The following is a 72,089-nucleotide window of genomic DNA, read 5'->3' on the forward strand; positions in this document are numbered from 1 at the left end:
ACAAGTCCTTCTTCCTTTAAGTTGTCTCTGTCAGATAGTGGGCCGCAGTGACACAGATGACAGGTACATAACCCATCTGCTGTGGCAGATCTTCTTTCTTTCTCACAGATGGCTCTGACAAGCTCCACTCCTTCACACTCCCTGGGATTTTGCCAGTGCCCCTAGCATTAAAGTCCAACCCCTTCCCTAACTGTCTGGGTTGGCTTTTAATTACCTCCATTGACAGCCGTAAAAATGATGTTCTGTGGCTCCAAGTCTACATTAGTTAAGGCCATGGAGCTCCATGGTAGACTTGAGGCATTGACCTTTGAACTTGCCACCATGCTTTGAGGGAGACCAGATGTCCCTTGGAAAGGCTCACATGGAGAGGAGCCGAGGCCTCAGCAGAAACCTCAGCATGGCCTCAGCTACCAGTCCTCTGGGTCAGTAACCCCAAAGGACTGTTGCAGACCCCAGGTGGCTGCTCCAGCTGGACACATGGAAGGATGAATCCCCCTCAGAGTCCCGCCTGAGTGGCAGGTTTGTAAACCAGTGAAGCTGTTGTTATCTCTTTATGCCACCACACTTAGGGGTGGTTTGTTCCCAACAATACTAACCAGAAGATCTTGGCTTTGTGGCCCCTTGGTGATAATTTGTTTCTGTCTTTTTAGTGGCTGGTATGATGGGCGGCTCTGTCACAGGTCCACTGTGCAGAAGTCACAGGGAACTGCTTTCTGATAAATGTGGTGCAGCGTTCTAAGCACACTGCGGCTTGTAGATGGAGGTGCCTGGGGGATCGTGAGCCCTTCCCCATCCCAATCAAGCTTCACTGTCCTCCGGGTCATTTTCACTGGTGCACCAGTGTGTCCTCATGCCGGGTTTAGGTAGTGATGTGACAAGATGGCAATGCCACCTTGTCCTGTGGTTTGGATATAAATTGTCCCCTCAGGCTCACGGGTTTGAGTACTTGGTCCCTAGCTGGTAGGGCTATTTGGGGAGGCTATGGAACCCTGAAGGGTGGGACCTCTCTGAAGAAAGTGGGCTTCTGCAGAGTGGGCCTGGAGTTTTATAATGGAGCACTGTTTTCGGGCCCAGTATCTCTCTGCTTCCCGGGTCACTACTGAGATGTGAATAAAGCGCCATGTGCTCATGATACCATGTAACTGCCTATGCCATGCCTTTCCCAGCACGGTGGACTCTATCCCCTCAGAGCATCAGCTCAAATAAGTCCCTTTTCTCCCTTAAGTTGCTTAGTTTTATCTTTAAGAGGTGTGTGTGTGTGTGTGTGTGTGTGTGTGTGTGTGTGTGTGTACACGTGCGTGCACGCACGCTCCAAAGTATACTTAGAAGGCCAGAGAGGTCAGTGTTGGGTGCCTTCCTCAGTTGCCCTCTACCTTGTTTCTTTGAGGTAGGGTCCCTCTCTGAACCTAGAGCTCAGCCATTTAGCTAGACAGGCTGGCACTGTGTCAGCAAATTCCTGGGGTCCTCCTGTCTCCCCGGCCCCAGAGCTGGATTATAGTTGTGCTTTGTCACTACTGGCTTATTTTCAATGTGGGTATTCGGGATCGAACAGTGACAATTTAACCCCTATGCCTGTGTGGCAAGTGCTTTGTGGGTGAGCATCTCACCAGCCCTTCAGCTGTGCCGCATCTGCTCACAGTGATGACATAACAGACCATCAGACCCAACATTCTTTTTACAAGCATCTTTGATAGTGAGGACTCATCCTGTTATTGTCCCTAGATCTCCGCAGCACCTCAGTTCCCAGGAAGACTGTCCCTTCTTACCTGTATGCACCACAAGACTTTGCCAGTTGTCTCTCCAGCTCCTGGAACACTAACAGCTTATCTACGGAGAGACAGGTTAGTTTAAGGACGGCAAATACTTCATTATTCCCTTGGAGATGGATAAAGCCCATTACTATGGAGAGCCCTGCAGTGAAGAAACCAGCTTTGATTATTTATCCATACAAGCAGTGCTCATTAAGTGGCTGTTCCGATGCACACCTAAGCGGGTGCCGGGTGAACTGGAGTGGACAGTGGCCTGTCTGGTCCCTCCTTTTACAGCTGCCAGGGAAGGCAGCTGTGACTGTCAAATTGAGTTGACCAGATTTAGAATCAACATGTCTATGGGGCGGGTCTGTGAGGCATGTCCAGGAAGGGCTAGCTGAGGGGGATCTTCTCCCAGGGGAAGAGTCACCTTCTGGAGGATGCTCAGATGTAAAGATGTCTGAAGAAGGAACAGTACTGCTTCACCTCACTACCTTCAATCCTTGCTTGTGAGTACATCCAATCTGTTGCGGCCACTGCCACCACCATCCTTTGCTCACATTGGAACCTAGCTTCCTTGGCCTTCTCAAGTAGAAGACTGAAGACCCACAGCTCTCCAGAATCCTCCAGCCCTCAGGACCAGATTGTCATTGCACCTCTTAGACTGAGCAGCTACCCAGTTCTCGGATGGTCCACCATGCAGGCAGCCATTGTGGGACTATTCTGATTCTATTTAATCCCTATCATATAATCCAACCCCCCAAATTTGCCTTTCATAGTAATATATTTATTCTACTGGTTCTGTTCCTCCAGAGGATGCTGATTAATGCAGCAGCTAATTACAAACGGGAGGGACTGCCAGGAAAAGAATTGTGGGCCACAGCGAGAATAGTGGGGACCTCTGAGCATGAGTGACAGGAGGAAGTGGCATCTAAGCTGAGATTGGTGAAAATGTTGGTGGCAGCCAGCTGTAGAGTGTTCCGGGCAAAGCAAACGATGCTTACAAAGGCCACGAGGCAAGATCAGGGCTGGCAAGGACAGTGTTGTGAGGTTGACCAGAGGTGAGCAAGGGCGGGGGAGGATGGAGATGCAGAGGAAATGCCATCAGCCACCATCGTCCCTACATGACAGCTGGTGTATGATAGGAAATTCTCAGAGGAAGCCAAGCGCCCTCTGTCCACCTGCTACCTCAGAAGGTGGCAGAGGCTAGGGAGGCTGTGGCAAGCTTCACTGAACACAGAAGAGAACTTCTCATTCCACGGGCAGGAGAGGGACCACACCCTGTGTGAGTCTGCTAACCTCCTGGATGATGCTAAGGCTTCTGGGACAGGACTTCAATGAAAGGGGGCTGTGTCAAACCTCCTCTACTCCCTTGGTGACTCTGGGCCCCATTTCTGCTTCATCTTCTTTAATAGAAGCATCCATCTGTCCGTCTGTCCATTCATCCGTCCATCCATCCACTTTCTGAGATTGCCCCCTTTTCAGACTCTGATAGGCTCTGTTTATTTCAGTTTTACTTGGTAACTCCAAGAACAAATTGATGATCAAATTTCAAACATTTGAGTAAGATTTGCCCATAAGGAGTTTGTGACTGGGGAGATGGCTCAAACGCTTTTGTCTGTTGTGCAACAAAAGCCCCTGAGTTTGAATCCTGCACCCATGGAAAAGCCAGGAATAGTGGCAGGCATGTAACCCCAGCACTGGGGTGGGGGCCAGGGGCTGAGATCAATGGATCACAGAGCTGGCTGGCAGTCAGTCTAGACAGTTGGTGAGCTCTGGGTTTTGTGAGAGACCCTGTGTTGAAAATTAATGAGATGAACTATGAAAGAAGATGTCAGACTCTAGACTTGCAGCCTTTACATGCACACACAGATACATGCATGCACACATCCCTGCCCCATATATATGTGTGAGTACACACACACACACACACACACACACACACACACACACACACACACACCTTTAGCAAGTCTTATCTTGTAGTCATCAAACTACATATTTCACAATGAGATGGAGGGCTTGGTGATGAGCCCACCAGAAAGCTTCCCAGAAGTTGTTCTGGGATGTGGCCTTTTATTCCCCAGAGGAAAAGCAGAGTGTTGTTCCCGTATCATAGAAGGACTTGGGCAACAACATCTTTTTGCAGCACTATTTACAACTGCTGTGTATGGAGCCAACCCTGGTGTTCAACAGCAGAGGGATGGAAAGGAGCATGTGCACATGCGCACAGCGGAAGCTTCCAGCGTTGAGAAGAATGGAGCTGTGCTGCTAATAGGTGCAGCTGAGACAATCAAGCCAATCTCAGGAAGACGGTGCAGCTGAGACAAGCAAGCTGGTCTCAGAAAGACAGTGGGTTTCCCCTCATTTAGGGCTCCTGAGTTTTATATAGATACATAAAATCATCACACACACAAAGAGTGGAAGTAAAGTTTTTGGGCAAACAAAAATGGGAAAAGAGAAAAGGGGAGGTGGGAAGCAGGACAATTAAGAATATACTCAATGCACATATAAACAATATATTTGAAAGATGAATTTGAGAGGAAATTGGAGAGCACAGGAAGAGTTGGAGCGGGACAGATGGGTTGGAAATGATGTAATACTCACATATGAAATTCTCATAACCCCTCCCCCCCCAAATGTATGTAAAGAAAGTGTAAGACCACCTTAAGTAATATGTAGGGTTGTGGGCATTCCTAAATGAGGCATGAGTGGTGTCTGCTCCCTCCATGTATTCCCATCCCTAAGGAGTTGAAGTGGCTGATTTCTGTCCAACCACTTCACCTCCTACAGAAAAGCTTGTTCAGACAAGGCAGGAGAAGGTATGAACTTAAGTGGGCGGTCTGAGGCCCATGACAAGGGCTTTGATTTACACTGAATTGCCTGGGGTCCTGGCCTCCTGGATAGGGAGCAGTGGCTGAGTGAAGCAGGCCAGGCAACAATGCCATTGTCTCCTGAGCACTTGGCTGGAGCACCAGAGGGATGAAGATCACAGACAGTGCTCCCTCCCAAGGTCTGATGAGTTGATCTATTTCTCTAAGCTCCACTCAACATTCTTGGACATTTATTGACTAGTTACTAGTTTCTGAACCAGTTTCCCAAGGGAGGCTGGTTTCAGGGGCAAGGGAGGGGGTGTACATGGGGTCGTTAGAGAAGGTACACAAAGAAACTTATTTTAAAGGTTGCGTATTTTAACAAATAGTAGGGAAAGCACATGGCTAATATAACATGTTAGCCCTATGATTGGATTTAGTCTATTTCATTTCCTTAAGCTAGGTTCAAAAATTGTTTCTGTAGCTGGGGCTAGGGTGCAGGAGGCTGAGGCAGATGATCACAAGTTGAAGGACAGCTTGAGCTACTAAGTTCAAAGCCAAATCTGGGCAATTTAGGGAGACCCTGTCTCAAAATAAAAACATTAGCCGGGCGGTGGTGGCGCACGCCTTTAATCCCAGCACTCGGGAGGCAGAGGCAGGCGGATCTCTGTGAGTTCGAGGCCAGCCTGGGCTACCAAGTGAGTTCCAGGAAAGGCGCAAAGCTATACAGAGAAACCCTGTCTCGGAAAAAAAAAAAAAAAAAAAAAACATTAAATAAATGTTTATTAAATCTTGGAGATGGCATGCAAATTACAGGATTCTAAAAGGGTTTGTGTGGGGGGAGAGGGAGTGCCCCTGGGAGGCCAGAAGAAGTGCTGGACCTGGAACTAGAGTTAAATGTGGTTATAAGCCAGCTGATGTGCACGCTGGGATCCGAACTTGCATCCTCTGGGAGATCAGCAAGCCATTTTAACCTCTACGTCCTGTTCATTCCTCACTCTCCTTCCTGTCCCAAGGTTGCTGGTCATTAGTACAGAACTGGAGCTATGGATGCAAATACCAGGACCATCGGAGGTAGGGCTGGTCTAGGGCGCTTTCACCCAGCCAGACAGAACTCCTTCAAAGAAAGGCTTTGAAAGGAAGAATAAAGGCAGATGGTCCTTCAGTGGTTTCAGACCACCTGAGACTGAGATGACAGGGACCTCACAGCACACTCTTCCCAGTGAGTGCTGGCTGCTGCAAGCCAGTCCAGGCTCAGACTCAACTTCCTCATCACAGAAACTCCTCCAGAGCCTGCCTTATAGTCTGTCCTGGAGTGCTTGGCCAACTTTTCCAAATTGTGATGTTGTAGACAAGAGTTGTCTGGAGAAGGTCCTTTACTTTAAGTCATCTATCACCAAGCACATTAAAATAATGTCTTTAACAGAGTGTCAATAAATGAACAAACTTGGCTATTATTGTGCTATGAAGAATTTTTTTCCAACTGTAAATGGTATTTTTATGGCCTGTGGGCTGAGGCAAATGTAGGTGTGTTTCAGAGCTCATTTAGATTTCAGCTTTTATGTATTGAAAATTGAAAATTAGTAATCTCTTTCAATAACCCAGGACATTAAAATGCTATCTTTTTCTTTATAAAATTTGAAAATCAATCACTGTATCTTTTTTATGGAACTTAAATGAATTTTAAAAATCACCTTTTAATACAGCATAAGTTTGACATTTTCGTTATTTTCTCTAGATATGGAACTCATGATAGCTCACTTGGCACTGTGGTGATGATGCCTTACATAAGTAATTAAACCAGTCTGAGGAGGTTTCTCGCTGGGTCCTAAGCTCCTCCAGGTCATAGAATGTAGGCTATGAAAACACCTAACGTGAGTCTGTCAAGTCCCAAGTGATTTACAGCTATAGATATGACTCCTTAAACATAAGGAAGGGCAAGATGGGCACCAGAGGGATGGCTCTGTTGTCAGGATAAGGAAGGGCAAGGTGAGTGGCGGAGAGATGGCTCCGTTGTTGGAGCAGTTGCAGTGTGAGCATGATGACCAGAGTTTGATCATCAGCATGTACGTCAAAAGCCAGGCACAGAAGCAGGCATTGTAGTTCCAGTGTTCAGGAAGCAGAGATGGGTAGATGCCTGGAGCTCACCAGCCAATCAGCCTAACCTAATCAGTGAGCTCATCTGACTCAGTCCATCAAGGAAGTGTGCAGTAGTCCACTGAAAGAAGGCAGGGAGACTAAGCTCTCCATCCTTCGGCATGGGAACCCCAAGGAGGGCTCTGGCTTCTTCCTTTGCATTGAGTTCAAGCGCAACTGATCTCCACTTCAAAAGTCTGCATGTGCAGCTTGTTTGTGTGAGCCTGGGAGAACAAATGTGGTGTGCATGTGTTTGTGCATGTGCCTGCATGTGGAGGCTAGAGGTTGATGACAGATGTCTTTAACTGCTTTCCACCATAGTTTTGGAGGCAGGATCTCCCACCAAATCTGGATATCACAGATTCAGCTAGATAGCTGTGCAGCAAGCCCCAGGGTCCTGGCTCTGCTCCCCTCTGTTCTGACCTGCAATGCACTGCATAGCTTTTTATGTGGGTGCTTGGTTCCCAGCTCAGATCTGTATACCATGCAACCAGGAGTTTACCAAATGAGTGCCTGGAAACCCCTAACTCTGCGAGTCTTGACATACAAACACACACACACACACACACACACACACACACACACACACACACACACTTCTACTATCTTTAGAAATTTGAGCACTTTCTAACCAAACGGATGAGTGTAAAAATGTTAGAAGCCATCTCATGATAAGGTCCCGGCTTTCAGGTCCCTGTTGGTAGAGGCTGTACCTACTCCGATAGTCTCTACTTCCTTCTCTTCTGCTTAGAGATCACATCTTGCCCAGAATCAAGGCCAGGTAGCCCATCCTAAAGCCAAGTCTTATTTGGGGAAAGGCCAACTTCCAGAGAACATCCTGATTTGTACTTTCACCCTCAGAACCCCGTGATGGGGAGAAGGAGTGTTTGAGTGGGTCATCTCTCCATGTGACCGCATCATCTCTCGCTCTGGAGTGGTCCCACGTGAAAAGGCCATGAGTCTTGATCCCCAGACTCTGCCCCATACTTTGTGCACTGTTGCCAGTGGCTGTCTCTCTGTAGCAGCATCCGGTGATGTGCTCTGCTGATGCTGAGGGATGCACTTGTTAGAGGTGTGGGGGTTGACACAGAAAGACCTTGGACATATGCTAATGTGCAGGAGTGGATAAGTGTAAAAGCATGTGTGTAAAAAAAGAGAAAGGAAGCATGTATCTGCATGGACTTGCACATGAAGGATTATTCAAAAGTTGAGGACATTGACTGCCTCTGGCCCACAGATATGTTTACTCTTGTTATCTTGAGACAAAGTCTCAGAAAGCTCGGGCTGTCCTGGAACTCACTATGTAGGCTGGAACTCACTTCTGCTCCTCTTGTCTGCTCCCCCCACCCCCACCCCCAGTGCTGGGATTGTAGACATACACCACCATGTCCAGTTTCACAGATGGGCATGTGCTTTGCCTTTCAAATGGCCTACGAAGGGAATTATTGACTTTTCAAAATTAAATAAAATGCTAAATTCTTGAAAATAAAGAATCCCATGGAATGACTAAGTTTTACAGGGAGAAAGTTTCAACCACTATTTGTGTGCTGTGGTGGTTTGAATGAAAATGGACCTCACAGGCTCATAGGGAGGGGCACTATTAGGAGGTGTGGCCTTGGTGGAGTAGGTGTGGCCTTGGTGGAAGAAGTGTGTCACTGGGGATGGGCTTTGAGGTTTCAGATGCTCAAGCCAGGCCCAGCGTGTCCTTCTCTTCCTGTTGCCTGCCAATCTGGATGTATAACTCTTGGTTCCTTCTTCAGCTCCGTGTCTGCCTGCACGCCACCATGCTTCCTGCCATGATGATAATGGACTAAATCTCTGAAACTGTAAGCCAGCTCCAATTAAATGTTTTCCTTTATAAGAGTTGCCATGGTCATGGTGTCTCTTCACAGCAATAGAAACCCTGAGACAGGTGCAAAGTAGATTTATCTGTGAACTGTAAGCCATCTGATGGGGGAGAGTTAGAGTCAGGTGGCATACCCTTTCATCTGTATAGTCCTGAGTCCATAACAATAAAGAGTGACAGGGAGGGAGGCCTGAGCTCCATTCAAACTCCAAATTCCTGTGAGAGATGACGCAGTGGAAAAAGTGCTTGCCATGAAAGTGAGAGCAGCAGAGCTGGAATCCCCAAAAACCATGTAAGACAGCCAGGCAGGGTGCTGGAGAGCTCAGTGGTCAAGCATACACACTTCTCTTACAGAGGACCCAAGTCCTGTTCCCATTATCCATATGGGGCAGCTTACAACTGTCCGTAACCCCAGCTCTAGAGAATGTGGTGCCCCTGGTCTCCTCAGGCACCTGCCCTCATGTGTGCATTCCCACAACCAAGCACATAATTAAAAACAATAAAAATAAATCCTAATTAAAAAGGTCAGGCAGCAGCTGCCTATGATTCTAGCACTCAGGAGGTAGACAGGGAGACTCCTGGAACAAGCTGGCTGGTTAGAAGAGAGGCCTCATCAAGCTCTGGGATCAGCAAGAGTCCCCACCTCAATAAATAAAGTGGAGAGCAATTAAGGAAGACATCTGACATCAACTTCGGGCTTTCATATCAAGTGCACACTCATGCTAGGAGTGTGGCTCTTTCCTCTTCTCTCTCTCTGCTTCCTGACCCACGGAAATTCAAGTAACCAGCCTCACACTGGGGCTGCTCCCACAGTGGTGCCTTCTGGACCGTGACGGACTGTAACCTCAAACTGTAACCCACAAGTCCCATGTCCTTTAAGCTGCTTCCACCAGGTGTTTCTAGTAACGAGAAAAGGAAATTGTCTGGAGACAGGTGTGCTGCACCTGGAGGGCTGCCCAGGTGTTGCTCTGCTTCTCTCTTTAAATCAAACCAAGGCCAGTAAATTTAGTACCAGGAGTGGGAGGTTTCTGCATCATTAAAGACTTTCCTTTTATTGTCTCTAGCTGTGTGCTTCCAGGAACACACCAGCTGTTTGTGAGCCTCCCACTGTGGGAAGGACACACGTTTGTGACTCTGGCAATTGCTGGAGAGGTTTGAAAAGGAGGGAAAAACTTAAGACAGCTTTATCGGGTAATTTATCTCAGTTTTTAATAAACCGGGAAGCAATGTTCTAAGCCAAAGAACAGCATTGGGGAAAACAAGCCAAGGGCAGAGGCAGAAATAACTGATAGGAAAGATGCTTGCCTGCAGCAAATGAAGCACCCCTGGCAGCTGCCAGCCAGACCCCTTATTGAAGCTGGGCCTCCTTCACAGTGTTGCAGAACCACGTCAGGGATGGTTTTCTGGTAAGCGATGCCCTAGGTAGCCACAGCTGTCAACATGACACAGCCCAGAGTCACTGAGGGAACCCCAAATGAGGAGTTTCATCCATCAGAGTGAACTGTGGGACAAGGTCCTGATTGTTAATTAATGTAGGAGAGCCCAGCCCACTGTGGGTGGCACTATCCCTAGTCAGGTGGGCCTGGGATGTGTAAGAAAAGTGTGAAAGTGAGCTATGGAGCTAGTCAGTGAGCAGCGTCCCTTTGTGGTTCCAGTCTCTGCTTCTGTATGAGTTCCTGCCCTGACTTCCCTCAGTGATGGACTGTGACCTTGAAGTAAAAGCCAGATAACCCCTTTTCTCCTCAAGCTGCCTTCAGCCAGAGTGTTTTATCATGGCAATGGAAACCTGAGCAAATAGTTCATGTGTAGCTGGGGTTCTGGGTACTGGTTTGTTCTGGTTTGTTGCTCAGAGTTTAGGTGATGTCTATGGTGACAACTCTGCCAGGAATATTGTTCCTCCTCTGAAAAGCTGGTTGTATACATTCCACCCTCGACATTTTCCACCTCTCCCCAGCTTTCTCAGAGAGGTCTTTGAGCTGTGGCAAAGAACCTTTCTGTTCATAACCATGTCACTGGCTACCCTCATGGGAACAGGAATCAAGGGTAGAAACTACACACAGATGGTTCCCATTGAAGAACGCAAGATAACTTTCGGTAAGATAGGAAGACTGCCCCAGTGCAGATTCCATCTCCAAGGCCTTGGGTCTTGGATCCGTCCATGGTCCAGCTGCCCTTGGGTCTTGGATCCGTCCATGGTCCAGCTGCCCTTGGGTCTTGGATTGGTCCATGGTCCAGTTGCCCTTGGGTCTTGGGTCCGTCCATGGTTCAGCTGCCCTTGGGTCTTGGATCCGTCCATGGTCCAGCTGCCCTTGGGTCTTGGATCGGTCCATGGTCCAGCTGCCCTTGGGTCTTGGATTGGTCCATGGTCCAGCTGCTCTTGGGTCTTGGATTGGTCCATGGTCCAGCGGCACCGTCCACCTGTCTTCCTTCCCTTGGCACTTTAGAGTGACACTAACCCCACCTCTGGTCAGATGTGGCCTTCCATGTACTCACACTATCCCACAATGGTGACATGCATGTATGGAATGGGGCCCATGTTCTCTAGAATCGGTGCCTTCTTTAGTGTTTGCTTTTAAGTCAGGGTTTCAATATATAGCCCAGGTTAGCTTGGAACTCCATCTGCCTCTGCTTCCCAAGTGCTGAAACTAAAGGTGTGTGCCACCATGCCAGGCTGAGGTGATGACATCTTAAGCATTGGTTTTCAGGTCACTTTTTGATAGGAGTTAAGGCAAGATAATCAAAAAAGAGGAGGTGTGATGGTAAACAAGGACCCTGAAAATCCTAGGAAAGGTGTGGAGGGACCTCCTGCCCCTGGACTGATACCTGTGTCCTTGGAAGAGGGGTCCCTGGAGCCTCTTAGGGCCTTCCCTTCACTTTTCCACCACAGGACCCTAAAGCCTTGAACAGTTCTTCTCCACATCTATAGATTGCACAGCTTCCCTCTGGGTTCAGTTCTTAGGTTGCCTTGACAAATGCCTGGGAGAGATAATCTGCTTCCCAGTTTCAGCACCTGTCACCTGTGGTCCACTGGCTCCTTTGCTTTGAGTCTGAGGTGAGGAAGGGCATCATGGTGGCAGGAACAGTGACAGGCTGCTTACTTCATGGCGGTTAGGACGGACACACATAGAGTTGGGGGAGGGAGATGGACAAACAGCCTGGGCCGGGGAAGATAAGATAGAGCGTCCATGAGCATGTCTCTGGTGGATTAGCTTTCTCTAACTGTGCCTGACTTCCAAAAACCTACAGCAGCTCCAAACAACACCATCCTATTATGAATCCATTGATGAGGTCAGGGTTCAGTCACTTTTCTCAAAACCCAGCAGCTGGCAACCGAGCTTTTACCACATGGTACACGTGTCCATGGGGACACGTCCAAATCGCAACCCTCACACATGGGGCTACACCAATACGACCACCTTGTTTACGATCCCCCTAAGTGTGGTGGTTTGAATGAGAAATGCCCCCCACTCGCCCATGTCTCCCCAGTTGCTAACACTGTTTGCTAACATCACGGAGATGGAGCCTTCCTGGAGGAGGTCCACCCCCAGGCAAAGGCTTTGAGGCTTCATAGCCTGACCACTTCCCGTTCCCACTATGTGCTTCCTTTGTGGACATGCAATGTGACCCGTCCTCTTTCTGGCTGCCAGGCGAGCCTCACTCACGCCCCTGCTGCCATGCCTCTCCTGCATGATGGACTGTATCCCTCCGGAACTGTCAGGTCAAATCAGCCCTTCTCTCCTCTCAGTTGCTTTTGGAAATGGCATCTTCATTGCAATAGACATGTAGCTAATATATGCACACGAGGCAGAAGGGGCAGAAGGCTGGCACACCAGGCTAAGCTGTGCGGGAAAGGCATTTTAAGACTCTGAAACTATTACATCTTTAATCTCTTCATTTCCTTCCCGTAGGAGAAGCTCACTAGCTCACTGGTGTGGGCTCAGTGGAATTCTTAGCGGCTCTGCTGGTTGTTAATCAGGTGTGTGGCCATCTCCAGGTGAACCATGGCACCGCCGGGAGGTATCGAACACATAGAGGCTGTGTGGGTTAAGAGCGGCCCAGTTTCAAAGGGACGGTTTGGACTCTGCCAGTTCCCCATCATCGTGATTCCTATGATTGCCTTTTATTTTCCAAGAGAAAAGAACCGCGGCGGGCAGCCCCATGGTGGGCTTCTCTGGAGGGGCTGTCAGCAGCTTAGGTTAGCCCTCTCTTTCCCTGGCTGCTTGTCAGGTCATTTGCGATGGGCTGAGTGGAGATGACAAACAACATCTTTCTGATTTGCTTCACAACAACAGCATTTGTGTGGGGCCTGGCTTTGATTTCGTCTTCAGTCTTAGCTGCTGAGTTATGAATGGTCTAATCGCAGTGGAAGGAGTGGAGTCTCAGGCCCATCGAAGAAAAGGCTGCTGTGTTCCGTGTCGTCTTTTAGTTTTCGGTGTATGGGAAATTAACTTGCTTTGTTTGATTGTTCTCTTGTTTTGAGACAAATTTTGTTCTATTTTTTTTTTTTTTTTGAGACAGGGTCTCTTTTCTACATCGCCTGTGCTAGCCTTAAACTTTCAATCTTTCTGCCTCAACCCTCTGTGAGCTGAGATCACAGGTGTGTGCCACAGTTCATACATAGATAATTTAAGTATGTCAAATGCATATATATTTAAGTTCTATACGTGCACGCGTGCGAGCGTGTGCGTGTGCGTGTGTGTGTGTGTGTGTGTGTGTGTGTGTGTGTGTGTGTGTGTGAATGCAGATGCTTTCAGAGGCCAGAAGGATTACAGGTGTTGTGACAAGCTTGACGTGGGTTCCAGGACCCACACTCAGGTCCTCTGCAAGAGCAGTGTTTGCTCTTAGCAGCCGAGTCATCTCTCCAGCACCGTCCATCATGTGCATCATTCCATTTGCTCCCAGAGCTCCCTGATGCTACGGCCTGGCCCTTCTGTTCCCACTCAGACAGGAGAGAAGCTGGTGTCACCTGCCTATGCCTTTGCTCCTTCTCCATCCACCTGGAGAGGAGTGCTGTCCGGTTCTCCTTCATTCCGCTCTTCTTTCCTCCTCCCTTTACAGCCACGGGCCCATGGGATCCGTTCCTTACCTCTGCCTGTGACAAGGAAGATTTTTGATGACATCCTTTCCCTAAAGCAACCAGCAATTCTCATTTAAAAATGACGGACCGAGGAGATGGCCCAGTGGGTAAGATGCCTGCTGTGTATGGGTAAAGCCCTGGATGTAATCCAGGACCCACATACAACTGGATGTGGCGGCATGTGCATCTACATTCCCAGGGTTCCTCTAAGGAGATGAGAGGCAGAGACAGGAGGAAGCCCACAGGCTAGCAGGCTTGGTGTACAGACCAGCTAGTAACAAGAGACCCTGTCTCAGACAAGGTGAAACGTGAGGACTGACCTCCATTTGCACACAGTTGCATGCATGCACCTGTGCACACACACACACACACACACACACACACACACACACACACTGAGAAAGAGAGAGGGTGAGATGGCTCAGCGGGTAAAGGTTCCTGCCACAAAGCCCCAGACTTGAGTCTGATCCTCGAAACCCACATGATCCCCCAACCTCCTCATACCTGCTATGGCATGTGTGTGCCTCCTCCCCACACAAATAAATAATACAACTAAAAAAGGGCAAATGGAGTGATCCCCTAAGGACCAACATCTGCTGTATGCCAGAGTCACCCACCTGAGATCTAGCCGGGGTTTGTCATTATTTTAGTGAAAAGCCTTGCCTAGTTTCCTTGCTTGGATCTGATCAGAGATCAGAAGGCCAAGTGGAATGCTGACTCTGGTCTTTCCCCATCCTGGACTTGTTTGGGAGGTCTGGTTCACTCCTTAGATCTTTGTGCTCTATTGTGCGAACAGGAAGCCAGCAGCTGTTTATACGTCAAGGCCAAAGAGACAAAGCTGCTGTGCAGCTGTGTGTTTAGAGGACCCCGAGCCAGCGGCACCTGGACCTGGGCTGGTGACAAACAGTAGACACAGCTTTAGTCATGGGACAATGCAGGAAGCTGGACCACTCCTGGGCTGGCATGACCACCAAGGGTTCCAGAGCATCTGTTGACCCTGGAACACGGCAAGCCCACGGCAGAAGCAGAGACAGCAGTGGTGATGGCGGCAGGTTGACCCCAGTGGCCTCTTGGTTAACGGCGGTGGGCACCTGCAGGGTCAGGTTTTGTGTAGCTTATGGAGAGGCAGGTTCTGGAGATAAAACAAAGAGTGACACTTTGAGTGTGGCAGTGGGGAATGAGTGAGGCACTGAGATCCAGGTCTTTCTATTTATTTGTGTTTTGTGAGTGTTTGCCAGTATGTATATATGTGCACCATGTGTGCATCTGGTGCCCACAGTGGCCAGAAGAGGGCACCAGATTCCCTGGAACTGGAGTTACAGATGGCTGTACGCTGTCATATAGGTGCTGGGAATTGAACCCGGGTCCTCTGGGAGAGCAGCCAGTGCTCTTAACTGCTGAGCCATCTCTCCAGCCCCTTGGACCTCTTCTAATTTGACTTGAAAGCATTAGATAAATGAGTATTGAGACATGCTCCAAACCAGGTACACCTATAAGTTCTAAGAATGGTTTAGAGAGAATGTAAGCAAAATCTTTATTTTTCCCATTAAAAAAAAAATCAAGCCTTCATTCTTCAGATTGACCCTGATATCCTCATGATTCCCTCAGGGAAACCATGGCTGAGGTAAAGGGTATGAAATTTTCAGGGTGGATTGCTTTTGTATTCACAGGAAGACTATCAAATTCGGTTCCTATTGCAAATAGAATGAAAAAAACATCATGTAGATATTTAATGACATGGAAAAATGTTCTCAATATAGTGCCAAGTGTTAAAAAAAAAAAAAGCAAGTTCATTTCCACAATTTTCAATGTGATCTCCTATTGCAACATTAAGTGGATGTATCTCCGCAGAGAAAAAAGTCTGAAAAGATGTATTCCAACATGCTCGCCCTGCCTATTCTTTGTTTGATGCAGTAATGGTGCCTTTTATTTCTCTATTCTGCTTATCCATGCTGTTTGAATATTTTTATGACAAACATGTATTGCTTTTGTAATAAGAAAAAAAGTGCAATGTAGATTTTTATTTTTAAAAACCTAGCACAAATCTAAACAACTTCAGACCTAACTGCCAGCACGCTGGGGTGGCAGGGCGTGGTGCAGCCCCTTCATCTAATGGGATGTTGGAGTGTCAATATCAGGGCTGGAGTCTAATGACTCAGAGTTGTGGAAATGAGGCAGGCCAGCAGGTGGGTTTCAGGCAGGAAAGGGCTTGTGCTGTGACCTCTGGGGTCAGCCTCTGGGGGCTCAATGCAGATTCAGAGGCCTTTGGGAAGGGTCATGGGGCAGGTGAGTCCTAGTTTGAACAAAGCCCCTTTTGATGTGCTTGAGTTGGGGGCTGGCTCAGGAATGCAAGGATTAGGGAGTGATTAGCATCCATCCCAGGAGAGCATTCATTACAACAAAGGGAAGACTCATAGCCCTCCCCCTTAAACAAGGAGCATGAGATAGGTATTTGGAAGGATGTTACCCCTCTTTGCTACATTGTACATAGAGATAGATGTTTGAGTGTGTGTGGGGGGTGTGCTTGTACATGCTTGTGGGAGGGTATAGAGACCAGAGGTTGACACTGCTCTCCGCCTCGATTGCTCTCCACTTTATTTACTCAAAAGCAGGATCGCTGAATGAGCCAAAGTTGCATCAATCTGGCTAGTCTTGCTAGCCAGCTTGCTCTGGGAATGCCTGGTCTCTGCTACTTGAGTGCTGGGATTACAGGCAGGCCACCACCCCCAGCGGCTTTTTGTGGATGCTGGAAATATGAACTATGATTCTCTTTCCTGCATAGCAAGTGCGTTTACTTACTGAGTCCCCCACCCCAGCCTCTGTGATGATTTTTATAGACTCTTCCTAAGGTTCAGTCTTTTATCACATCTACCAGGGCAGGAGGAAGGTGTCATGTGCCATTTCCTCTTAGCAGACTAAGGCATGGAGCGGGTGGGGTCGGGTGGGGAGGGTGGGGGGGAGTGGGGGTGTGTGTGGGAGGGGCATTGAGATTAGTATTGCAGAAAGCCCTTCCCACCAGGGCTATATGTAGGGGACAGAGCAGGCAGGATCTCCAAGGCTGGGAGAAAGTGGGTGCTGTGTCACCCAAAGAGATTCACTCCTCCAGTGACCGTCGTCAGTGATTCTAACCTTTCCAGCCCTCTTGCTTAATAAACAATTTCTATCACTAGCCACCTGTCTCTGGTCCTATTCTTTATTCCAAACATAAGACCTGGGACTCTCAGAAGATGCCTTCCAGATCCTGCTCAGCACCTATGAAAATCCCCCGCCCTGTGACAAGGATCATCTCAGCTGAGGCAGATCAGGGTTCCCCCAGGGTTCTCCCCACCCTGGCCCCTGCTTGTATTCACTATGCTGTATCCTCATACTTGAGCATAGTTTAGCTAAGGGATGGCTTGGGAGAACATGAGGGTTCATTTTAGGATCAAGCTTCCTTGATAATTCTCATTAACAGCTGTAACGCCATCCGGGGCTTTAACTACAGATGGGTCATTGTTCACTGAAATGCTACCTGGCCTCCGATTGGCTGTGTGGTCTCAGAAACCTGAGTTCATTTCTCTGAGGCTAACCTTTCAGCATCTGAAAAGCTGGGATGGCCCTCTGGTGTCCAGGGGTTGTTCACAGGGTTGGTTGAGGGAGAGCCCTGTTTCCTGGCATTTCCAAGTCGGGCTAGGTAGCCCTGTGCCTATAGGTGCCACTTAGAAGTTGCTTTTGCTAAAACACATAGACTCCTCACTTTGGCTCATGTGGTAACTAAACACAGGATGAAAGCCTGGCACCTCTGTCTCCTTTCTCAGGGAGTCACCTACTTCACCCTGCACAGGGACATGTTAACTACTTAAGGAGTGTGTGCCTAAAAACTACTGATGCCTACCTCTCTCTTTCCTCCTTAAGGCTGAAGGCACAAACAGGAATTTAGGCATCTTGTGACATCTTCTTCCAGATCCCAGAGGGACACCCAGCAGTCAGGAGTCATTATCCCAAACCTGCACTCACCTTCACATCCAGGCAGAGCAAGCAGAACTTTCCCATACAGACAATGCCCCAGATGAGAGCAGTTATTCACGAGGGCAAGGTTGTACCCTGGAGCAGTACCAACCCTGTCTCCTGAAGCAACAAGGACTGCTTTAGGCTGTCTCGAAAAACTAGTTCCAAGGTAATTATCAACCAGAAAACACAGTAGCCAGGTCTGCTGAGTGACAGATGCCTGCCTCTTTCCTCCCTGTTCCCGTTCCTTCTCTGTTTAAATCTATAGCTTACACCAGTAACCCAAAGATGGATTGGAGTTCATGGGCTCCCTCACCCCCTCAAAAGGAGTTGTTGAACCCTCTGTCTGCTTTTCACCCCAACTCCTTTGTAGCATGAATTGTTAGAAGGTCTTATTAATAAAAACAAACCTGGAGCCAGGTATTGGGGTGAACGCTGAAAGATCAGAGAAGCAGAACAAGCCACAGCTATCTCACCTCGCCAATTCCTCAGCTGATCCTGTTTCCTCAGACTGGAAGCCTCTGAGTCCTCATCCAGAATGAATCTCAGCTGAACTGTTTGTTGCTCAAAAGCCTAAAAGATTAACCAGGCTCTAGTTCCTCGTCCTCACGCCTTAAATACCTTTCTGCTTCCTGCCATCATTTCCTAGAATTAAAGGTTCTTGTTACCACACCTAGCTGTTTCTAGTGTGGCTTTGAACTCACAGAGATCCAGAGGGATCTCTGCCTCTGGAATGCTAGGATTAAAGGCGTGTGTGCCACCATTTTCTGGCCTCTATATCTAATGGCTGTTCTGTTCTCTGACCCCAGATAAGTTTATTAGGGTACACAATATTTTGTACCCTATTAGGGGAACACAATATTACCACACTCATTGTCTTTTTAATTGGTGCTTTGTGGCAAGCAGCTAGGCCAGTCTGAGACTGCTGGACCTGGGAAGTTTGCCCTAAAACTCAGGTTACATAAGCAGACACTGAAAGAAGGTAGAAGTCTTACCCAAGAACAGGCCAGACCCCACATCCACTGATCCAATTGTGGGTCAGAGCTACTTAAAAACCTATGTTTGGGCTTAACACAAGCAGCCTTTTAATTTTCTTGTTTTTCATTAAACAATATAGCAGATTGGTCAATTGAATAGCATTTATAGTGTATTAGTAATTATTAGTCATGTGAAGATGAGCTAATGTCTGCAGGACATTGGGCCTTGGGTAAGATGTATATATAACGTGTCATTTATGTAAGAAATTTGAGCATTCAGGGACTTAGGTATCCTGTGGTGGGTGAGGCTGGGACCAGCCCCTGTGACTGTCGAGGGTGACAGTGCCACACATGAGAAGGAAATTGTTCCAATGTGTTTCCCTAGAAATCTCACCCCCACATACCTATGGGGAGAGAAGGGCTGACTTCCTCTCTGCTGTGATAAGAACTCCGTAGACCCACCTTAAAGAACCAGAATTGAGACAGTGAGCACTCAGACCACACCTTGAGCAGGACAGCTAGGTTAAGTTAATATCCTGTACTGTGTCCAGGTGACAGAGGAGAACCAGCCTGCACTACCTGAGAGGGAGTGGGTGGACCTCTGTGTGCAACGGCTGCTGGAAGCTGGGGAGCTCAGGCTAGTGATGGGGAGGTGCCCTCTGTGAAGAATCAGGCTGAGGTGTTGGAAGAGTCTTTGAGGAATCTATGAACTTGCCTTTCAGCAAAGGCCAGGCTGCCTCACTGCCTGGCAGGAAAAGTTTCTCCACCACCTGACCCCACCTCCTAGGAGCAGGAGGCAGCATGGGGCATGGCCAAAATCTGAAGGAGCCCCCAGCAAGCAGACCCCTGCAGGGGAGCTGAGAGGAAGAGGGGTGGAGCTAGAGCTGGAGATGGTGTCCCAGCTGGCGTCACCCGCACAGAGAGGAGCCTGGTGTCTGACCGGAAGGTACCTGCTTACATGTAAATACGGTCACAAATAGCAAGGAGGTCACCATCTTTCCTCCAGGGACAGAATGATCAGCTCTACAGAGTACTTTACAGTGTAGTGGTGAGGGGAGAATGGGGTGATTGTCTATCTGATCCTTAGTCAGGGTTCTCCAGAGGGACAGATAAAAAGATGCATGCCTATGTAAACATTGTCTAGCTGTCTATCATCTCTCTCTCTCTCTCTCCATATATATGCATGCATGCATGTATGCATCTATCATCTATCCTCTATCTATCTATCTATCTATCTATCTATCTATCTATCTATCTATCTATCTATCTACTATCTATCTATCTATCTATCATCTATCTGTCTATCTGTCTGTCTGCATCTCTCTCTCTGTCTCTCTGTCTCTCTGTCTCTCTCTCTCTGTCTCTCTCTCTCTCTCTCTCTCTCTCTCTCTCTCTCTCTCTCTCTCTTTCTCTGCATTTTCTTCAGGCTTTTGACCTCTTCACACTTGATCACTTTTCTATCATCCTTCTTCAGAGTAGAAACACTTAAATACATGTTTAAGTCTTCTGTAAAAATTTTAATTCTACAGAAGAGATGTAGTTCTCTACAGTGGTGGCTGCTCTGGGGGACACAAGTCTGGCAGTGCCTTATTCCTTCCTTTAGGTGGTTGGATGTTGAACCTCCCTCCCTTCCTCCCCGTCCCTCTGCCTCCTTCCTTCCTTCCTTCCTTCCTTTTTTCTTTCTTTGCTTCCATCTATCTGTCCACCACACATTTAGATTGTAATGAATCATCTTGCATGATATGAAGGTTTGCAAGTGCAAAGGTACTGACTGAGTGGAGCAGCCTATAGACTTGGGGGTGCTCTGATGCTGCAGTTCAGGTCCAGAGGAAGTCTGGGGCAGAACCTCTTGCTGTTGGGATGTCATCAACTGATTGAGGCCAAGCTGCAGTATGAAGGGCAACCAGTTATACTCAGAATAAAGAAGTCTCACACAAAATGTACTAACAGCAACACCTATATATCTGTGGACGACACTCATAAAAGTTGACACAAAGTTATCCATTACACTCACCATGAGTCCTGTACACCCGTGGGCTCTGTTTCCTTCATTTATATTCATGGATACTAAATTCCATAGGATCTATTTCTAGAGTGAAAGTTTATGGAAAATTATACAATTTAAAAAATATATCGCAAAATTATCTCTAGAAAGTTAAATACATTTAAATTTTTCCTGTACATAATCCATGAGTGCATGATTCTGACATTCTCCATACATACATGATGTGCAGATCTTCTCTCTATAAACCTTGGGATTTATAGTTTGCTAAGTAGAAAAGGAATTGCTAATGCAATGGGCAAAAAATAGTTTCACTGTTCAAATTTGCATTTCCAACTCAGACCATGATGAAATGTAATAAATTAGCATGTCCATCGACCATTTAGCTGCATTTTCCCATGGCTTTTGACTTACCTCTTTATGCCTCGTCACTTTTCTATCATCCCCTTCAGAGCAGAAACATTTAAATCTTCACCCAAATTCTACAGAAGAGATATAGTTCTCCACAGTGGTGGTTGCTCTGGGACACAAGCCTGGCAGTGTCCTATTGCTTGCTTCCTTTGGGTGGTTGGATGTCAAACCTGTGAACATCCTTCCTTCATAGACCTCCCTCAGATTTCTGTGTTTGCTATTTTCCATGTCACTGTGTCACTGTGTTGGACAAATACAATGGAATAGAAGAAAGGTCTCTGTTGGCTCACAGTTTCAGAGGTCCATAGTGGTAGGAAGGCTTGGCAGAACTCTCCCTGGCTGCAGGGGTGTGCAGCTGCCGCTTCTCAGTCACAGTATCAGATAGGAAGCAGAGATTACATGTGATGTAGCAGGAATCTTAAAAGTTCCTATTAATAAAATCAAACCTGAGCCAGGTTTTGGGATGAACGCTGAATGATCAGAGAAGCAGAACAAGCCACAGCTACCTCACCTTGCCAATTCCTCAACTGATCCTGTTTCCTCAGACTGGATGTCTCTCAGCTGAACTATGCTGCTCAAAAGCCTAAAAGCTTAACCTGCCTAGTTCCTGGTCCTCAGGCCTTATATACCTTTCTGCTTTCTGCCATCACTTCCTGGGATTAAAGGCTCACTTCTTGGGATTAAAGGTGTGAGTCACCATGCCTGGCTATTTCCAGTGTGGCTTTAAACTCACAGAGATTCAGATGGATCTCTGCCTCCCAAGTGAAAAGATTAAAGGCTGTGTGCCACCATTTTCTGGCTTCTATATCTAGTGGCTGTTCTGTTCTCTGACCCCAGATAAGTTTATTAGGGTGAACAATATTTTGGGGAACACAATACTACCACAGTCAATAGCCTTGTGCTAAACAGAATCCCACAGAGCTAAAGCTGAAGGAAAGAAACCAACCAGAGCCCTCAGCATTTTATGCATTGGCCATTTTCGATCCTTGAGGGATCTTTCTCAGGGCTCTGAGCCTAAAAAAAGGACCTAGAACAAATGAAGTTCCTGTGGGCATTGGAGGATGCCCACAGCCGTTTATGGTCTTTGAAGGCTTTCTTAAAAAACCCAAACTAGCATCATTTTTCTAACTAGCATTATTTTTCTACTTAGAGGTTGGACTATTGGGGTCCATCTCCTAAGTAGCATTTTCCCAAAGTTTCAGAAGAGATGCCACCAGCAGCTAGAATTAATATGACGAATACTCGAATGAATCTAAGTACACTGAGCTCTTTGGTTCCTTCACTTTATTCTTCTAAAATCTCTCTACACAGCTTCATTTCTGTTCTTATACTTAGCTCCTCTCTGTCCCTTCCTCTCCCAGCCTCTCATTGTTCTAAGTTCCTTCCATCTCCATCCTCCTCCTCTCTCCCCAGTCCAGTTTAAATACACATATAATCCACAGTTCTCTGGCTCCACTGCTTTCTGCTCGGGCAGGGCAAGTCTGCACAGTAGCCAGGAAGCCTGTGTCATAGCTTGATGCACCTGGTATGTGAAAGCCCTTTTGTTCTGAGTTAATTGTTGAAGGGAAAGTCTAGAGATACCACTTGGGCTATGGGAGAAAGGGTTAAGCTTAATTTGCACAAGAAACAAAGCTATGTACCTAATATCCATCTGGCCTTGTCAGCTGTCTCCATATGGATATTTACCTTAATTCAGGAGGCTAGCAGGTGGTGTGGAATGCTTATCTATCTGCCATCTGTCCTTGAATGTTTGAGAAGTATCTCAGATAAAATACTTTTGTCCAGAGATGGCCCTAGCTAGATACTTGCTAATGATGGTAATTACAAAATTAATTAGGAAAGCTACCACAGCACACAAGAAAATCATTGCAAGAACCAGCTAATATATATTCAAAAGCTAGTATCACCAAGACTCCTTAGGTCTTGGCTTTATCCTCTGGAAAGGCCCTTGGTTTCTTCTAGGTATTGGCTTTTGCTATAGTCAGCTGGATTCCTACTTCATATTTCTGTGGCCCACAGAAAGTTTTCAGTTCTGGTGTTTTTGAGTGGCTCCTGGTTAAGTGTTTGGGAGAGATGTTATTGATGTTTGGAAACTGGACATAGTGGTACATGCTTGTCACCCCAACATTTGGGAGGTAGAAGGGGAGCTCTCAGGTACACAGTGAGTTTGAGGCCAGCATGAGCTACATGAGACCTTGTTCTTCTCAAAAAAGAGGAGGAAGAGGAGGAAGAGGAGGAAAAGGAAATGACTTTCCTGGAGACAGGAGAAGGCAGGACTTGGTTATACAACTGAGAGGGGGAGGTGACATTTCCGGGACATCTCTCAGAGGCCACAGGACTCAGTTGTTCCCAGGATTATCCAGGATGGGGTCAGACACTGTTGAGAGCCTTAGGCAGCTGAGCTGCCATAGTGTAGAACAGCTGGTGGCTTAGGGCAACTGTACAGAGTCACCGGTCATCCATTTACAACCAGTGACTCTGTCCCCGTGAGTCCCTGCTGCCCCTGAGTCATCAGGAGGACTTACGAAGGCTTCTTCTCCAGGCTGCCTTCTCATTGTGTTCTCACGTGCAGACAGAAGCAGGGAGAAGCCATGAAAAAGCACATGCTTTCTTGGGGAACGCCAGATGAGAGAACAGAGCAGGCCAGCAATGTCTGATTAGTATTGCATGATCACGGTCCCCAAAGAAGACAACCCAGTGTGGAGCTAGGAGGAAAGAGGAGAACATCTTCTAGGAATTGAAACTTTGTGTATTTCTCAAATACGTTTCTTAGGAGGGAACCAATCTCCTTGTGAATGGCTCCATTCTCAAACTTTTATCTAAACCCTCCACACTCCTCCTCTCCAATACCATTACAATGACCATTTGATAGAATGATTGTGTGTGTGTGTGTGTGTGTGTGTGTGTGTGTGTGTGTGTGTGTGTGTGAGTGAGATATGAACTTGGGGCTTTAGCATATGATTGATTCTTGGGCAGACACAGTTCAGACAGTAGTCATGAACTTGAGGGAAGTGTTGAGCCATGTGGTGATTCTTTTGTCTTACCCACCCACAGCCATTGTTCTTCTGTGTAGAGTGTCAGAGCCAGACAGAGTGAGCACAGGTCCTCCAGTTCACCCTGGAACAAGTGGGACTGGAGTGGGCAGAGTCCATCTCTAAATGACCAACCCATAAATCAAATGTTTTCAGAGATACTAGGTCAACATCATAAGCACCCAGCTTTGCCACTGTGCCTTGAATGAAGCCATAAATGATTACTTTCCAATAAAGAACAATGTTTGCAAATAACAGGCAAGGGTGCATGTGGCCTGTGGACTGCAGTTGCTGACCCTGAATCACCCTTTTTGTGGTTTCTTGCACATTCCTTGTCCCCCCATGACCTTCCTTTTTCATTTTCTTTGTCCATATAACTAGTTTCTGACTCTGCTTTCTCTGTCACCCACTCTCTGCAACTTTCTGCAGCCATTAGTCTGAGAAGCCCCCTCTGGGAGCCGTGACCCTGAAGGTACAGTGCTGGGCCTGGGAGCTTTGGGAGTAAAAGCCCATCAGATGGAGTAAGACATGGCTGGATAGCTTCCCTTCCACTTGGAACTGTACAGGGATTTGGAGGCCTGTCTCAGGGTGCTACTTTCGTGGGGTTTGGGAATCCGTAGATCAATGGCCATCAGTCCTGGTTGCCAGGCAGCTGTAGCTACGGTGATCCACTAGACGTCTTGATTTGGATCTTGAAGGCATTCAATGCTTGAGTGGGAAGAAGGCGGCAGGAGCTAGCCAGCTCAAGTCTGAAGGACCCAGTGAGCCATGGCCAGTTGTGATACCTGACTATGTGCCTCCTACAAAGGCAAGACAGCCCTCCTCCCCAGCGATTCACAGCTGTACTCCTTGAAGGGGTGCAGGATGAGGAGTAGCCTGCCAGGTGTTATTTCCCTGCAATGAATCACATTCCAGGGCCTCGCTGTTCATTGCTGCTTCTAGCTTCTAGGCCGCCATGGTTCTTGGTGCATGAATGATGTTCTGGCTCTCCATGGCCAACGTGTTTAATTTCAACCCAACAAATAGCATCATCATTCAAGGCATCATATAGCATGGCTCTTCTGTTCAGAATTCCCCAATACTTAAAATATCTGAGATCCCCAACAAGTGAATCCCCTCCCTTCCTCATTACGGTTCTGATTGCATCTTCTACCATTTTTCATGCCGCTGGCTCCCCTCCAGCCATGTCTCCCCTGCCTTCATGCATCTGCTGCAGCCCAGGTCCACTGTTCACTGTTGAGTGGACGCCCCTCCCTTCCTGCAGCTGTCTGTTTGGATAGGGGCTCCCCGCTGAAGCCTCTGCTTCTTTGCTGAAAGCAGAACCCCTCCCCCAACCTGATCCACATGCATTTTTCTCTGGAGTATTTAAATTGGCACACAATGACATCACTTATTTATCTGCATACTCCACCGAATTCAGGGTTTGTATTTCTCCCAATCCAAGTACTAACCAGGCCCGACCCTGCTTAGCTCCCAAGATCAGACGAGATCGGGCACGTTCAGGGTGGTATGGCCATAGACTCAGGGTTTGTGTTTTCTAACCTTTTGGGGTTTTGAGAGTTTTGCTGTGTAGCCCAGACTGATCTCAAGCCATTTATGCATGTCTCTGTGTGTTGTTGATGAATGACTGAATGAAAGCCCACTTCTCTGACCTTTCCCCTACACCATGGCCAGACTGGCCTGGTCTCTTAATGGAGCCCACACTGGCCTCCAACTCACAGCAATCCCCTGGTTTCAACCTTCTCTGGAGTGCTAGGATTCCGGATGTGAGCCACCACTTCTGTACTAAAGGAAAGTAACTTGAATTTTCTCTATGTCCTCAAACTCCTCCATTTGCTAAGCGATGGCTTGTTAAAACTGACCATCCACAGGGCTGTGTCTATTTGGGGATAAATAAGGAACGTATACAGATATTAGGATCATTAGCTCCAGGTCTCTTGTTAAAACTGACCATCCACAGGGCTGTGTCTATTTGGGGATAAATAAGGAACGTATACAGATATTAGGATCATTAGCTCCATGTCTCTTGTTAAAACTGACCATCCACAGATCTCTTGTTAAAACTGACCATCCACAGGGCTGTGTCTGTTTGAGGATAAATAAGGAACGTATACAGATATTAGGATCATTAGCTCCAATGAGGAGGTAGAATAAATGTAGCTCCCTGTGAGTAGAAACTAGCCCTGTTCTGGGTTATAAATGCTTCCAAAATCAGGTATATGGTCTCATTATATTTTATGTGCTTGTGTATGGCATCATATTTCACCTTGTTTCTTTGTTCATAAACACAAAAAATGTTTATAAAATATTAATAGGGAATGTCAAGTAATGCCTTTCCTAAAGTGAATTTCATGGGACATTAAATCTGGAAAGTTGTCCTGTGGATAAAAGGGACCCTTCGCATGTCAGTTTGGGAAGGATCAGATCAATGTAGCTGATACTAATAATTATGAGAGTTAATATTGATTGGTGGGTGCTGCGTATGAGCCACCACACTGTATATTTTATAAACATCTCTGTAACTGGGCTTGTCCCTCTGACTCATAAGGCACAATAGCATGTTAAAGGCTCTGAGGAGTCCTGTAATGAAGAAACATTTAACTTTCCTTCAGCTCCACATTTCCCTGTTGACTTAGCAGCCACATCTGTTACCCTAGAACACGTCTCAACAGCTCTGGGTCTGTTGTCCTTCAAGCACAAACGGAAAAACTGTTGTTGGGTGGATGAAGGGATTAAATGGAAGAGCAGAATTATGGCCAAACAGATGATTGCAATGAGCCAAGTAAGCATTAGCCTTTAGGCTCTTTAAAATTAAGGCCGCTGTCTGCTGGCTCCACGGGATAAGTAGAGATTCCATCTTAAACCTATTGGCATGATTTCCTTTTAATTGTCCGCGGAAATAAAATTGTGCTCCTAAGGATCAATACATTCCTACAAAAAGCATTTTCAAGCTGCTGGGGTAGAACCTGTTGTTTTACGAATCTAAATTCTTTCTATTTAAAACTATTGGCATAGGCAGTCAGGGATGAGTTCTCCACAGTTTCGGGTTGTTTAAAAAGTTTGCTCTGTGAGAATGCAAACTGCATCATTTAAAGGTAATGAGGTTGTATCAGCTCCTTCTCTGTCACTGATAAAATGTCTGGCGAAGGCAACTTAAGGAAGAGAAGGTTCATTTGGGCTATGTTCTGAGGGCTCGGGCCGTCATGGTGTGGAGGGTGTGGAGGTGGGAGCAGCTTTGCCGTGGTGACAGGATTGTGTGGCAGTTGGCCACACTGTGTGTGTGGTCAGGAAGTAGAGAGGTGGATGTGGGTGCTCAGCTCACCTTTTCCTTCCTCTTAGTCCGGGACTCCAGGCCATGGGGTGGTGCTGCCCACTTCAGGGTGGGGCTTTTCTCTTCAGTGGCACCTCTTTAGAAACACCTTCACAGACACATCCAAAAATGTGTTCCCTACATGATTCCAGTTCAGTTGACAATGAAGATTGATATCACAGAGGGTGAATGTACACTTCTGTGAGTGTGTGTACACATGCACGCACATACACTTGTACAGACATGTTCATGTGTTGTTAGACCGGTGGTCCTCAACCTGTGGGTTGTGACTCCTTTGGGGGTTGAACGACCCTTTCACAGGGGCTGCCTAAGACCATTGGAAAACACAGACATTTAATTTACAATTCATGACAGTAGCAAAATTACAGTTATGAAATAGCAACAAAAATAATTTTATGGTTGGGGGGTTAGCACGACTTGAGGAACTGTGTTAAAGGGTCACAGCCTCAGGAAGGATGAGAACAACAGTGTTAGAGTGTTCTTGGCTGTGGAATGTGATCTTATACTTTGAGTTATACGATGGGACCCCAAAAAGTCTCCTGATCCAGGACAACCGAGAGTGGACATTTATGCTGGGGACTGGGTGTCCATGCAGAGCGACCTGAGAACTCTCCTCTGTCGTCCTTCTCAATGGGACAAATGTCTCTTTTTCTGACTTAACTGTTGAAGGCAGGTGGGTAAGTAGGAGTGGGACTTAAAGCGAAAAGAAACTGTGGGTGCCCCAAGAGAACACTGGGGACATTACTGTTCAGTCTACTGGAAAACATGGTCTTCCTTCTGAAGGTGTCCATCTCTCCATGTACATTTGTTCTTCTTCAGTGGTCTTTTACACCAGGACTTCCTCGTTCTTGCAAGGATGATCGATCCCCATGATCCTCAGAGTGGTCATTTGTTCCTAGAATTTCCTTGAGAAAGTACCTGCTGCCTTGCTCTGATGGGGACTTGGTACCTTATAAGGCAGCAAAGCAAGGAACATGAGGGATAGGGACGAATTATAACTCTTAATGTCACTTACCTCCTCTGAAATGCAGCGTAGAGGAAAATGATTCTGGGTTTCTGTTGCCTCAAATGATCTGGTCCTTGCTTCAGAAGGGAAAGAAGTGAGTTACAGGTCACCAGGGAGAAACCTGCAGCCATAAGCTCTCATTCATCACTGTAGGTGACACAGCACAAGGTATGGGAGTTTGGCGTCTCCTGGGAACACAGGCAGAAGCGAGGGTGAAGAGGGTGGTGGATAAACACGTATTGTTCAGGACATGTGATTCTGTCTCTAGACGCTGATGTGTTGCAGGAAGGAGTGTAGATGTAACCGTCTTATTAAATAAGAAACACAGAGCCAATGCAGGGATGAAAGCCCAAGAGGTCAGAGCGATAGCTAAGAGCTGAAAACCTTACCCTTCACTGCCGCTGCTGTCCTCCTCAGCAAGAGACCTCCTTCCTGTCTGTTTGTCCTTTTTATTGACTTTCTGTTCTGCCTTCTCATTGGTTGTAAACCCAACCACATGACCTCCTCGTCACTGCCTGTCTGTACAGACCTCCAGGTCTTCTATGGTTGATATTGAGATTAAAGGCGTGTGTCTCCATGCTGGCTGTATCCTTGAACACACAGAGACCTATCTCGCTCTGCCTCCCAAGTACTGGGATTAAAGGCATGCACCACCACTGCCCAGCTTCTGCTATGGCTTGCTATTAGCTCTGACCCCCAGGCAATTTTATTTATTAACATACAAATAAAATCACATTTCAGTACAAATAAAATATCACTATAAAGGAGTCCAGGTTGGAAGTGAGAGCTGGGCATGGCCTCAAAAACAAACACTCATTTAGAAAGTGCCCATCTGCCAGTGCCAGGCTGTGTGCTCAGTGTATATTAACTATGTAGTCCTCATAATGACCGTGGGGGGCATTTACCAGCGGCGTCTCCCAATGGAACTCCTTATACCTATAGACACTGGTGAAGCCATCAGGAGCCGCTGGATAAAGGGGCTTCAGAGATGAGGCCAGATGTGGATGGCTTCCAGGAGGGAGCCAAGGCACTATGGGGTGGGATGCAGGGATTGCCCTGTAGCCTGCCCAGGAGTCATAGATTAGTATCACATCCTCCTGAAGACTCGGTCCTTTGGGGAAATCTATCACTGGGGCTGGAGACTACTTACAGGGCTCCCACATCCTCTGAAAACAGGTGTTAAAGGCCCAGAATGTGATTTGAAATGGGAGTGTCAGTACAGTCTGTAAGCTGTAGCAATGAGGTCATTACATGGTGTATCCCAAAAGGCAGAATCCTGTGTCCTGCTCTGGGGTGGATTCAGATGGTCTGGGGAAGAAGCTGGCGATGCTTCTCTCACTAGACTTGTTTGGTGACCGTGCACAGAGAAAGCCGGTGAGCTGGGCAGAGCTGGGGGCTCAAAGTGCCCTGGCTGATAACTCAGTTCCCTGGGCAGTGTGGGCTAAGGCCTGGGTTGTAAGGTAGTTTCCTTCAAATTCAAACATCCCTCCAGAAGCTAGGGGGAGTCTCCTGAGACTCAAGAAAGAGATAAAAGGTCACAAGTCTGGGAAAGCAGAAACTTGGGAGGTTCTGACTGCCCCTCTCAGCTTTATAAAAGAAGTACACAGCCAGGGTGAGAGGGAACCCTGGCTGTCTGAGCCGCAGAGAAGTGATGCTCTCCTGTGAACTGCCTGCAAGCTGTACAGAGTATTCCAGGATGGCAACTTTGGTGAGTCCTTGCCCATGCTGGGCTTGGCTTTTTCCATGACCCAGCTGCTTTTGAGTTACCCTTGCTCCTAGTAAGTAACCCCCTCACACACACTGACCTTACTGATCCCAAGAAAAACTCATTGGTTTGCCAGGTCGGACTCCGGTGCGATCAGTACTTTAGTAAGTTGTGGGTTCCCTTTCTAGGGTGGGTAGACATGCATGTTGCATTTCCCCAGGAAAAGACTGTCACAGCACAGCATCATATCGTTTTTTCAGAGTCATGGGTCCTCATTTGCAGAGTCTCCCTTTGGCTCAGATGCTGTTGCCCTGAGATTTATGTCAACTTGTCACACACTAGAGTCATCTGAGGGGAGGGAGCCTCAGTTGAGAAAATGCCTCCATAAGATAGGGCTGCAGCAAAGTCCATAGGGCATTTTCTTAATTACTGGTTGATGGGTGAGGGCTCCGCCCATTGTGGGTGGGGCCATCCCTGGTCTTGTGTTCCTGGGTTCTACAGGAAAGCAGGCTGAGCAATCCAGCAAACCGTACCCCACTGTGGCCTCTGCATCAGCCCATTTCCAGGTCCCTGCCCTGCTTCAGCTCCTGTCCTGACTTTTCTTTGATGATGAACTATATGGAAGGCAAGCGGAATAAATTCTTTCCTCCCCAACTTGTTTTTTGGTCATGGTGTTTCAGCAATAGAAATCCTAATTAGGACACTGTTTTGGGCTGATTCATTTCCCTTGTCAAAGTTGTGCATTCATACAAAGCTCTTTAGACCCAGTGTTGGGGAGTAAGAGCCCTAAATAGGCAATTCAGGTAAAATGAGGTACCTGGAGGTAGGTCCTACCTAATATTCCTTGGAGAAAGGACCATGGCACAAGTGTACACAGACTGAAGATTGAGTGATGAAGAGAGACAGTAACCCAAAAGCTAGGAGACTTGGAAGAGATAAAACCTCCCCCATGCCTCCTTGATCTAGGACTTGGAGCTTCCAGAACCTTGAGAAAGTAAGTTAATGCCGAGTCACTCAGTTTGTGGTTGGCATAGCAGCCCTAGCTGACTGATGTCAAGGGGGAGCACAAAGCACACTGGGTAGTACCCAGCACATAACAGAGCCTAGTGACTGAGGGGTATAGTTGCCCGTAGTCCAAATTGCCTGGTGAGAGCATTCAGGAAGGGCTTGGGAGGTGCCTCTCTTAGTAAGGTGGGACCTGAGTTTGATTCCCCAGAACTAACTTGAAAACAACAACAACAACAACCACAACAAACTGGGGGTGGTGATGTATGAGTGTAATCCCAGTGCTGAGGAGGCCGAGACAGGTGGATCCCCAGGCCATTGGCCAGACAGCTTATCTTACTTGGCAAGTTCCAGGCCAGTGAGAGAGCCTGCCTCACAAGAAAACCCTGAAGTGGATGGTGCCCGAGAAATGACACTCAAGGTTGTCCTCTGGTCTCTAGATAGATGTCTACACATCTGTAGACACACCCAGACACACATGCACACCATTCAGGAATCCCCAAATTGCTGTTACTGGGCACTGAAGCCCAGAGGACGCAGTGGCCTTGTGTCTGGTTCAGGCTGCTCGGTCCACTGCATGCCCTGGCATCTGCAAGTCTCCCTGCCCGGGAAGACCTGACTGCACCCTGGTGCTAAAAACTCTTCCCTCCAGTGTAGAATTGCTTTCTTCCAGCAAGGCATTGGCATCCGGCAAAAACCTGAAGATGATTGTGTGGAATGCCAGCATCCAGGGGTGTGAAGAATCCTTCCGGGTGACTCTCAACAAAACAGAAAAATGCTAACAAGGAGCCTGGGCTTTGAGCTTTTAAAGGCAGGAGCTTTCCAGGTGAACAGAATTGAGAAGCAGCAGAAACCACAATCAGGCGGAGGTGGGATGCAGTTGCCTGTCAACAGGGAGGTGTCTGGTGAACCTTTTGAAGCTTTACTTCCTCCCCATAACCCAGGCCTGTGGTTCCTTGCCCCAGGTTCCCACAGAGCCTTCCTGTGTTCTCAACTCTAGCTTCTTGTTTCTGAGCTTGCCCTCTCTCCCCAGGAAGCTGTGGCTTCCCTGAGAACAGGGTTTCTGCAGCATGTCTGTCTCCTGGGTGGGGGAGAGGGGCTGAGCAGTTCAGACAGTTGAGTTCTTGAATCTAGTTCTTCATATGCATAAGGAACTATATATTATTTATTAATATATTAATATACATTATACTATTTTTATTTATTCATATAGGTATGCTAATCTATATTATATACAGCCATTAAAATTTTTTTGTGTACATGTGCCTGTGCAAGTATATACCAAATGTGTGTGGGTTCCCTCAGAGCCCGGAAGAGGGCATCGGATCCTTGGAGCTGAAGTTACATGTGGTGGTGAGCACCCTGGTGTGGGTGCAGGGAACTGAACTTGGGTCCTCGAGAAGAGCAGCAGGTACTCTTAACCCTGAGCCCCTTGAACTCTTCTATTCTCTGTGTAAAGTATTGTCTTTGAGCCAAGCATTGGCATGCACCCCAAGAGTATTAACTTCTTAAGCCCTTTAATCATCCTCTAAACACATGGTCTTGAGGGTGGGGAGAGAAAACACAGGCCCTGGGTTTCAGGCCCTTAGGCTGGCTGAAGAATGTGGACACAGAACATCCTGTCACCATAACGAGTAGCAGCCCTTTGGGGGGGCACGTCTCTTGCCTATCAGGGGGTTTTAATTCAATTTTAAACTTTGTGATATGTATATGTTTATGTGTGTGAGCATATGCATGTGTATATGGAGCCTGGAGTTGACATATGTGTCTTCCTCTGGAACTCTCCACTTGACTTGTTGAGACACTCTCACTAAACCTGGAGCCACTGACTTAGCTAGACTGGCTAGCCAACAAGCCCCAGGGACCACACACACCCCGCCCCCCCCGTTTCTGCCTCCTCCTGCACTGGGATTACAGGTGTTCACGGTCACATCTGTTTTTTTTGTTTTGTTTTTTTGTTTGTTTTTTAACATGGGTGCTGTGGGTCTGAACTCAGTTTCTCCACTTTCTCTGGCAAGCCCTTTACTGAGCCATCTCCCCATCTTATCATAGGGCCCTGAACCTTCCCCACGGCATTCATTCTTTCTTGGAATCCTGGGGCTGCCTAGGACCTCTTTCTCAGAATAAAACTTTTAAATGCATCAAAAGTAAAATACACAAGATTAGTCAATCCTAATAAGATACAACCCTCAAACCAATTATAACGAGACACACTGATAATGAAAAACAGCTATATAAATATTCAGACTATTCTAAGTTGCTCATTTGTGAGATCGTAATGTACTTATTTCTTTATTAATTCATTAAGTATGAAGAGTAGCGGGACCAACACTTCTGTCATTTCCAGTCTTGAGTGGTAAATGGAGATATCAAAAGTCATCTGGAGATGTTTGCTGACACGAAGCAATGGTAACTAACTAAAGTTGTTCACAGAGCTTTTAGGGTGAGAGCCTGGGCCCTGGCACCCTAACAAGCCAGGCTCAGCCACCCAACCTCAGAGGTCCAATTAAACAGGGAGCTGGTAATGAAAAGTGACAAAGGAGATTTGCTCTGTGGCCACATTAGGAAGAGGAAGAGGCACAGTGGCCCCTCCAAGTCCATCCCCAGGGTCCTGGCATGAGGTTCAGGTTTAAATAGAAGGTTCGAGGTCTGCATAAGTATGCAGTCATGGTCAAGGTGTGGTGTTGCCCATCATTGCTTGGGGTCCAGTGTGTCCTGCAAGGTGGTCTGACAAGTTGTTAGGACTGTGAGGAATCTCTTCCTGAGAGACAAGCTCCCAGTCTGGCTGACTCTAGGACCTCAGACTTTTCTTACGTCCATAACAGCTGGACGTTTGCTGAGGTCCAGCATCTCACCTCCCACCCCAGGCCAGAGAGTTGGAATCTGCTTTATAGCAATGCCCATGGGTGATGTGGGTGCCTGCAAGTATTTGACAAGGTCATGCGAGCAGATGCTTGCTTGAACTACTCCAGCAAGGAGCTGTGCATTTGAGCCATTCAGAAAGGAAGGCATGGTGACAGAAGGACTACCCGGGGTGTCACCCCTCTCCTTTTCTTTTGACAGCACCTCTCACTGGGCTGGAGCTCCCTTAAGTAGGCTAGGCTATTGGTCCAGGAGCTCCAGGGGACTGCTATTATACACCATCATGCCTGGCAATTTTTACTTGGATTCTGGAAATCAAACTCAGATCCTCCTGTTTGGTAGCAGTTTGCCAACTGAGCTCTCTCTGAAGGCCCCATTACCTTTCATAAGCAAGTTCCAGGGCAGGGTATGACTAAGCTGATTGGTGACCTTACACAGTGGTCATGGGGGATGCTGCAGCTTCTGGAGCTTCCTGGCTTGGGCAAAGACACTCTTACCCTCTCTCTGTCTTCTTCAGGCGCTGACTGGCTGACAGGCAGGCCTGCTCTGTGGAGAGACCCACCAACAGTTGTCCACTCTCTTCTCAGAGATAAATCTGAACACTTTCTGTAGAAGATTATTTTGGTCTCAGATCCAAGACCAGTTTTCCAATCCAGCTTTTCCAGAATCCAAAGAGGACCAGCATTTGAACGATCTTTTTGCTGTCTCTTAATTGGTTCTGAACTTCCTGAGGAAGCGTTTGATTCATTAGCCTCCTCTAATGCCCACAATGCTGGCACCCAGGAAGCTGAAAGCCCAGTGTAGAGAATCCCGAGAATGCATCTTGTCAGCACCCATTTCCAATCAGCTCTATCACTGCCTGTCGCTTCCCTTTTCTTCTCCTCCTCCGTTGAGTCTGTGCTCTCTTTGTTATGTTATCTCGTCCCATTCTCTCTATTCTTATAAGTCTCCTGAAAACATTTTTTGAATGGATTACGGACACACATTCATACAAACAAAGATACACATATAAAGACAAACATACGTATCTCAGTAGCAGAGGCTGAGGGTAAGCCATTACATTATGTACCTGCAGGGGGCGCTGTTTTTGTTTTTTGTATTTCTTCTAACTATAGGAGACTACAAGATAATTAGGCTACCTGTGGCTGTGGTCGAAGACGAATTTGGTCTCTATATACTTGTTGATGATGCATTATTGAAAAAGATAAGAAGGTTCTGGTAACCAAGGCATCTGGGGGAGGCATTTCATTTATAAAATGTTCTTAAAGCATTTGGAAAGTGTTCTGTACTCCTGGGATAGATGGGTGAGTGGAGTTGGCATCTCTCTTCACTTAGTGTAGAGTACTCAATGACTTGAAAGCCAGGAATCGAGGCGTTGCGGAGAGATAGGATTATGCCATTTTCCTGCTAAATGAGTGCAAACGCTTCTTGTTGCACTTAGAATAGTAACTCTGCTCTTCACATGGGCGGCGCACACTGCAGCATCCGGCCCCCTGCCTCTTCCATGAGCCCTGGATCACTCACTGTCTCAAGCTCTCTCCATCTTCAGAGTCTCCGCATGTATTAACTGTTTCTTCTACCCAAAACGCCTGCTTCCTTCCCTGTATCAGCCCAAAGCTTTGCTGTCATACTTTAGGACTTAATGGTGACAGGATGCAACTTAAGGAAGGAAAAACCTATTTGGAACTGTGATGATTGGCATTAAAATTGTCAACTCAACCCCGGGGAGATAAGCCTCTGGGCACACCTATGAGACTGTCTACAATACAGTTGGCCTCAGAACCGTGGATCAGGGATTGTCTGAAGTGTGTTAATTGGTATAGGAAGACTCATTTTAGCTCTGGGTGGGATCCTTCTCTGGTGGGGGGACCTGAGCTGTGTAGGCAGATAAAGAGCTGAGCATTGTTATGTATTGGCATTGTTCTTTTCTTCTGAACCCAGAAACAACCTAATAGATGGCTGCAGCTCCTGCCTCTGAGGCTTCCTTACTGACAGGCTACCGTGAGGAACTGTGTACAAACTGGTCAGTCCTTTCCCCTTAAGTTGCTTCTGTTAGTGCATTTTCTCACTGCAACCGGAAAGGACTCCAAGACACAGACCAATCGAGAGTTTTCATTGAACTGTGTTTTCAGTAATTTTTTTTTCTTTCTGCCAGACTTGGAAGGGGGGTACACCCATTGGTGACCCTTGTCTGAAGTGTGTGTTTTGGGGTCGGCTCTGGTGCTCACTGGACTTTGGTGTCCTCTCCCTGGCTTCTTTTCCCTAAAGGAGCAACGTGTGACGTGTGATATGTGGGTGGCAATGATTGTCACTTCCTCTTGGTAGTGTCTTGGAGTCAGACAGGCAGTGGTGGTCTGGGACATGCATCACTTTTCTCATTGCTGTGGCAAAATTCTTGGCAGAAGCAATGTAAGAAAAGAAGTGTTTGCTTTGGCTCCTGGTCCAGAGAATATGGTCCATCATGTCAGGGAAGGTACAGCATCAGGGATGTCTCCTGTCTGTGGCAGTGCATGCTGACAGCTGTCACCTTGACAGGTCAAGGAGAGAAAGGGAAGAAAACACTGGCACTCAGCTGATTTTCTCCTTCTCCACTCTTGAACTCGAGCTCACGGGACACTGCTACCTGAGTTAGGATACAGCTCACCGGTTCAGCTTTTACTCCCTGGAAATGGCTTCACAGACACACTTGAGGGTGGCTTTGGTAATGACCGAGGAGTTTCTTAATCTAATCAAGTTGGCCATTGACATTCAGCATCCCAGATGCTCTCTGGGAAGCATTTTCTGACTCCTCAATGGGTCCTGTCAATCTTCTGGTACATTCTCCACAGCCTTAATCACGGTGTTTATGAGTAAGCATTTCCATTGAGACTTCCTTTCGTTGTTTCACCTAGCAGACTGCAAACTCCCAAGAACGTGGTCTGTGCTCACCTTATGTGGCAGACTTCCTGGGGAGATGTTTCACGTACATATTTACTCACCTCAGAAAGGGAGCTGGCCACAGACTCGAGTCCAACGAGGTGAACCTTTGAGTTTTTATTGGAGTTACTGGAAGGAATATACATGGGGGGTTACTGACAGGAACTGAGATACCCCAAAAGCAGGGGGGTCATGGGAAAGCAGACCCCAGTGCAGGTGAGGATTCATGAGAGCTGCATCTCTGGAGCTGACTTACAGGCCGTTCTACAGATCCCAGAAGCTCCCCGTAGCATCTCTGCTGGCCAGAGTTCCCTCCCCACACAGATCATCACTGTTTCTATAACTCTGGGGAGGGCTTTTCATGAACCTTGCAGGTTTGAGCTTTCCCAGACAAATGAATGTAGTTACTTTCTGAATGTCATGGGCACCCACCCCCATGACTATTTCAGTGGAGAAAACCACTATGGGGCTTGTTATTGCCACCTCCTCATCAGGGATGCCAGCAGTGCCCAGCACATGGCAGGGACTCATGGGTAATTGGATGGGACAGTGGGAAACAGATCTACACAGGTGGCTAAAGGCTTGTAAAACTACATCAAAAGAGGAAACCGCAAGCATGACAGAAAGCATGCATATACCTGTGGAATGAGAACAGGGAGAATGGCTGGTCAGTGACTGTCAAATGTCTCCTGGGCTAACGAGATCTGTGGAAATCCTTCGTAACAGAGCCCAGTGTGGTGGGAGTGCTTACAGGGGTTATAATGTGCTGGACATGGACAGAATCGAGCCTGTTTTGGTTGTGATGGTCATATAGCAAGCAGTCAGGATATTTAAAAAGTTTAGTCAGAAGATTTGGGGTGAGGGAGACATTGGGTTTGTTCCAAAGATGCTCAAAGGTTCCCTAGTAGAAAAACATATTTTGAGTTAGAAAATTTTAGTTGTTTATTTTTTTCCATTTTAGTTAAATGACATTTTTATAGTTCAAGAAAATCCTTAAAAATCTCCAAGGAATAACACATATTTATGTATGTATTTTTTTAATTTCAAGATTATGTCTCATTCCATATCCAGAGTTAGCCTGGAAGTCACTCAGGGTAGCCTGGACTCATGCTGTCCTCCTGCCTCAACCTCTTGAGTGCTGAAATTACAGATAAGAGTCATCACTCCTGGCTTCAATCAAGGTAGGGTTTGCTTTTATTATTATTAGTTTTAATTTTTACCTCCCCTGCCCCCACTCTTTGTGTGTGTGTGTGTGTGTGTGTGTGTGTGTGTGTGTGTGTGTATGCACGTGCATGTGTGTGTGTGTGTGTGTGTGTGTGTGTGCAAGTGTGTGCAAGTGTGTGCATAAGGGGTGCTGGATGCCCTGGGTCTGAGGAACAGGAAGTTGTAACCCATACAACATGGGTGCTGGGAACAGAACTCAGATCTCTGCAAGAACAGTATAATGGCTCCTAACTGATGAGCCATCTCTCCAGCACTTACAATTGAGTTTTCAAAAAGAAGTTAAAGTAGTGACTGGCAAATATCAAAGGTAAAGGGAGGGCCACCAAGCCTAGGGGCCTGAGTTAGATTCCCAGGATCTACATGATCCAGCAAGCCTGGGGGCCCGAGTTGGATTCCCAGGATCCACGTGATCCTCTGACCTCTACATGGGCATTACAGCACATGTGAATCCTTCAAAAAGTAAAATACATAAACATCAATGAAAAAGTTTAACTTGTAATTTGTGTGTATGAGTGTCTGTATGTGTGTATGTGTACCGCATACATAAGGAGGCCAGAAGAGGGTGCTGGATCCTTTGAAAGTGGAGTTATGGATGTGGGAGCTGCCATGTGGGTGCTGGCGACTGAACCCAGGCTGGTCCTCTGTGAGAGCAGCCAAGTGCTCTTACCTGCTGGGCCATCTCTCCGGCTCATAAACTAAAATTTTAAAAAGTCCTGTGAAGGAGGGATGGGATGGAAAGGAAAAGCTTACTCTTTCGCTTCTCCCTTGAGATACTGGGATATTCTTCTAGAATCTTTAAAAAGAAACTCTCCGGTGCACTTAGGACATCACCATGCACATCTGCTCCCCAATAGATGGAGGGGATCTGGAGCATGAAGACACCATGTCGGTCAGAGTTGGTTTCTAAATTGTTACTTTTTACCTGGTTTTCCTGTTAGAGGCAAAAGTTCCTCCCAGATCTTGAGCTGGACCTTGGCTTCCGTGCCCTGGATTCTCAGCCATAAATGTCCTTCAGCTTTTGTTTCTTGTGTCTCTTTCCCCGGGGTTGATTGCTTTGACCCTTAGATTACTGACTGAAAGTCAGAACCCCCGAGGCTCACCTTACTTAGTCACAGGGTCGTTCTGTGGCACAGCAGTCCTTCAATCCCTCCTCTGGTCATCTGGGGTAGCATCCCAAGCTCTTCTCTATGTGACATCGGACAGGTCCTCTGTCATCTTGACTGGCCCTCCCAAGATCTGGAGCTGACTATCTTCATTTGAAAATAAGTGGGTGCATGTGGGGAGCCAGACCAACCCAAGACTTTCTGGGGTCCCTGCGGAAAGGACAAAGGGAACTTTAGTTCTGTGTCCTTGTCCAGGACTGGACTTGGCAAGGGCGGTCTAGGGCTGGAGCCAGTGCCTCCTCAGAGAAGTCAAGATTATGGCTTCTGGGGACCCGACTCTTCCTCCTGGGCTGTGGTTATCGGTCCTTGAGAAACTGTGTCTGAGGTAGCCTGTGTTCACTTTGCCACATTGTCTGATTTAGCTTTTGGCTGACCTTGGCCATTTTTACCCCTGTAGATAGTATATATGATATATATGGTGCTCTTCTTCTCCTTCTCCTTCTCCTCCTCCTCCTCCTCCTGCTCCTCCTTCTCCTTCTTTTTTGTCTGTTTATTGAGACAGGGTTTCTTTGTGTAGCTTTGTGCCTTTCCTGGAACTCACTCTGTAGCCCAGGTTGGCCTCGAACTCACAGAGATCTGTCTGCCTCTGCCTCCTGTATGCTTGGGATTAAAGACGTGAGCCACCGCCGCCGCCACCGCCACCACCACCCAGCCGATGCTGTGCTTCTTAATAAACTTGTTTGGCGTACCTCACCAGTTTAGGCAGGACCCTCCGGTCCCAGTGATTGCTTTGCTTCTGTTTTCTTTATTTCTACTTCTCTGTTTCTCATCCCTGGTCCCACCCACTCAACACCTTGCCACTCAGGACTCTTACTCCTGATGCTTCAGGCAGGAAGGGTGCGGCTACAGGTCCTTTCAGTGCCCAGAACTTACAACTCTGTAGTCCAGTGTAGAGACCAATTTCACAACATCACCCTCACCTGCTCTGTCACATGACCTGGGACTCAAGAACGCCTCACACCGAGTCCCCAGAACCTGCGGTAATGAACTCTTCCAGGCCCTAGGAAGCTGGAGTAGAATTGATGAATTAAGGCAGACCTCAGAGCCGGGGAGGTGGGGCAGTCAGTAAAGTACACATGAGGTCTTGGGCTTTATTCTCAGAACTCATAGAAGAGGCTGGACATGGCGGTCTGTGCTTGTAATCCCAGCACTGAGGAGTGAGGAGGCAGAGGCAGGTGGGTCTCTGGAGCTTTCTGACCAGCCAGCCTAGCTGAGTCACTAAGCTCTGGTGTCAGTGAGAGTTCCTGTCCCCCCAAAACAACATGGATAGCATTTGAGGAACAGAACTGAGGTTGACCTCTGGCCTCCACATGCACATACATGCACACATAGACACACACAACAGAACCTCTTGGAACTCTCCATTTGGGGAACACTGGTATAGGGAAACCCATTGCCTAGCATTTTTGTCTGTAGAAGTTGTCTGGAGGTGGTGGGTTGGACAACAGTGCTGGCCGCAGCTCAGCATGCACTTAGCCCAGGCTTGCTTCCCAGGCCCTCTGGCAATGTGAGCACATGGGGAGCACATGGGGAGCACATGGGGAGCACATGGGGAGCACACGGGATGAGCGACTCTGTGGCGGCGTGGGGTGACAGGAGAATAGAAAATGAGTGGTCCTCAGAATATTTATGGAGCTCTTCATGTTCCTCGGCGTGTTCAGGGAGGTATGTTGCGAAAAGACGTGTTTAAATCAATACTTGAGGGTTTTTTTTTTTTTCCTGGCCTCAAAGTGATTTAGGTTTTTCAAATATATGTAATGCTGTATTTCTAGCATGCGGGAGGCAGAGAATCCACTTGGCTCTTTTCTCTGGGATGGTAAATCACAGAGCTGTGATGGAGATGTGAAACGGGCATTAACCAAACAGCAAGCAGGCAGAGACAAATGCTCTGGAAGCGTCATAATCTATTTCAGTTTGGAGATGGAAGTGGGTTTTACGTTGAGCCTAAAATGGAGTTTTTCGTCTCTAACTCATCAGAACTCTTCACAGTGGGTAGGGAGCACATGGGTCTGAAGGGAAGTGGGGGTGTGGATGGGAGGGGAAGGAATTCAGGATGAGGAAGGACCGGAGAGAGAATGAGAGAGGATGCTTTAAATCTTATGCAGTGTGAAGTTGTAAATCAAGTTGGCTTGTCACAGGCTGTATCACAGTCCTTCAAAGATGTAGGCAGGCTTTTCACATGAAGGAAAATCCTTGCAGCCAGTGAGGTGACCAAAAAATGCTGAACATGTTTGGTTAGCAGTGAATTTAAACACCAAGAGATGCCACCTCATGTCCATCAAGATGGCTAAAATTAAAAAGACTAAATTCTGCTGAGGCTGCAGGGCAGTGAGGGTGCCCAGACACAGCTGGCCGTGTGCACGCTGGTAAACGGATTTGTTGCAATATTTGTGAATGCTTGGGAAGAATCCTATACCTAAACACAAAGCTTAGCCATTTCAATCCTCATACCCACTAACCGATAAACAGGAGACTATTCATATTATTATCAGTCACAATAGCTAAAAACTAGAACTGTCTCAATAACTCAGATGTCACCAGTAGTAAAATGGGGCTTAGGAGGCAGCTCAGTCAGTAAGTTCGTGGAAGCTGGCATCTCTACCACCACAAAATAAATAAAAGTAAAAAAAAATTATTTAAAAAAAGATTTGTAATTTTTTTAGGTGTATGGGTGTCTGACATGCATGCATGTCTGTGTACCAAGTGCATCTCTGGTACCCATGGAAGCCAGCAGAGGTTATCAGATCCCCTGGAACTGTAGTTGAGGATGGTTGTGAGCCACCATGTGCATTCTGGAAATGGAATCTGGGTCTCCTGGAAGAGTAGCCAGTGCTCTTCACCACTTGACCCATCACTCCAGATCCTCAAAAGTTATTTTTTTTGAAATGAGAATCTTGTCTCAAAAAATATGAAAAGCCATTGAGAAAGATAGCTGAGGTTCAGCCAGGTGGTGGTGGTGCACGCCTTTAATCCCAGCACTAGGGAGGCAGAGGCAGGTGGATCTCTGTGAGTTCGAGGCCAGCCTGGGCTACCAAGTGAGTTCCAGGAAAGGCACAAAGCTACACAGAGAAACCCTGTCTCAAAAAACCAAAAAAAAAAAAAAAAAAGATAGCTGAGGTTCAACTCTGACGTTGAGCCTCATGCATGTATAGGCACACACACATGAGCATACACACAAATTATAAAGAATAAATGAATTGTGGAGTGTTAGCACACCACACAGCACCGAGAAGCAGCAAAGTACTGTAAATGGAGGTGGAATCTTTCTGTCTTAAATACCCAGCACTGCACAGAGGCTTATATTAATTATAAATGCTTGGCCGATGGCTTGGGCATGTTACTAACTAGCTCTTATATTTGAATTTACCTATTCTTATTAATATATTTATTGCCACATGGTCCATAGCTTATGGGTCCTCTGGCATCTTGCTTCTTGGGTGATCAGCTCACATCTGTCTCGACTTCCTCTCTTCTTCCCAGTCCTCAGTTTGATTGTACCATCTAACCTTATCCTGACATGCTATAGGCCAAAATAGTTTTATTATCAACCAATGAGACCAATACATATTCACAGTGTACAGAAGGATTATCCCACAGCAAACTTCAGCTGTGCTTGAGATGGTAGGAAAAAGTCAGAAATACAGGGTTGAGGCTATTAAGCCAGATTCATAAATTCATTTAATGTATGTTCTATTACATAGAGTTCAAACAACACTAGTCTAGGGAGCCAGGAGAGGTGCTTTGGTGGTTCAGAGCACTGGCTGCTCTTGCAGAAGACCTGGGTTTGATTTTCAGCACCCATATAGCTGCTCACAAATGTTTGTAACTCTAGTACCATGGGATCTGGCACCCTCTCTGGCTTCCATGGGCACCGCATGCACAGGGTACACATACACACATGCAGGCAGAACAGTCATATACATACAATATAAAAATTAAATCTCCAATCATTAATCTGTGGTGACAGCAATAAGGAGGGGCATGAGGGAATCTTCTAGACGGCCAGAAATAATCTGCTTTTCCACGTCAGTGGTGGCTGTACATGTGTGAGCATATGTAAAAGTGATTGAGACTCACACTTTAGATTTATGCTTGAGGTTGTGTCAATCAAGTCTGTCAGTCAGCCTAAAATGAAAATAAAACCAATTAAATTCCACTTAGTTTTAAATGACGGTGAGTTAGGCTCTGCTGGTAGTCGCTGGGCAAAGGAGGTTTGCTTGTGCCACCTGATTATACTGCTAGTCCTGGAGGGAGCCAGGTGTTTAATTCCATCACAGAATCCACAGCACACAGGGTGGACAGATCTACTGGTAACTGGTGGGGACCGTCTTTACCGAGGACATGCAGGTGAAGACACCATTGTGTTGTTTGATGTTTTCCTCCGTTTAAGAAATAGCACAGTTAGAAAACAGCTTGCAGCATGAGGATGAAGACCTGAGTTCAAACCCCAGCAGCCATGGATCACATGCCTGTGATCCCGGTGCTAGGGTGATAGAGACAGAAAGATCTCAGGAACTCACTGGCCAGCCAGTCTAATAGAATTGGCAAGTTCAAGTTCAATGAGAGACTATATCTCAAAAAAATAAATTGGAGGGAGGGATGGAAGGAGAGAGAGAGAGAGAGAGAGAGAGAGAGAGAGAGAGAGAGAGAGAGAGAGAGAGAATAATGTGTAACCATGGGTAAAGCTTTCCCTTCCCCAGAAACAGAGCCTTGTGTCGGAGAACTCAGACTTTAGAGTAAATTGAGTCATGGGCAGACTCTCAGCTGTACCATCTCTAGCGTTGTCTAAAATAAGGTCAATGTTCACAATGCAGACTTGTGATGCTGGTGAAGTATCTTTTATGTTTAGGAAAGTGGTTGGTTCACTGTACGCAGCACATAGTATGTTTATTCAATGCAGACCCCTTCTCTCATCTGTCATCTTGAGCATGCTCAGATTCATCAGGCTGGACTTCTGACTCCTTTTCCAGAAAGTGATGTTCAGCTATATAAACATTTGACTCCGAATTTCTACTCATTGTCTTGCCTGTGTGATGCAGCAAACACTTCCAAACCTTCCCCCAAGATTTTCTTTTTAACAAGATCAAGTCTTGCTATGTGGCTCTGTCTAGCCTAGAACTTGCTATCCTTGTGTCTCAGCCTAAAGAGTGCTGGGAATATCATCCATGTGATTGGGACTTTTAATGGAGGAAAGAGTTCCTTCACGGTTGTGATAAGAATATAGAAGTCTGGATGTCGAAGTGGTTCAGTGCTAAAGGGGGTTTGCTGCCAAGTCCCCTGGAATCCACATGGTAGAAGGAGAGAACTGACTTTCAAAGTTGCCCTCTGATCTGTACGAGTTCACTATGGCATGTGTGCACCTGTGTATACACAGATGCACACACACATAAAATAAATGTAAAAATATTTTTAAAAGAACATGAAAGTCTGTGAATAAAACTCTCTTCACGTACTTCTTGATGCATCTGTCGACTTTAAAAGTTATCCCAAATCGTTTATTGGACTCTTTGGGGCAAGTCCATTAAGTAAAATCAAAAGCAAAGACCATGCCTCAGATCCATCAAGATGAAAAGATTTAAACCTACACTTAATGCCCACTGAGCTTCAAATTCCTTTCCCCATGATTTCCTCCGAGCTCCCCAAAGGTCAATAGTGAGTTGTTAAAATGAAATCATGTACAAGGAATGGACTCCTCATTTTAATTTGAGCAGAAAAGGAAACAAGAAACTGTATGCAATTAAGAGGTCAATTGTCCTGAGCGGAGGTGCATTTGCAGTTCTGATGAGGTTAAAGAAGTTAGGCTAGGAGTCTGAAGACCATGACAAGCTCATGTCAGTGGCTCCTGAGGATAACCTAGTTCCCTCCACTCCAAAGAAAGGAGAAAGTACAAAAATGGAAGCTAATGAAGGTTATTGAGCGATGTGATTTATTTTGTCAACTTTTTGTGTTTGTGTGTGCACATATGTATAAATGTAGACACATGTGTGTGCACATGCATGTGGTGGCCAGAAAAGACAGACAACCTTGGGTGTAATTTCTCAGGGGTTGTCCACCTTGTTTTGTGAGACAAGGTCTCTCATTGGCCTGGAACTTGCCAAGTAGGCTGGGCTGGCTGATCAGTGAGCTTTGAGAAACCATGTCTCCACCTTCTCAGTGCTGGGTTTTAAGTGGATGCCACCACACCCAGCTATTTTTTGAAATGTGTGTTCTATGTGGTTTGGGGACTTAGGTCCCCATGCTTTCAAGGTGAGCTATCTCTGAGGTCTGTTTTTGGTTTTGTTTTGGAGACAGGGTGTTGGTGTTGCTGAGTTGCCCAGTCTGGTCTTGAACTCTTGATCCTTTTGACACAGTTTCCCATGTTCTGAAATTGCAGTTGTGTGCTACCGTGCTTGGCTTATTCTTTTCAACTTGTATGTTATTAATTCTTGTCTATGTTTTATATTTTCAACAGTTGCACAGACAAATACTTCCCAAACTCATTATCATGGAAAATATACCCTGGCATATTATTGAGAAAGTCTACATCCCATGTCAAGGGAGAGTGGTGGGCATCCTGTTATATTTTATTTTCTCCTTGGAAATTTATGTATGTGTAGTAAATTCCTAATCTTTTGCTGCTAAATATGCATTTCTCCAAATAACTTGAATCCTGAAATCCTATTTAGTTTTAAGAGGTCTGTCCATAGAACATAGTTTGGAAAGTGGCGGCATATAGATATTATCAGTGACTAAAACCTAAAAGTAAGTGTCTTTTCCCATTAACATTACTTTTGTATTTGGTTTTCCAGAGTTGTTCCAGAACTCATTCAATTAAAATTGTGAACTAGTGCAATTTAGACTCAATTAAATTATCCCTGAAACTTAAAGTCTATCATCAGTTCCATAGAAAACCTATTATTTTACTCTTTGTGTTCATTTTGATTAAAGTTAATATCCAAATTCAATTATGTAAATGAGATGAGGTGGTGCTTGCGATCTCGTGCGATCTTGTGCCTCTTGGAAGTGTTCTCTTATCGCAGATTCCCTTTCCTGTCTCCCAGTGGACATATGTCCCTTTCAGAGCGTAGTTCTTGGGGTCCCGACTTCTCACATTAAGAGTTCCATTGTGAACTCTCTTACCTGGTGAAAGGATGGTGAATTTGGGATCACACTGCTCTGAGTCTGAGTTCACATTCTGAGTGAGTCACTTCCGGTCCTCTTAACCTGAGTACCATCTTAGAAGCCTGGGTACCCCAGTCACCCTGCACAAATGGAAAGGTTTGGTAGGATTGTCTGTCTGTTTGTCTGTCTATCTATCTATCTATCTATCTATCTATCTATCTATCTATCTATCTATCTATCTTCTTTCTATTCCTTTATCAATCATATCTATCCATGTATCTATATCAATCATATATCCATCTATCTCTCTATATATACTCTAATATATATATGAAATATATCCTCTGTCTCTCAGCCATCTATGCTATTTATCATCTGTCTGTCTGTCTACCTATCTGTCTGCCTGTTCACTGGCTATCCCTTAGTTTAGCCTCACTACTGTCCATCATTTTTTTTTTACTGTTGGCTTTCCTCTTCTGAAGATGGGGTTGACGACCTTTTGATGTCTGTTCCTTTAGTTTTGATGGACACCTGGTACACATGTCAGAGAGAATTGCTTTCTCTATAACCCTCCATTGCTGACTAAGAGGGACTAATGGAGGTTCGTTTCCTGTCTATACTCACCTCGTGATTCTGTGGCTGCTGCTTGTAAAGGGTGTCTTGATCCTAGCTGTACAGTGATGGTACACACTTTTAATCCCAGCCCTCAGGAGGCAGAGAGAGTGGATCTCTGAGTTCGGGGTCAGCCTGGTCTACAGAACGAGTTTGAGGACAGCCAGGGATACACAGAGAAATCCCGTCTCAGAAAAAAAAAAAAGGGGGTGTGTGTGTGTGTGTCTTGGTCCTGAAGTTGCAGGTTAGTATCAGAGGCCATGTGTCTCTCCTGAGGCACCTGACACTTTCACTGCGGTGACAGCTTCTCTCTAGCTCATGGACTCAGAGTCCAAGCCATGAAGGTTTGCTTTCCTTTTCAGGTGAAATTGGACACAAACAAAGGGACACAGACTTCAGACTTCAAATTATGACCTACTATGGAGCAGCAATACCAGCTCTCACGGAAGGCTGCTTCTGTCTGCTGCCCTTTGCAGCAGGAAGGCCCAGACTGTGCCAGGCTTGGCTACAAAGAAAATTGGCATGAAATAAGTTTTCAGTTGTGAATTAGAATGTGATTGGAGTCTTCACCTCTTCCTTAAGTTGGGGAAGATGGAAATGCATGTGTGTTCTGCTCAAAAACTGTTAGGACTGGGGGAGAAGGGGAGGAACATGTGCAGATGTAACTGTACACTGTAGGAACATGCACACATGTAACTGTACACTGTAGGAACACACGCACGTGTAACTGTACACACAGGTGGTTTGCACAAGACAGCAAACTTTTTAAGTGTGGGAAGGGTGGCAGTGAGTTCCGTGACTTCAGTTGAGCACTGTGAACTGGCAGTCAGTCATTCCCCTTATGTTTCCACTGGGCTCTGTCTCTCCAAAGCCAGAGAGAGATGCTGTATTTTACTTATCAGAATTGCTATGCTAGACAGTTGTGAGTGTATGGCATGATCAGCAGCATCATCATTCTACAGATTTGTCCAAAATTATGGTTGTGAATATGGCATTAGTGATTTTTGTTTGTTTTTTAATTCTTTGAGACCAGTATCTAATGTCTCATGATTTATTCTAAACATCAAACTATTTTCTTTTTAACTGGATGTTTCTACAACCCCAGAGATGCCAACCAGGATCTGAATATTGGCACTATTTATCTACAAATATCATCCTACAAAAAGAGTTGGCTTTGCTTTGTGGTTCTGTTTGCTTGAAGGGTGACAAAAGATGGCAGATAGTGTATAACAATCAAGAACTGGTATGGAGGGAGGACGCCTTGAATGGGTCCCTCTGGAGTTGATTGCAGAATGCTTATGCTAACACAGCAGAGTGGCTCGGGGCTTGAGAAAGCAATACATAAGAGTCACGGTGTACGACCACTCGAGAGATTCATTGCACATCTCACACTCGAACACGGCCTTTTAAAACTCTTTGTCAGCTTGGTGACAGAGACAGCCTTGCTCTGGCCTCCCAATGACTCTGTGGTGTGGATATAACACTCAAATTCTGCTCTTTATTTTCTTTTTCTCTTCTTCTTTTCTTTTCTTTTTCTTTTTGGTTTTTGAGACAGGATTTCCCTGTGTAGTTTTGGTGCCTGCCTTGGATCTCACTCTGTAGACCAGGCTGGCCTCAAACTCAGAGATCCACCCTCCTCTGCCTCCGGAGTGCTGGGATTAAAGGCATGCACCACCACTGCCTGGCAATTCTGCTCTTTTAAATGCTCACAGTTAAAAAAAAAAGAGTTGACTAGAGATTATTTGATTCCATGTCTTAGATGTGAGTTTCTCAGCCTTGGTAATGTTGATGTTTGATTTAGTATCATATGTCATTTAGTATCATAGATGTTCAGCAACTGACATCACTCCCACCTGCCAGATGCCAGCGGCAACTGGGCCCCACAAATACCTTCTCCTTCTTCTCCACCCAAGTACCAGGGCTACTGGTCTGATTGGGAGACATTTGGGGGTGGGAACTGGGTAGATGGCTCAGTTGGTAAATTGCCTTACACCTGTATGTATAGACCTGAGTTTAATCCACAGAAACCATGTAAACAAATGCACAAGTGATTCAGTCCTGGGGAGGGAAAGACAGTCACCTCCGTGGGGCTCGCTGGCCAGCCAGCCTAGCCTACGTGGCAACTTTCAAGCCAATGAGAGAGTCTGTCTCAAAAAAAAAAATGAAGGTGGACAGTGCTTGATAAATGATAGTCAGGCTGTCCTGTGGCCTCTGGATACATGCCATGAAAACACACACACACACACACACACACACACACACACACACACACACACACACACTGTTCCTTGTCATTACCCATAAGTATTCTTCTACACTGACATTAGAGTCCTCTCAAACACTGCACCCTTGCACCAGTCAACGCCTCCCCCCCCCCCCACCCTTCCCAGTGGCTGCTGACCACTGTTTTACTCTCTGCTTCCACGGAATCCACTTGTTACACATTTAGTGAAAATCCTCTAGATGCATCCATATTGTTGCAGGTGGCAGATTTCATTCCTTTTTCAAGGTGGAATAATATTCCAACCCAGGAGGGTGAGAGAGACATATCCCACAAAAGGCAACCCTTGAACACCTTATGGTTACAAAAAACAAAACAAAACAAAACAAAACAACAACAACAACAAAAAAAAAAAAACCCAGGATTTCTAAGGATACCAGAGAGAGGAAAAGGTTTTCGAGAATAAAATACTGTTGCTACTACTAAGAACAATAATAATGGTGATGAGGGCCAGTTAAAAACTGGTTGGATTTGTGGAAAGTCATACTTGTGGTGATGAAAAATAAAATAAAATTAGCCTAAAGTTTGCAAGAAGGGAAGGAGACAGAAGGTGATTTTTCAGCTAGGCCAGTCGGCCAAATGAGTGGGAGGGAGCTCCTAGCACAAGGGAGGAAATCCTGCATAAATTTGGTTATTTTCTACATCAGGTGAGATTTAAGAATGCAAATATGAGGGCACTGGAAAGGTGGCTCAGTGGTTAAGAGCACGGGGACTCTGGGATTCCCAGCACCCACCTGGTGGCTTACAACCATCCATAGCTCCTCTTCCAGGTATCTAACGCCTTCTCCTGGCCTCTGTGGGCATTACATGAAAGTGGTACATAAACACACACAAGCAAAACACCCATACCCATAAAATGGTTTTTGAAAGAGTATAAATGTGTATTATCTGTGTACAAGAAGAGAACAAAGCTTGTCACCAAGTCAAAGAAGAGTGAACAGAATAATATTGACAGGCCAGGCAGGATAGACTAATTGGTATTAATGGCTTCATACGCTAGCCAAGCAGAACAGCCCAGCAGGTTATTTACACTGTAGACACGAAAGTCTCTGCTAAAGAAGAGTGCCCAACAGTGTGCTGTGATGTTGTGAATTGGCTAACCACTGAAAATGACTGCAAGCTTGCTCATGTCTCAGACAAAGAAACTTGTAACCCACTGTACAAATGTTCAAATTTAGCCTTGAAGGTTTAATAAAAGACTCACAAAAAGAATGGGTTCAGGTGTGTCTAACCTTTTGAGATTGTGAAATGATGTTGTCACCTACAAAGCTTGTGCTTGAGAACCGTAAAGTCATACTTTAAGTTTAGGTTTCTCTTTTGTTGGGCCCCATTCATATGTATCCTTGGCCATGTGGCTGTCGGTGGCTCAAGACTGCAGGAAAAGAGCTCTCAGCCTGTTCTTGAGTGTATTCGTTCTTTGTCTATTCAGTTTTTTCTATGGACATCTGTGTGCATGTGTAGGTATGCTCCGCTATCATTCCTCACTTAATTAATTAATTAACTTATTTATTTTTGAGAAGGGTCTCACAGTGAAACTGGAGCTCCGGAATTCAGCTAGGTTGGCTAGCCAGTGAGCTCAGGGGAGCTCCCAGCACAAGGCCATCAGACATGCTTTATTCACCACAGCCTTTTCCTTGGATGCTGGGAATCTGAACGCAGGTGCCCATGCTTGTGTGGCAGGCACTTTACTGACTCAGCCATCTCCCAGCCCTGGTTCTTTCTTTACAGTCTCTAGTTTGCTATGGAAATTTCCCATCTTATTTAATCTTTGGGGATATTAATTATGATTATTTAAAAATCCATGCTTTGTAACTTAATTACTAAGATCTCCAGTACTCAAGCTTTCATATTTTAGCATGTCTGATTATTCTGCATTCTTATTTTATTTCTGAGTATGAGTGTGTGTGTACCTGCTTGTATGTGTACCATGTACATGCAGTTCCCACAGAGGCCAGAAGAGGGAGTTGGATCCCCGGAGCTGGAGTTAATGGTAGTTTTAAGCCACCTGGTGTGGGTGCTAGGAAACAAACCCAAATTCTTTGTAAGAGCAGCAAGTGCTCTTAATTGCTCAGCCATCTCTCCAGCCACTCAGTTCTCAGTCAAACCAAGTTACAGCAATAGTTAAGGCTCTGGGCTGTTGTCATCTACAATGCTTGAGTCTTCTTTTGTCAAATCACTGTGCTAGGGAATGGTCCCCTCAGCTCAGGGGGAGCTCCATTGATCTGAACCTTGGCTTTAGGGAGGGAGGAATGGAGGGACGGAGGGAGGGAAGAAGGGAGGGAGGGAGGGAGAGGGAGGGAGGGAGGGAGAGAGAGAGAGAGAGAGAGAGAGAGAGAGAGAGAGAGAGAGAGAAGTTAGGCACGAAACTTTATCCCATTGTAGTGCAATGGAGCTGTAATGGTTATTCAGCTTTTGTGACGGTTTGTGGTTGAACCTAGAACTCTTTGTGCTAAACAAAATAAGCTATAACCAGATAGAAGAGCACCAGATGGTATCACTTATGTGTGAAATTTGAATAAAAACATCAGACTCTCAGAGCTGAGCAAGAGTGGAGGTGAGCAGGGAGGGGAGCTGTGGTGGAGGGAAGGGGTGGGTGCTGGTGCCATCAGATGAAGTTCTGAGGACAGGATGAGTGATGTGACTAGTTAATCACTCTGTATTCTGTACTTGAGACTTGCTGAGAGGGTAGCTAGCTCCTGAGTGTTCGTTCTCACAGAGAGGAAGGTACTGACTATGTGGGATGGGGAAAGGGCTAACTTGCCTTGGGACCATTTTGTGATATTCATGACTAGCAAATCATAACTGTGCTTTTTATATACATATCATTTCATTGTCATTTTCAACTCAGTGAAACTGGAAATCAATACACATATGCACACACAAGTACACAAATTAGCAAATTAAACATTTTTAAAAGGTGTCTGGTAGAATTTCTGTGGAAATTGGAATCCATAAAATGATTTTCAACAAGGGTTCTATCCATGATGTTAGCATTTATAGAGATATTTTCTGGTGAAAAGATTTTCAATAGCTTTTTAAGCACTGTGCTTTTCTTTGTTTTGACTGTTGTTAAAGGCACTGAGAGCTTTCAAAGGAATCAGTCATAATAAATTTGTAATTGCTGTTCAAATTGTATAAGGGAATTGAATTAATCAAATGTCATCAATACCTAAATGCTCGAGAAAAATAGGCTTTCAAAGACTCCTTTATTAGATATATGAGCAGAATGAATTGATCATTAAACAAAATACAAATAATAATGAGTACTTTCCACACATAGAGCCCTGTGGACTTGAGAGGGGGCACCCGCTACAGCTTTAATTCCTAGAGTTATTTGATGATATCTCACTAAGAAAGAAAAATCAGTTAAGCCAATAATCATTAAACATCTACTTCTAAGAACTAGGTCTTAAGGGCTCATTAGTTATTAGGAAATTATTGTCTTGTTCTGATATGACAAGCTTGGGGTTAATGGAAAAGTGGAGCTTTTGTGGCCTCTGAATGGCCACAGCCCAAGAAGCTTCACGAAGCCTGTCTTCAGGGACCCCCACCTCAAATGCAAACCGTGAGGTGATCGTGCTGTGGGACGGTCTGTATGTCAAATTGCTCTGATTGGTCAATAAATAAAACACTGATTGGCCAGTGGCCAGGCAGGAAGTAGGTGGGACAAGGAGAGGAGAATTCTGGGAAGCGGAAGGCTGAGGCGGAGAGATACTGCAGCCGCCGCCATGACCAGCAGCATGTGAAGACGCCGGTAAGCCACCAGCCATGTGGCAAGGTATAGATTTATGGAAATGATTAATTTAAGATAAAAGAACAGTTAGCAAGAAGCCTGCCACGGCCATACAGTTTGTAAGCAATATAAGTCTCTGTGTTTACTTGGTTGGGTCTGAGCGGCTGTGGGACTGGCGGGTGACAAAGATTTGTCCTGACTGTGGGCAAAGCAGGAAAACTCTAGCTACATGATCGTCTCTGTTCTCTTTGGCCAGGAGGATGCTGCAGCTGGTTGGCTTAAACAGTGTCGCCTTCATCTGGTGACTAGGTCTCATTTCCTTTCAGAAAAGGATGCAGTTCAGAAGACATTGTGTTCCATGTGGCAAAGCTAAGGACAGTTAGGGAATCTGCTTCTGTTGGGCTAGTCTTCAATGTCATTGCCACTGAATTTTAGAATGAGTGAGGAGACAGCCTCTGGGTGCATTCCCAGGGAGGTCTGATGGAGAAGGGAGCAGAATGTAGCACATGGCCAGCATCCACATCCCTTGCTTCCTGACTATAGATGCAAAGTGACCAGTTACCTCACTCTCTTCCTGCCTTGCTTCCCCCACCAGGATGGACTGTATTCTTCTCAACCGTGAGCCAAAATAAACAGTCTCTCCTTTAAGTTGCTTTTGTTAGAGCAATGAAAAAAGTAACTAACACATTTTACTGTCAGCTTCTCAGGAAAACCTCAAAATCATTTGCACTACATTCTCCCAGCTTACCAGGAACTGTTACAATTCATGGGATATCAGAGTTAATTCCAAGTAGAGTAGAGGAATCTGCTAAACTCCAGAAGAGATCCAAGACACGTTTGTCACCGAGGTGTTCTGGTCTGGCTGTGACAATGGTTGATGACCTCTTTTAAGAATGGTTGGGGTGGGATTGTAATTAGAAAAGCACAAACATTGACAGCACACTTCTCAGCATACCCAGCCTGCTCCTCTGAGCAGAGGCCAATGAGACACTATTAATCATTTCTTCATTCTTGAGTAGCATCCCTCAAGCTTAAAAACGAGACAAGATGGGCTTTTAAAGTTAATGCATTTTTACTTGTAGAAATCTTTGAACACGTCTAGTTCCTTTTTAGCCCACCCTTTCAATGAAATCAATTTCATTCTTTGCTTTAGGGAAAGACAGATGCAGACTCTAAGAGAGATACCACTGTGCTCTTCGACTGAAGGGTTCTGAGAGTCCATGGCCAGAACCAGAGGCTTCAGGCCGAATGGATTTCAACTTGTTAGAACTAAGCACTTAAGATAACAGGGACTTTCACTCAGAGCAGAGATCAAAGAATAAGGTCCTAGCCAATGTTGCTATGGGGCACCAACATCAGTGGTACCATGAGGTAGAACCCTGAGACTGGGTGGGTGGCGATGTCTGCCATTGTTGCCTTTGTCTGGGTCCCAGACATCATCTATAAGCTGGGTACCCTTCCCATACCTCTCTCTGTGTAAGCAGCTGCTGTCTTAAATGTCCTTGAAGCATGTGTTCAATAGTGTTTCCTGCTGAAGGCCCAAAGGCTACGCCATCAGATAGAATCAGGCCCAAGTAGAGCTCCTCAGAGACTCTTCATTTCAGGAATGGCCGAGCTGAGGGGATAGGCCAGTCAATAAAATGCTTACCTTGCAAGAATTGAGACCTGACTTCCATCCCCAGAATCTATGTCAACAAAACAAGCACCACCCATGGGAGAATGTACTTTTTTTTTTTAATTTTATTTTACAATACCATTCAGTTCTACATATCAGCCACGGGTTCCCCTATTCTCCCCCCTCCCACACCCTCCCCTTACCCCCACCCTACCCCCCATTCCCACCTCCTCCAGGGCAAATCCTCTCCCCTCCCCCCAGGATTGCAATCAACCTGGTAGACTCAGTTCAGGCAGGTCCAGTCCCTTCCTCCCAGGCTGAGCCAAGTGTCCCTGCATAAGCTCCAGGTTTCAAACAGCCAACTCATGCAATGAGCACAGGACTTGGTCCCACTGCCTAGTTGCCTCCCAAACTGATCGAGCCAATCAACTGTCTCACCTATTCAGAGGGCCTGATCCAGCTGGGGGCCCCTCAGCCTTTGGTTCATAGTTCATGTATTTCCATTCATTTGGCTATTTTTTTTTCAATAATTGAGTAGAACCGAAATTTATTATAAGCCACAGTCGTCCTAGGGACCTCCATACTATATATATAGCCTCTATGGTTCTATGGGCTGTGGTCTGATTGTCCTTTATTTTATATCTAGAATCCACTTATGAGTGAGTACATACCATGACTGTCTTTCTGGGTTTGGGTTACCTCACTCAGGATGATTTTTTCTAGTTCCATCCATTTGCCTGCAAATTTCATGCTTTCATTGTTTTTCTCTGCTGAGTAGTACTCCATTGTGTATATGTACCACATTTTTTCCATCCATTCTTCCGGGCATCTAGGTTGTTTCCAGGTTCTGGCTATTACAAATAGTGCTGCTATGAACATAGCTGAGCATGTATCTTTATGGTATGAATCAGCATTCCTTGGGTATATGCCCAAGAGTGGGATGGCTGGGTCTTGAGGTAGTTCGATTCCTAATTTTCTGAGAAACCGCCATACTGATTTCCACAGTGGTTGTACAAGTTTACATTCCCTTTGCTCCACATCCTCTCCAACATTGGCTGTCATTGGTGTTTTTGATCGTAGCCATTCTGACAGGTGTAATGTGGTATCTCAGAGTAGTTTTGATTTGCATTTCTCTGATGATTAAGGATGTTGAGCATTTCTTTAAATGTCTTTCAGCCATTTGTAGTTCTTGTTTTGTGAATTCTCTGTTTAGCTCTTTAGCCCATTTTTTAATTGGACTGTTCAGTATTTTGATGTCTAGTTTCTTGAGTTCTTTATATACTGTGGAGATCAATCCTCTGTCAGATGTGGGGTTGGTGAAGATCTTTTCCCATTCTGTTGGCTGTCTTTTTGTCTTATTGACTGTGTCGAGAATGTACTCTTAATCTCAGGTAGAAGTGGGGAGATGGAGACAGGTAGGTTGCAGGCCAGTATCGAGCCCACATGCTGAGTTCCAGGATACTGAGAGACCCTGTCTCAAAAAGCCAAGGTGGATGGCTTCTGATATCTGAGGTTGATTTCTGGCCTCCACGCGCATTCACACCCATACGCACCCACACCCATCTGAATGGGCACACACAGAAGGGCATGGCTGTCTAATCAAATCGTTTATTTAGTTAATCAAAAGGTATGTTTAGCTGGAGGCTTTTGAGGGCTCATGTCTGGGCCAGCCATTATGGTAAGCATGTGACGGACTTTTCCATCCATGATCCGAATGGCAGATGAGTCACGTGTTACAACCCTGCAGCCTACATTGTATCTTTTTACTTCCGAGGGACTTAGGAAATTATCAACAGTGCAGGTCACATGGGCAACCCAAGGCATGAAATGTGAGGAATCAGGTTGTTGCCTACAACTGATGGGAGTGGAGGGGAACTGTGTACACAGACAATGGGCCAACTTATGTGAAGATTTTGTCTCTACCACACAGAGGCACCCCAGGAGATGGGCCCCCTTCAAACATGCCAATAAAAACATGTCAGTCCCGACCCTTAAAAATCTAACAGTGCTCCTTAGAGTCAAAGGACAAAGAAGACCCCTTCAAATCTGGTCTGAGTTTCTACCTCTCCAGCCAGATTCTCCGGGGTGCTGGAACAGAAGCCCTCCTTTGTATAAGAGGTGTGCCTACTGGACTGCTGTTTCCTCACCATGCATTTTCCTGCCTCAAGGCTCTCACGCATTCATTTCTTCTGGCCAGAGACTCTCCTCCCTTCCTGGGCTACCCTTTGTCCTGTGTGCTTTCTACTGCTCTGATAAAGACCATGACCAAAAGGATCTTGGGAAGGAAAGGATTTATTTCAGCTCAGAGGCCATCACACAGGGAAGTCGGGGCAGGAACTCAAGGCAGGAACCTGGAGGCAGGAGCTGAAGCAGAGGCCACCCAGGAATGACACCTACTGACTTCCTCAGCTTGCTTTTTATACAGCACAGGATCACCTGCCTGTGGGTAGTACGGCCCACAGTTTGCTGTGCTGTTCCACATCAATCGTAAATCAGGAAAATGCCCCAAAGACTTGCCTACAGGCTAATCTGATACAGGCTTTTTCTCAACTGAAGTTCCCTCTTCCAGATATCCCTGGTTTGTGTCCACTGTACAGCAAATTAACCAGCATGCTCCTCTTTCAGAGATTAGTTCAGGGGCCACTTTCTTGAGAGTCCTTCCCAAGCATTCTGTCCAGATTGTGATTTGAGCCTGTGGTGGTTTGAAAGAAAATGGCCCCCATAGGGAGTGGCACTTGTTAGGAAGTGTGGCTTTGTTGGAGTAGGTATAGCCTTGCTGGAAGAAGTGTGTCACTGTAGGGGTGGGCTTTGAGGTCTCCTCTGCTCAGTGTGCAACACGTTCTCTTCCTGCTGTCTGTGGATCAAGATGTAGAACCCTCAGCTCCTTTTCCAGCACCAAGTCTGCCTGCACGCTTCTCTGTCCTGACATGATGGTAATGGACTAAACTTCTGACACTGTAAGCTACCCAATTAAATGTTTTCCTTCATAAAAGTTGCTGTGGTCAGCCGGGCGGTGGTGGCGCACGCCTTTAATCCCAGCACTCGGGAGGCAGAGCCAGGCGGATCGCTGTGAGTTCGAGGCCAGCCTGGGCTACCAAGTGAGCTCCAGGAAAGGCGCAAAACTACGCAGAGAAACCCTGTCTCGAAAAACCAAAAAAAAAAAAAAAAAAAAAAAAAAAAAAAGTTGCTGTGGTCATGGTGTCTCTTCACAGCAATAGAAACTCCAAGACAAGCCCCTCCTGGTACAGCTTGCCTCTCCATCACGGGGCCACTTGGTGTTTACCCGCTTCTGTCGTGGTTACTTGATTCATGACTGTCTGGACCACAATCATAGCTTCTTCCTTGTGTTGATCCCTTCATCAAGGGCTTTACACATTTGGTCTCCCCAGACCCTGGATAACTGGAGGAGACAGGGACTGGTTTTATGGATGTGTAAACTGTGGTACAGACAAGTTTTGACCCTGGCTGAGGTGCAGTAGCTAATGAGGATGGGGCGATGGAGGCTCATCTTGATTGGCAACTCGATGGCACTCGGAGTCACCATGGAAACAAATCTCTGATCATGCTGGTGAGGGACTGTGCAGTTAGGGTCATTAGGTATGTGTTCCCACCCTAAACACTGGTAGCTCCATTCCGTGGGGTGAGGTCCAGAACTAAATGAAATGGAGAAAGGGAGCTGAGCCACTGCACATCACCCTCTGCATCCTGACCATGGCTGCAGTGTGACCGACCCTGCCCACAGGGCATCCCCACCACCACGGAGTGCACCCTCAGACTGTAAGCCAGAGTTAACTCTTCCTCCTTTGGTTGTCTTTGTCAGGTGTATTGCCATAGCAACGAGTAACTGATACAGGGTCACACCTGTTTTGCCTGCGAGTACTGCCTATGGACTGCACTGTAACCTCTGTTAACATACCAAACCCCCAGACCACACGGCTCTATCTGGAGATGGGACTTTGAAGAGGCAGTTAAGTTAAACGAGGTCACAGAACAGGTACCCAATCCAGCAGCACTGGCGGCTGTAGTGAGGAAGGAGAGGGGAGACATTGAACTGTCATGGAGGACACAGCAAGAAGGCAGCTGTGTGCAAATGGAAGTGAGCCCTCACCAGGACCCTTCCGTGCTCCTTCTGACTTCATTGCTCAAGTCTCTAGGACTAGGGGAATACATTTATGTTAATTAAGCCACCTGGCCCCTGACATTTGCTGTGGCAAATCAATTGGAAAAAGACAAACCAGTTGAGTGCCTGAAGCCTGGCCAACACTTGTTCACCAGGCACTGGGGGTTGACTAAAAGGTATTTGTGGTGGATGTCAGATGAGCATCAAGCCTTGGTAGTTAGCCAGACAGAGGGACAGATGTCATGGCAGATGTAAGTTGAGAGGCAGTTGGGGAGAACAAGGAACATGATCTAGAAGGAAAGCCATCACTCAAACAATAAAGATCCTGGGTTAGCCACTTTTCTGTTGCTGTGATGGATTAAAAAAGCAACTTTGAGGAGAAAAGGCTTTGTTTTGGATTACGGAGCCAGAGTCCATCACTGCTGTGAGGGCTTGGCAGGAGTCAGGAAGAAGTGATTTTTATTTTCATCTACACTCAGAGAGAGGGAGGAGCTCTCAGATCTCACCCTGAGTGACACACTCCCTGCAGCCAGTCTCTGCCTCCTACAACACCCCCAAACAGCGCCACCAACTGGGGACCAAGTGTTCAAACATGTGAGCCGATAAGGACATTTCTTTTCATTGGCCCACAAGCAGAATGCTGAAGCTGAAGGATTCAAGGCCCAGTTGACTGTGCAACTAGCATGATTGTTGGGGTCACTGGGAAGTGGGGTGCAGGTTAGTGTCAGAGCCCCACTTCAGTGGACTAAAGCACTGTGTTAAAGAAAGTTCAAGGTCACAGATGGTGTCAACCGTTGCATGTATTTTAACCTTCCTCTGATAGATAACACCTTGACAAAACGTATAGTGGGGCCTTGCCGCCCAAGGACATATGTCACGAGGAGAGAGCTGTAGAAAGTCTTTACATTCATCTTGACTCCAGAGAAAAGAGGCAAGGGGAACAGAATGCAGCATGATGGATTGTCCTGGGCCACTGGACACTGCGGGAGGATAATGAATCACTGTAGCAACCTTTCTCTGGGGTTGCCCAGGCACATTTTGAAGTCTCTGTCTTCATTTGAGTGATGGGTTTCTCACCATAACCTGTGTTGTCCCCAGGAAGGAGGAGAGCATGGCAGATGGAACCCGGTAACAAGAGTCCCCAGTGCTGTTAAGGTAAGGGTGGTGGGCTTGAGAGCCCAGAACCAGCCAGTGCCCTTATGTTGACCTCCCCTGTGATCTTGATGAGATTTGTATGGGCCTTGGTGTCCACATTTTGAAAACACACATAATAGGGGCTGGGAAGAGGGCTCAGTAGTTAAAGTGCCTACTGAGTGTGAACCCGTGAGAAGTAAGGCCATCTTTTCCTCCCTGCCCTCTCCACTGACAAGAGAAGTCATCGTGTCAAAAGCTCCAGAGACTCAAGGGTAGAACCAGAAGGCCATTGCCTGCATTTTTGAAAAATATGTTTTAGTTTTATTTTGTGTGTACACGTGTGAGCAGGCTCATGTGAAGGCCAGAGGTCAACCTCAGTGTCGTCCTCAGGAACTGTTTACCTTGTTTTTGGAGACATTTGACCTGGAGCTTGACAATTCAGTTAGCTGACAGGGAAGTGAGGCCCAGGGATCAGCCTGGCTCCCTCTTGCCAGGGCTGGAATTTTACGGATGTGCCACTGTAAGCACTCTGGTTTCAAGTGGCAACTCTGAGGTGTGTTTTAGTGTCTTGGAAAATGCAGCAATTCTCTTGGGAGGTATTAGTGCCACTTCTGACCGCTTCTCCTGTGTGGGGAATTAAGCACAGCTAGCCCCCCTTCCTAGGCTAGCTTGCTGATTAGTGAGTGATCCCAGGAAGGAGAGGCCACCTGAGAATCTCAGCTCACAATGGATCTACACCCAGCAGGGTGGGGAAGCATTTCTCATGGTATAGACTGAGTCTAAGAAAGCCAATTACCTGGATGGGGACAACAGTTCTTACATTTGGTAGAACTCTACCTTGGGCATGCTTTTTGCATGGAGAGAGGAGTGAACACCTCCCTCTCATAGCTGGGCAAACGAGGATAGGGGTGGATGCCTTTTGTGGGGGGAATACAAACAGGCATCTCTTCACCCCAGATAGGGAGCTAGTGACAGACCAAAGAAATAATTCCATATAAGGAATGAGCTGATGAGTTTATTAGGGTTACTTACAGGAGTGTGAGGGACTGAGAGGTTGACACATTGAAGAGCCCACCCCAGCATGGGGGGATGATTCACAAAGCTGTGTCCATTGAAAGCTGTATGTTCAACTTGCAGGCTGCTCCACTGAAGAGACTGAAGAATATTCTCATCTTCAGAAGCTGTCACTGCTTATACAATCTTCATAACTGTTTATGCAATCTTGGCTTGGGGCCTTGTGAAATCTAGTAATGTCCTCAGCTTCCTGGGTCATGTTCTCTCTCTCTCTCTCTCTCTCTCTCTCTCTCTCTCTCTCTCTCTCTCTCTCTCTCTCTCTCTCCCCTCCTCATTTGTGTGTGTGTGTGCATGTGTGTGTGCTTGCTTGCACACACTATCTGTGTGTAGGTGCCCTCAAATATCAGAAGGTGGCATTAGATGCTCTGGAGCTGGAGTTACAGGTGGTTGTGAGCTGCCTGATGTGGTTTCCGAATATCAAACTTGGATACTCCACAAGAACAGCAAGTGGCCGGGCAGTGGTGGTGGTGGTGGTGGTGGTGGTGGTGGTGGTGGTGGTGGTGGTGGTGGCGCACACCTTTAATCCCTGCACTCGGGAGGCAGAACCAGGCGGATCTCTCTGAGTTCGAGGCCAGCCTGGGCTACCAAGTGAGCTCCAGGAAAGGCGCAAAGCTACACAGAGAAACCCTGTCTCAAAAAAAAAAAAAAAAAAAAAAAGAAAAGAAAAGAAAGAACAGCAAGTGTTTCAACCACTGAGCCATCTTTGCAGCCCAGCCCCCACCTCATACTTTAATTCAGTTTTCTGACTCATTTATGACTCCTTCTAGGAAGGAATAGTTCAATATGGAGCAAATAGTTGCTCAACTTTGTTTGATATCATAGAACCAAGCATCTGCAGGGGATGAAGTTCTCACTTGTGTCCTTTCTGACATCATCAACAAAATGCGGATTCAGCGCAAGCTTTTGGGCTCCACTTTCCTCCCCCTTTTAGTAGCTCTGCTTGTTGAACATGGCACATTCTCCTTGCTGAAGTCAATACGAGCCAATAAAACCCTTCAAGGCGACTCCTCTGCAGGAATAAGTTCTAGAGGACATCTCAGGTCTTTGGTAACAACGACAATAGAAAAGGTTTATCAAGAGCTTAACTACACAGCAGGTACTAGGCTCCTTACTCATGCCTTCTCCATGAATCCTTGTGCGAGGTGGACACTGATATTGAGGTTTTGCAGGCAAGGAAGCAAAGACTCAAAGAGATCGAGACCTTGCCTGGCGTCACCCATACACAATGACATGGTGTGTCATTTTGGCTAAAATGGAGTCAGATTCCTAGAACACACTTTCTTTCTCTGGTTCTGGGTTAGACTAGAACATAAGAAGAATTAGGAAGGTAAAATATTGTAGGAGGAAAGGTGAATGCTGAGGAGCCAGCTGACGAAAGCTTTCCTTCACAGCCCACTTCTTCCCGCCGGCTGGCCCTGCCTACCTGCAGTAGCTTCAAAGCTGATGCTCCAGGCAGGGCAGCACCATCACTGACTGTCCCATGGGCCTCCCATTTTCCTAGCCTGTTTAAGGCTAGACTTCTGGGCTACCTGATTGTCTTTGGGACTGGCGGTCAGTAACCCTCCTGAGTTCTACTTCCTCCTTGGGACTCTTCCCCTAAGTGCGTAGCCTCTCGGTCCTTCACTCCGTAAGACCTGTAGTGGTTTCTCCTTTGATCAGTGACTGACACATACAGTTGGTCACAGGTGGAAGTAGAATTGGAACCCACATCTGGCTGCCTCCAGAACCCACACAAGGAGCTCCTTGCACAGTGATTGGAGATGAAGAACCGCCAATGTTTCATGTCAATTATGTAGTAAATTATAGTGAGTTATAGAAAAATCATGGCTTCCCCTTTTTCAAAAAGTTTAATTCCACTCATATTAAATGGCCTCTAACAGTCTCCTCTTGCACATGTATGTACATGTGTGCTCATATGTGTACAGATGCACGTGTGCATGTGTGCATGCATGCAGGCACACACAGAGGTCAGACGTCAACCCTCAGGTGCTGTCCACCTTGGTGTTGTTTGTTTTTGAGATAGAGTGTCTCACTAGGACTTGGCGTCCACCTGCTGACACCAGCGTGCATTTCTGTGTGAAATGAACAAAAGGAACTTGGTTTAGTGTAAACCCTTTCCCTGGCCTGGCTGTCAGGTCTCCTGCAGGTGAGGAGTGAGTGGTCCCAGCTTGTTTCCCTCTGTCTGTTAAACCCATACTCAGCCCTCACCCACCAGCAACAGGAGGCAGGAGGGAAGACCTGGAGATGTGCTCTGGAACGGATGGGGGCTCTGTGTTCTCCAAACCGGCGAGGCTGTCAAGGCTTGCTGTCTTCCTGGCAGCAACCATATCCTGGAGCATTCGCGGGAAGCTTCTAGCCCCTCACTCTTGTCTGCCACACCCACTTGCCCAGGTGTGGAACAAGGTCCCACACAACCTCCTGTGGTTCTGTTTCCTGCTGTGACAGCTGGTTCCTACTCATCCGGGTGTTCTTTGGGGATATTCCTTCAGGGAGTAAACGTTGAACCAATGGTGGCGGCTGTCCCTGTTTACCTCACGGTCCTGCCATTGCTTTTCCCCTGGATACTTCCTCCTGCGTCCCCTCTCTAGTTCATACATTTTCCTGACTCCTTCTCTGTATTTTTGATTCATAATATGTTTATTTACTTCCAGTTGGGGTGATAAATGAGCTATTAAAGGACTTATCCCACAAGCAAGAAGATCTGAGTTCACATCCCTAGCACCCATGTAAAAAGTCAGATATGGTGATATATGACTCTAAGCCCAGAGCTTATGGGTAAGGGGTAGAGTTATCTAATCTATCACTGTCTATAGTTATGTGTGTATATGAACCTCACAGGCACACATGAGCATACCTATATTCACATACACACTGTCTACTATGTTCTATGACTTCATATAGTACAACATGGTACAGTACAGCAGTACAGTACGACTTGGTATAGTACAACTTGACATAATACAGTACCTCTCTGAGTTGGAGGTTCCTGGTAATGTATGCCTGTAATCCTGCACTCAGGAGTATGAAACAGGAAGATCGTGAATTGTGAGTTCCAGAGTACCCTGGGCTACATAGTGAGATCTCATCTCAAATGAAACCAACTAGACTAGCACAAAACCCAGATTCTCTCTGGAAATGTCCTCCCCGGCGTCCCTGGCTCTGCGCTGTACTATCTCAAGTCCATTAAGTCAACACTGAAGATGGGCTGCCCCGCCCCGGTACTGCTAAGCTGCCTCGACTCCTCCAGAATGCCCTGCTGCCAGCCAAGGAAGTTCACACACTCCACAGGGCTTCTGTGTCTTTCAAAGTCCCCACACTTCTGGAGAGAAACTCTAAAAATGGGGGGAAATGAGCTCAATATGTGGAAACGTACCATGTCCTCTCCAGAGGAAGCCAGTGTATACATTTCAGAGAGAATTATTTTATACAGAGACATGAGCACACAGGGACCAAGTGGAGAATTATTGCAGCTAATATGCTCATCCCAGGGACTCGCTCCAGTTCCCAGGCTCTTTCATGAAAATCTCATTCTGAATTGCCTGAGAAGGATCAATAGCAACTAGATAAATCATCAGAGCCCACGATTCTGCCGACAGAGCTTGGGAGGACTGATACCTGAAGTGTCCGTCAAGGCTAATGAACACTTCCAGGAGGGTTACTCACATTTTCCATGGCCAAGCTCAGCTCCCATTTAATCCAGAGCCCTGCAGAATGCAGTTGTTGGAGTTTGGCTGGACCTGACCATTCAGACCAATTTAATTTTGAATTTCCCAGGAAATGGCAGAGATGCTCACTTGCCCTGTGTTTGTCTTCTGGCCACCGAACACATTCAATTTGGCTCTGCAAACATGTCACCAAGTGACTTTCTAGTGGGAGGCTGTGTTTGCATGGAGTGATGGGTGATTTCACTCATATCTTCCCTGCTGGGGGTGAGGTGGGGGGAGCCTGGCAATGTAAACAAGCAGAGGAGAGGACTCTCAAAGGCCGCAGAGCTCCATGGCAACCCACCTGGGCAGCAATTGGTCCTCTAGCATTTTTCTCATTACAACAGATGAATAACATTCCTGGTTTAAAAAAAGGAAAGAAAAGAAAACAGGATTCCAGCATATGCTTCCTTTAATTGTTATTCCCAGTCTGAATGGTGAGCATACAGAGAATCCCATGCTGTCTCACATCACAAAGTTGTTCCTTGAGAATCTGAGGTTTAATCCAGGTCTGCTCCATAGCTGAGGACTGGCCTGTGACCCAGATTACCTTCTTCAGAAGGAAGAGAGATTGCAAAGGTTCTGTATTAAAGAAAAAAGAGTGTGGGGAGGGAGAGAGGGAGGAAGAGAATCTCTGAACAGGAACAACACAAGATTAACTCCTCCCTCAGTTTATGCTGTACTGTCAAAAAGTTGCTGATGAGCTGCATGAAGTAGCTAGTGTGCGCACGCACGCGCGTGTGTGTGTGTGTGTGTGTGTGTGTGTGTGTGTGTGTGTGCATGTGTGTGTGTGTAGGTGTGCGTGTGTGCATGTGTGTGTAGGTGTGTGTGTGTGCATGTGTGTGCGTATGTGTGTGAGTATGTGTGTGCGTGTGCGTGTGCGTGTGTGTGTGTGTGTGTGTGTGTGTGTGTGTGTGTGTGCGCGTGCGCGCGCACATGCATGTATAGAGGCTGGAGATCACTGTAGAGTGTCTTCTACAATCTCACTTCTACAGTTGTATGGTTTTGAGATAGGCTCTCTCACTGAACTAAAGTTCACTTCTTCAACTAGACTGGCTTGGCCAGAGAGCCTTGTAATTGTCCTGTTTCTGCCTCCTGCTGAGCTTACAGGAGTATATCACTAAACCTGGCATTTTGGGTGGTGCTGGGGATTTGAACTCAGGTCCTTACACTTGTGCAGCAAGCATTTTACTCACTGAGCTATCAGTTTTCAGCTGTTCTGCCTGAGACTGAAATCCATGAAAGCTGATGAAGAGCTCTTACTCGAGTTTGCATTACTAATACATTCAGGATATGGCTCGCATGTCTCATTTGATGAGTGCTTTTCCTATTTTCTCACTGTGTAATATTTATTTAGGCACTGCTCAGTTTCAGCAGGTTCATTCATGCTTACTTTTGACTCATGTATACCGAAGCTTTAGTTCTTTCTTTATTGCAGTTTACTATGTTGAATCATCTCTTGAGATGACTGATGGGAGAATTAAAATGAACTTGAAGTGGTGGCGAGTGGCAGCTGAGCAAAAAGCAGCAGGGACGTCCAGGAGCTGGCTGGCGTAGCGGTGGGCTTTGGAGCTCAGGTGCTGGGCATAAATGATTTCACAGAACATCCATTTCAGGTGAGGCTTCACTCTGAGACTGTGATGGAGCAGAGCAGAGCAGAGCAGAGCAAGATGTGGCGTGGTCATGTGTGAGCACTGATTAAATACGAACATAGCTGGGCAAGGTGGATCATGCCTATAATCCTAGCACTTGGAAGTGGAGGGTAGCCACAAGCTTGGGGTCAGCCTGGGCTACAGAGTAAGTGAGACCCTATCTCAAAGGGGAAAAAAAAGCCAAAATAACTATACAAAGCCGGTGGTGGCCAACTCCTCCCCCACTCCCCGCTCTGTGGCTACTACAGCGACTTCTGCTTTCTCATTGTTTATGCCTTTAGCCTTTGTCTAGGCTTTGTTCCTTCCAGAGAGATGGTTACCCATATACCCAGTCATTAAATACCCCTGTATCCCAACAGCATCCAATCCAGACCAACTCCCTGCACCCCACATCACTTAGCATAAACACAGATCTTGTTAATCTTTCTAGTGCCTTCTTCCTAGCTTCCAACTTCATTGACATGAGGAATAGACTCAACAGGATTATCACGATCTGGTGGTCTCCAGCTGCAGATCATGGGCAGACAGAAGAACTGCATGAACGGTCCCACTGCAGAGCCCTTTTGTGTTCACTTTATTCAACTAGTAACTTTCTCCCCCTCATAGCCTGACTTTGGCTCAATCCTGTGACTTTCTTTGACTAACAGCATAGGAGACAACTTGACAGAAGATGGAGAGCACAGGTGTGTGTGTCTGTTCTTTTTGGAGCCCTGCTTCTGCCCAGAGACCAAGCTAGAACAACGGAGTTTGAGACATGTGCCAGTCAAGTGGACCCGTTGTCTAGACAAAGCTGCGGGTAGGAGAGATGGCAGTGTGCAGATCAACAGGACTCCCTGGCCAACCCCTTACCTCACGAACAAAAATAAACGCTTATCATTGTATCTTCAAGTTTCGTGGGTTTACCTGTTGCCATGGCAACAGGTAACGGGTTCAACTTGCTGTCTAAGAATGCATTTCTTTGACAACCATTTTGGAAGAGAATTATTGGGTCAGATACTTTGCTTCAGAATTATAGATTTTCTCCATTCCAGTGATAGGACTTGATTTTTGCTTCTGGTTAAATCATTGTGATTTTTCTCCTTGTATCACTAATTATTTATAAGTTCGGTCTCTTATGGGCATCCTATTTACCAATTCCCTCTTCATCTTTTAAATCTTTAATTCCATTTTTCATTCTCACAAGCACTTTATTTTCCTTTTCTTTTTTTTAACCCCCGACCAGCTCTTGCTTCCTAGGTTTTACCTCTGGTTAAATTATGCTGAAAGGATAATTTTTCTTTTACCAGTAATTACTCTTTGTCAAATATATGTTAGTTTTCTGCTTTGCCAATGAAATACTTTGCATCTCCAGGAATTCAGAACTGCAATACTTCTTCAAAGTGTGTGTGTGTGTGTGTGTGTGTGTGTGTGTGTGTGTGTGTGTGCTGTATACATGTCCATGGGTGTATGGTGTACTTATGTGTGTGCACAGGTGTACATGTATGTGTTCACCCATGCATGTGTGCAGAGGCCAGAGAAGGGCATCGATGTCCTCCTCTATTACTCTCTACCTTATCTTTTGACATGGGGTCTCTTCCTGAACCTGGAACTTGCCACCTTTCTGCTAGGATGGCATCCAGCAAGCCCCAGGGATCCTCTTGTCTCTGCCTTCCATTGGGATTACAGGGGCTTGCGGCCATGCTTGGCTGTTTTCTTGAGTGCTGGGGCTCTGAACTTGTATCCTCATGCCGGCACAGAAAAAGCTTTTACTCACTGATCCATCTCCCCAGCTCCAGTAGTACATTCTTACACCCCTCTTAGTGCCTCAGAACTATCTCAATCATTGATTCATTTAACAGAAAATCATTCTCACTGTAGAAAAAGGCTGTGATTTTTAGGTGATAAAGGACAGTTTTCTTAGTATTAATTTATCATCATCATTATTGTCATTCCTCACCACATCAAAAAGAAACAGCAAACCAGAAAAATCACAACAAAGCAAACAAAAGCCTAACAACAGTTCATATATCACTACAGGCAACATTAAGACTACCACAGGGCCTCACTCTTGGTGGGGGAGCTATTGGTAGTTGATGGCTGCTGAGGGCTGGTGAGTCACTCTACTTTGGGGACTTGACTGCTGGTAGATTTCTCAGTGGATGGCCACAGGCCCATGTGCATATGGACAGCACTCACTGGGCTTATTGATAACAAACAACAACAAAAAAGAGGACATGAATTTGTGAGGGAAATCAGTGTCACTAGGGAGAGTTGGAGGGAGGTAGTGGTGGATGAATATGATCAAAATTCATTGTATAAGTGTATGAAAATTTCAAAGAATAAATATTAAAATCTTATTAAAGTAAAATGGGCATTGTTCAAGGAAGGTTTATTTATCCACACAGGATGAGATGCTACACTTCAAACAAAGGGAGCAGGCTCTCATTGGAGAAGCTAATTTGATAGAAGCAAATGTCAAGCCAAGCGTTTGCTTGCAGCCAGCCAGTCTGACCATGCTGAGAAGAGGTGACCAGCTGAAGCATTTGCATGGATGACAGAGGTGGAATGAACCATGGAGAAGTTTTCTTTGGAGCTGGGCAGAAAGAATTTGCTTGCCAGCTCTGCAGCTCAGGGGCCACGTGAGTGACAGCAAGCTCCTGCTCCTCTTGCTTGGGAGAGGCCCCCTGTCCAGCCTTTGCAGAACGAAGCTGATGGACTTCCATTCAAAGAGCAGCTCGGAGAATAAGATGAGACAACACTGTGTCTGTGGTGGCTACTTTTCTCATTGCTGCCACCAATACCCAACAAGAAGCAATAGAGAAAAGGGAGGCTTTGGTGTGGCTCTCAGTTCCAGGGACTAGGCAGCGAAATGTCAAGGACCTCCCAGAGTGGCCCACTTCTCCCGGCAAGGCTCTGCCTCCAAGAGGGTCTACGACCTTCCCAAACAGCATCACCAGCTAAGGACCAAGTCCAGGTGCGTGAGCCTATTAGGGGCACTTCTCATTCACACTACAGTAGGGTCTGACAGAAGGCACGTGCAGGAAGGGGTGCTGCCTGCACATCCTACACACTATGTCTGTTCATCCAATCTGTGTCTCTATGCACTATAGACTGTGTGGGAATGTTCTGGAGATTTCCTCATCACCTCAATTGCATCTCTAGCTGACAGTGGTAGTCACTGAGTGCCACTGAGATATCTTCAAGTTGCACCTGTCCTAGGCTGCCTTCTATTGCTGTGATAAAAGCACCATTACCGAAAACAACTTTGGGAGGAAAGGGTTTATTTGACCTACACTTCCAGGTCATGATCAATCATTGAGGGAAGCCAGGGCAGGATCTCAAAGCAGGAACTGAAGCAGAGGCCATGAAGGAACATTGCATATTGGTTTGCTCCTTAGGCTCATGTTTAGATATATTCCTTTCAGTTCCCAAGACCACTTGCCTAGGTTGGCACTACCCACCATGGGCTGGGCCCTCCCACATCAATCGTTAATCAAGAGACTATCCCACACACTTGACTACAAGCCAATCTGATGGGTACATTTTCTCAACTGAGATTTCTTCTTCCCAGACGATCTAGTTTGTTTCAAGTTGACAAATATTTGTGTGTCTGTAACATCTTTATTAATTTTTGTGTATATTGTTAATATATTCTTACATTCTATTTTGTTTTTCACTCACTCATTTATTTGCAACCAGTTCCTGGTTTCATAGGGTCTGTTGTCCTGGGAAAGACACTGAAATAGAGTTTGAGGAGGAAAGTATTTAATAAAGATTGACGCCTGTGAAGGTAAGGGTGTGGAAACAGGATTGAGTGGAGAGTTCTGACCCCACAAGAAACTGCCAAGCTGCATGACGATAAGTAGGAAGCCAGTGAAAGAATCTGGAGCTTGTGTTATCTATTGGAATTGTCCCATGGCACCATCCATACAACATGACTGCCTTGCTCATTCCCAGAATTTCCCAGGAAGGATGTGACCTCCAGCAAGGCAAAGTGTATCACACAAGTGAAGACAGTGTGCTGACATTTCACGGGGGCAGCAGACCCTCCCTCAGAAAGGATCTGGGTGGTATGTCTTTATGTTCATAGCTGGTGACTCCACGGTGCAGCCCAGGGCCTCAGTCCCAAGAGGGAAGACAAATTCCCTCCTCTACGCAGCTTATATCTGGAGCCAGTTTTGAGACTTTTCAACTTTCTCTCTATATATTGCAGAATGCTCTTTAGATAGTCTTATCAGGAAGCTGAGCAAATAGATCATTACCTCAGTAGATATTCAGGAGGGAAGGGAAGCAATAGATGTCTCTGTATTACAATAACAGAGAATCCCCTTCCATCCATTTTTCTTCTGAGTTCAACATTTCCAACAATGCTTATCTCCAGTCTGTGACAGATGCAGTGGTAGGTGACATAGGTGGGGTGATTGGGATGCAATCTTATAGGTACACACACACACACAGAGACAACCTCAAGACAAAGGAGTTAGTTATAAGGCCTGCTTGGGATACATAGGTAGGAAGTTTTCCCCTGGCCTGAGCATCAGGGCAAGTGTCTTGGAGGTAAGGTGCTTGGTTTTTAGAAGGAAGGATCTGAGTCAGCCAGAGAAATAACATTTCTGCTCTGAAGTGGTTTCCTTCTTATTTGACGGAGAACAAACCAGAAATCTTAAACATTTACAGAAACCATCATGCCAAGAGCATCAGGGATGTTAAATGCACAAATCGACTTTCGTGATCTTTAAATGAAGATGTTTTCCTTTATTTTTAAGCTTTGAAAGCTAAAAGGGTTCCTGTGCGGTCAGAAAGCCTTGCTTCGATGGTACTGGCTCTGTGGGAATGATTTTACCCTAGATGTTTGGCTGTAATCATGCCCGTAAGAGGCATCTACATGGAGAAAAATCTGCACGCTCCTAAACATTATAGGATGCAATCATTCAGCTCTATTTGAGTTCTATTGGGTTGCTTCTATTTACCAAGAGCTTGTGGGGAGCCTGGAAGAGACATAGGGAATTAGTGGCTGTCACTCTGTCAGCTAGCTGTCCATCCAGCAATGCTCCTCTTCCCTCCTGGTGTGCACTCTCCTCACTTTCATTGAGTAACAGATATTTGCATGTTGGGAATCAGGGAACCTTATAGAGGTGTATCAGAGTGAGCCTCCTAGTCATAGATTTTGTGAATGATCGTCAAGACCCATGTACTGACATATATTTGCTAGTTAAAACAAAACCATTACGGTGTGTGTGAAGAGATGGATCAGCAGTTAAGAGCACTTGCTGCTCTTGCAGAGCACCCAGGTTCAGTTTCCAGCACCCACATGGTGGCTCACAACCATCTGTAACCCCAGTTCCAGGGGATCTGATACCCTCTTCTGGCCTCCTCGGTGCACCAGACACACACAAAGTGCATATACATACATGCAGGCAAAACACACTCTTAAATCTAAAAATCTTTAAAGTTGGAGAACTGACCAAAAGATCCATTTACAAAGAGGCTGCAATAGCCTCCCCGAGGCTTTGGTGTACGGTTTCTATAATGATGGCTTCAATATAAAATCTGGAGTGTGCCAGGAATCAGCATTTCAACATGTCAGGGGTCGCTGCTATTATTTTTTGTTGCTGATTTGAGATGGGGGTCTTATAATCTAGCCCAGGCTGGTCTGGAGTTTCTGATGCTGCCCAGGTTGGCCTTGAACTCAGGGCAGTGCTCCTGCCTCAGTGTTGTAAATATTGGCACTCTAGGCATGCACCATTATGCCTGGCTCCAGGGCTGATGGTAGGTAGGATTGTCTTGAAAATATGCCTGGTGTGAGCTGTGTCCAGGTGTAACCCGAGCTGAGTCCTGTTCCC

Source organism: Peromyscus maniculatus, chromosome 7 (assembly GCF_049852395.1).
Source record: "Peromyscus maniculatus bairdii isolate BWxNUB_F1_BW_parent chromosome 7, HU_Pman_BW_mat_3.1, whole genome shotgun sequence".
In the NCBI taxonomy this organism is placed as follows: Eukaryota; Metazoa; Chordata; class Mammalia; order Rodentia; family Cricetidae; genus Peromyscus; species Peromyscus maniculatus.